The sequence below is a fragment of the Drosophila miranda genome (assembly GCF_003369915.1).
Source record: "Drosophila miranda strain MSH22 chromosome Y unlocalized genomic scaffold, D.miranda_PacBio2.1 Contig_Y1_pilon, whole genome shotgun sequence".
NCBI lineage: Eukaryota > Metazoa > Arthropoda > Insecta > Diptera > Drosophilidae > Drosophila > Drosophila miranda.
The window spans coordinates 23208779-23277896 of record NW_022881603.1 but is presented as its reverse complement, the minus strand read 5'-3'; the positions used below and the strand labels follow the sequence as shown (position 1 = coordinate 23277896).

The following is a 69118-nucleotide window of genomic DNA, read 5'->3' as shown; positions in this document are numbered from 1 at the left end:
CCAACGGCCCTATTGAAGATGCTTGCTTGGGCGCAGCTGGCGGCTACGCTGGGATGATCGTCGAACGCAGCAATCGGCGCTTCTTTACGAAGGCGGCTTGTCGTGATTACGTCTTGATCATCGGGAACCTCTGTAATTGCATAGAATGGCAGGAAATTTGGCAATGTAGAAACTGTTGAAAGTTGAATTTCATTTGGCGTGGATATGTAGGTTTTTAATATATGGAAAAGTTCGCGCTGCAGTTCCTGATTCTCCGATCGCAGTTTTTCCACTTGCACCTGGCACTCGAGCAGCTGCTTCCTGCATTGCTGCTCTAAGTTTTGGTACTCCAGCGTTGTGGGTCGAATATCGTCAATAGAGATGCACGAGGAATTTTCAAAAGCGGCTAAAGCTGCACGCTTATTCCCCGAGCTATCAATGCTTCCTGATACTATCCAACCAAGTTTTGTCTCCTGCAATGTTGGCAATTGGGCTGATAGTCGAATCTGTCCGACGCACATTAAATCGAAGAACAAACCAGAACCTATCAACAGATCGATACGTTGGGGCTTGGAGAAATTAGGATCAGCTAGTTTTAGATTATTCGGCATTGGCCAATCCTTTGCGTCTACGCCGAAGTTAGGCTGCATTTCCGTAATTGAGTTGGTGACAATTGCAGCGAAGGAAGCTCGATAGCTTGCGTCCTGGGATTGTACAACTATATGTACAGACTTGCTCGAAGGTAGAATGGAATCTCCGATTCCAGAGATGTGAACATAAGACGAGCGATGATCCAACTGCAACTGATCAGCAAGTCGAGATGTTACAAAGTTTGCCTGTGATTCAGAATCCAAAATGGCACGACATTGGATAAGTGCTCCATAACGATCTGTTACATGGACGAGGGCAGTAGGTAGCAACACGTTCTGGCTAGGCTGAGATTTCTGGATCGAGGGGGGAGGGCTAAAACACCCGCTTGCTAGAAGCACAGTCGCGGCCTCTTGCTGGATCGATTCCTCGGCCGGTGAAGAGGAAGATGAAGCACCAGTTCCCGATGGAATGTGGAGTAGCGTGTGATGTTTGGCCTGGCAATGCCTGCAAAGTCCTGACCTGCACCTCTGCAATTCATGGCCTTTGTTGAGGCAGCTCAAACACAAGCGGCTCTTCTTTGCTTCTTTGTATCGTTCAAACGCAGAGAGATTCAGGAATGCCTGACATCTAGATATGTAATGCTCGGAGGAATTGCAATGGTTACATATGGGGTTAGGATGGTCGTTACTGGAGGTGATAAGGGTGACAGGTTTGTCTTCTCCCACCTGTTGACTAGGACTTGTTGCCATGGCTGATCCCAAATTCTCCAGCATCCGACATCTCGCTTCCAAAAATGAGGCCATGCTTGACCACCGAGGCAATCCTGACGTCGGCAAGTTCTCTTCCCATTTCTCCTTTGTTTTGTGGTCCAGTTTCGTGCCTATGATGAAGATCAGCAACCCATCGGATATCTCCTGCGGGGTCGCCAAGGTCTGAAGTGCACGCAAGTGCGAATTGATTTTGTCGCTGAGCGCGCGCAAGCCGATAGCCGAGCCCTTCTCCACCCCTTGCAACCCGAAAATAGCCTTGACGTGTGCCTGAAAATGTAACAGTTTATTATCGAATCGCAACATTAGTAAATTCAACGCCTTGTCGTAATTCTCCTCAGAAAGTTCCAAGGAACGAATCGTATCCAGCGCAGCACCATCTAGACATCCACGAAGATATTGGAATTTTTCGATGATTGGTATACGATGGTCTTTGTGCACCATTGTCGAGAACATCGAGTGGAATTCTGGCCAATCCATGTAGTTCCCCCGAATCGCGGAAGCTGCAACTCGGGCATTCGAGAACGGCCTATACTATTATAGGCGAACAAAGACGAATTCCCCCCGAGAGTATGCCGAGCCGTTGAATTGGCAACATTTACCGTGCGAGCAGCCATCAACTCCCGCGACAGCCTGGACCTAACCTTGACATAAACATTCGAAAAGTCCAGCCGGGCATCATGGGCTAACTGCAGGAAATCCAGCCTTTCAAGGCTCGTTTGAGCGGCATCGAAATCCGCATTCATTCGCTCGATTTTCTCTAAGCGAGCTTGAAGTTCTGCCTCATCTAACTCGGCAAGCTCTTCCTTGGTGAGAAAGCGATCCATGGCCTTTAGTTGGCGCGCGATGGACTCGGCCTTGTGCTTGTAGAAATCTACATCACTCGGCATTGCTGCGTTCGCGACATTGGTAGGCTCAGGTGCTGCCATGTTGAGGTTTTAAAAGAGTCACTCAGCACGACCGAAAAAGACACCCTGTATACGTATAAACGTGGGAACAGAAAGCAAAGGGATTACAGCTATTGCCTTTAGCTGTGCGGCTGTGCGAGCTGTCCGATTCCGCTTTGTACTCCGCTTGTGTGTATTAGTGAGTTCGCTGCACTTCCTACCGCACTGCACTGACCGAATTGTCGCGACAGAGAAATTAATAGCCAGCAATGCGTGTATGTAGGTGTATGTAAGTGTGTTTTAGCACCGAATTGTGCTTAACCGCCGAAAATTTGCTGGGGCTAACGAATGTCGATCGCGAATGATTATTAATTGACACTGCAACTCAGAGATCACGTCGGGGTCCAAATTTTATGTGGAGATAATGTTTTTTATCCCCAATCGGCCGACTAATTATTTCGAATTAAATAAAACTCGGCGCAGAAATAAAATTACGATATGTTCTTTAATGCGTGACATCCAAATTGCAAGTGTGGCTTGCCTGCCCTTTGCATTGCCGCTCCGATCAGTAAGCGCAGCTTCGCTCGGCCGACGTCGGTAGGCAGACGCAAAGCGTAGATAGCGAAGAGCGAGCTGGCAGAGAGCGTTTAGCAGGGCAAGCAAGCGCAAAGCTTTAACAAACAAATGAGTGACATAGACATAAGTAACAAACAAAATAAGCGGCTGAGGGCCAACAATTAGGTGCTATTTGGCAAGCAGCTAATCGGCTGGGTCCTGCTCCGAACACTCACTATAAAACGTATATCTCAAAATTTCGCCCCACCCCCTTCCGCCTCCACAAAGGACGAAAATCTGTTTCATCCACAATATTACAGATTCGAGAAAACTAAAAACGCAGAATCATAGATAATGACCATATCTATCAGATTGCTGAATCTGGATCAGATCAGATAATTTTTATAGCCAAAAGGAACAAATCAATTTGCACTGGCTACGCAGCGCCCGACGTCACGCTCAGACTGATTTTCTGTCTCTCTCGCTCAGACTGATTTTCTGTCTCTCTCGCAAGCACTCTTTGTCGTGTCGTTTAATATTAGCGGCGTCTGCCGGAGAGGAGCCATACTGACTTAGTATCGGGTATAACTGTAGAGTTGCGGTGTCCGCAGCAACTCACAACGTTCCCCTCGTTTTTATACCCGATACTCAAAATGAGTATTGGGGTATATTAGATTTGTGGTAAAAGTGGATGTGTGTAACGTCCAGAAGGAATCGTTTCCGACCCCATAAAGTATATATATTCTTGATCAGCATCAATAGCCGAGTCGATTGCGCCCTGTCTGTCTGTCTGTCTGTCTGTCTGTCCGTCTGTCCGTCTGTCCGTCTGTCCGTCCGACCGTCTGTCCGTCCCCTTCAGCGCCTAGTGCTCAAAGACTATAAGAGCTAGAGCAACGATGTTTTGGATCCAGACTTCTGTGTTATGTCACTGCTACAAAAATATTTCAAAACTTCGCCCCGCCCACTTCCGCCCCCACAAAGGACGAAAGTCTGTGGCATCCACAATTTTAAATATATGAGAAAACCAAAACCCTAGAATTGTAGAGAATGACCATATCTTTAAGACTGCGGAATCTGAATTGGATCGTATTATTATTATAGCCAGCATCAAGAAAACAATTTCATTTTTTCTCGCCCTGTCTCTCTCTAACACACACGTAGCATAGCCGGCTTTGCTTAGAGTAAAACATTAGCGCCTAGATCTCAGAGACTATAAAAGCTAGAGCAACCAAATTTGGTATCCACACTCCTAATATATCGGACCGAGACGAGTTTGTTTCAAAATTTCGCCACACCCCCTTCCGCCCCCGCAAAGGATGAAAATCTGGGGATATTCACAAATCTCAGAGACTATTAAGGCTAGAGTAACCAAATTTGGTATCTGCACTCCTGTTAGATCTCACTTTAAAACGTATATCTCAAAATTTCGCCCCACCCCCTTCCGCACCCACAAAGAACGAAAATCTGTTGCATCCACAATATTGAGGATACGAGAAAACTAAAAAAGCAGAATAATAGATAATGATCATATCTATCAGATTGCTGAATCTGGATCAGATCAGATCATTTTTATAGCCAAAAGGAACAAAGCAATTTGCACTGGCTACGCAGCGCCCGACGTCACGCTCAGACTGATTTTCTGTCTCTCTCGCACGCACTCTTTGTCGTGTCGTTCAATATTAGCGGCGTCTGCGGGAGGAGAGCCATACTGACTAAGTATCGGGTATAACTGTAGAGTTGCGGTGTCCGCAGCAACTCACAACGTTCCCCCTCGTTATACCCGATACTCAAAATGAGTATTGGGGGATATTAGATTTGTGGTAAAAGTGGATGTGTGTAACGTCCAGAAGGAATCGTTTCCGACCCCATAAAGTATATATATTCTTGATCAGCATCAATAGCCGAGTCGATTGAGCCCTGTCTGTCTGTCCGTCCGTCCGGCTGTCCGTCTGTCCGTCCCCTTCAGCGCCTAGTGCTAAAAGACTATAAGAGCTAGAGCAACGATGTTTTGGATCCAGACTTCTGTGATATGTCACTGCTACAAAAATATTTCAAACCTTCGCCCCGCCCACTTCTGCCCCCACAAAGGACGAAAATCTGTGGCATCCACAATTTTAAAGATATGAGAAAACCAAAAACATATAACTGTAGAGAATGGCCATATCTTTAAGACTGCGGAATCTGAATTGGATCGTATCATTATTATAGCCAGCATCAAGAAAACAATTTAATTTTGTCTTGCCCTGTCTCTCTCTAACACACACGTAGCATAGGCGGCTTTGCTTAGAGTAAAACATTAGCGCCTAGATCTCAGAGACTACAAAAGCTAGAGCAACCAAATTTGGTATCCACACTCCTAATATATCGGACCGAGACGAGTTTGTTTCAAAATTTCGCCACACCCCCTTCCGCCCCCGCAAAGGACGAAAATCTGGGGATATTCAAAAATCTCAGAGACTATTAAGGCTAGAGATCTAGGACCTTTGGAAGCTTTAAGCTTTAGCGCAGATCAGCGGCAGCAGGTGCTTCACACCTATGCGACTGTGATTAGTTACCCTTACTTTTTGCATTAATACGAAAACAACAAAAATGAAGATCTTACTATAAAACGTGTATCTCAAAATTTCGCCCCACCCCCTTCCGCCCACACAAAGGACGAAAATCTGTTGCATCCACAATATTGCACATTCGAGAAAACTAAAAACGCAGAATCATAGATAATGACCATATCTATCAGATTGCTGAATCTGGATCAGATCAGATCATTTTTATAGCCAATGGGAACAAATCAATTTGCAGTGGCTACGCAGCGCCCGACGTCACGCTCAGACTGATTTTCTGTCTCTCTCGCACGCACTCTTTGTCGTGTCGTTTAATATTAGCGGCGTCTGCCGGAGGAGAGCCATACTGACTTAGTATCGGGTATAACCGTAGAGTTGCGGTGTCCTCAGCAACTCACAACGTTCCCCCTCGTTTTTGTTGTTAAGAGGCCTTAAGCCCACGAAAAGCTCAAGACCTTTGGAAGCTTTAAGCTTTAGCGCAGATCAGCGGCAGCAGGTGCTTCACACCTATGCGACTGTGATTAGTTACCCTTACTTTTTGCATTAATACGAAAACAACATCTGTTTTTCAGATCATACATATTATTCATATTATTTAAAATTATTATTCCTATATTGTTAATTCTCTTATTGTCCTAGCTTATACCAAAGACTATACAATACTGTATACAATATACAATACAATATACAATACTGTATAGTCTTTGGTTATTGCAAAATCATAACTTTTTCTTTATTTGGATTGAGGCAATCTAGAAAATTAAAGACTTTGGGGTTGGCTTGTTATATAAGAAAACTTTTTATGGTTTCGCAAACTTTCACTAGCCCAACAAAACACAAGGAAATCCTCTGTTTATACCCGATACTCAAAATGAGTATTGGGTTATATTAGATTTGTGGTAAAAGTGGATGTGTGTAACGTCCAGAAGGAATCGTTTCCGACCCCATAAAGTATATATATTCTTGATCAGCATCAATAGCCGAGTCGATTGAGCCCTGTCTGTCTGTCCGTCTGTCCGTCCGTCCGTCCGTCCGTCCGTCCGTCCGTCCCCTTCAGCGCCTAGTGCTCAAAGACTATAAGAGCTAGAGCAACGATGTTTTGGATCCAGACATCTGTGAAATGTCACTGCTACAAAAATATTTCAAAACTTTGCCCCGCCCACTTCCGCCCCCACAAAGGACGAAAATCTGTGGCATCCACATTTTTAAAGATACGATAAAACCAAAAATGCAGAATCGTAGAAGATGACTATATGTTCTAGAGTGTAAAATCTCAACCAGATCGTATAATTATTATAGCCAGAATCAAGAAAAGAATTTCATTCTTTCTCGCTCTGTCTCTCTCTAACACACAGGTTTCATGGTCGGCTTTGCCAATTGCAAAATATGAGTTCAAGGATCTCAGAACCTATAAAAACAAGAGCAACCAAATTTGGTATCCACACTCCTGTGATATCGGACCTTGACCGTTTCGTGTCCAAATTTCGCCCCACCCCCTTCCGCCCCCACAAAGGACGAAAATCTGTTGCATCCACAATATTGCACATTCGAGAAAACTAAAAACGCAGAATCATAGATAATGACTATATCTATCAGATTGCTGAATCTGGACCAGATCGGATCATTTTTGTAGCCAAAAGCAAGAAATCAATATGCAGTGGCCACGCAGCGCCCGACGTCACGCTCAGACTGATTTTCTGTCTCTCTCGCACGCACTCTTTGTCGTGGGGGTCAATATTAGCGGCGCCTGCCGCAGGAGAGCCATACTGACTTAGTATCGGGTATAACTGTAGAGTTGCGGTGTACGCAGCAACTCACAACGTTCCCCCTCGTTTATGTTTACAGTCGTGAAGCTTTCGAGAATCTCGATAGAATATACGCTAATAGATTAAAGGTTATTCTTTTGAAGGATTTATGGCTTAACTTTAGTTCAAATCCCAGCAGGATACCGACTTTTTCTTACGGTTATCCGAAAACTCACCCATCTTTAATCTTGTGTTTCTCCTTCTTCAAATCAAACAACTTATCTTTGCTGCAGTTTGCGCTTCCTCTGCCATCCTCAGAAAGTGAAAGTAAATAAGTGAGTGTGTATTTTGGTCGAATGGCCAGTTTGGGAGAGCAGGAGGAGTCGCTGACGGGGCTCCAGGATGGGGGAGATTCGACAGTTGGCTCTGAGCAGCTGCTGCTCACAAGAGCACAAAGGAGCAGGAGCGCGCAACGGGTAGCAGGCGAAGCCAAGGGCGACAACCAATATGACAGATAAGAGAGTCGATTCCAGTACCAGGTCCGCAAAGTATATGAAACGAGGAACCGTCAGCAGTAGCAGTGGCAGTAGTAGAAACAGAAACAGAAGCTGAAACAGAAACATAAACTGTTTCAATGTCATTTCATAAATGGCCCGATAGGAAAAGAAACAGCAATGCCATTGCCAATACCAATACCACCAGCAACGGAAAAACGCAATGAAATAAATACAAATGAAAATGAAAAGCCCTCAAAGCCTTTTCCCTGTGTCTGCCCGCATGGACGCTGTCGACCAAATATTGGCTTGGCTCGACTCTGCCTGTTCTGTGGCTGTTGTTAATGCTTTTGAGGTGTGTTTCCAGTGTTTGGCCAGCAGGAGAGCTGAAAGAGCAAGGCAAACTGAGGTAAGAAAAACCCCAAACTGCCATCATTGTGGTTACATAAAGGTCCATTACTCAAAACGGACAGTTGGTGGCAGACAGGGCGGAGGAACTTTATGGAATTGGCATTGAAAATATGACAAGTCTCGTGCCAATCTAAAATAGTTACAAGTTCTTCAAGTTGTACAGCCTCGACCACCCTGTCATCTAGTCAGGCAGCGCCATTAAACCGATTAACGAACTCTATTTGCCTCGCCATACCTACCGCTCACCCGCAGATGTAAGTACGGGTATGTACATGGATGTTGGCTCAATTGTGCAACCATCCATTGGCGTGATGATGGCCGAGTATTGTAGCGGGTGTGCAATTTGAGAAGGCGGCAAGACACTCAACACGATGATGGCACACAGGGCGGCAGGGCGAAATGGGACAGAGACAAAGAGTGGGACGGGACGGACCTCCAGAACAAACAGCAAAAGTGCGGGGAGCTCTCTCTCTGTGTCTGTCTGTCCGTTGGTTCTCCGGGACATTCCGCTTAGTCAAATTTTTTTTTGCGCCATCGACAGTTGGGAAAAAAACGCGTTCGCAGTCGGCAGCTTAGCTCTCCAGCAAGTAACTCTCCAGCAATACATAAAATACAAGAAAATAGACTGAAACGAGGGGGATCGTTGTGAGTTGCTGCGGACACCGCAACTCTACAGTTATACCCGATACTAAGTCAGTGTGGCTCTCCTCCGGCAGACGCCGCTAATATTAAACGACACGACAAAGAGTGCGTGCGAGAGAGACAGAAAATCAGTCTGAGCGTGACGTCGGGCGCTGCGTAGCCAGTGCAAATTTATTTGTTCCTTTTGGCTATAAAAATTATCTGATCTGGTCCAGATTCAGCAATCTGATAGATATGGTCGTTATCTATGATTCTGCGTTTTTAGTTTTCTCGAATGTGCAATATTGTGGATGCAACAGATTTTCGTCCTTTGTGGGGGCGGAAGGGGGTGGGGCGAAATTCTGAGATATACGTTTTATAGTGAGATCTAACAGAAGTGCGGATACCAAATTTGGTTACTCTAGCCTTAGTAGTCTCTGAGATTTGTGGATGCCCCAGATTTTCGTTCTTTGCGGTGGCGGAAGGGGGTGTGGCGAAATTTGGACACGAAACGGTCAAGGTCCGATATCACAGGAGTGTGGATACCAAATTTGGTTGCTCTGGCTCTTATAGGTTCTGAGATCCTTGAACTCATATTTTGCAATTGGCAAAACCGACCATGAAACCTGTGTGTTAGAGAGAGACAGAGCGAGAAAGAATGAAATTGTTTTCTTGATTCTGGCTATAATAATTATACGATCTGGTTGAGATCTTACATTCTAAAACATATAGTCATCCTCTACGATTCTGCGTTTTTGGTTTAATTGTATCTTTAAAAATGTGGATGCCACAGATTTTCGTTCTTTGTGGGGGCGGAAGTGGGCGAGGCGAAGTTTTGAAATAGTTTTGTAGCAGTGACATATCACAGAAGTCTGGATACAAAACATCGTTGCTCTAGCTCTTATAGTCTTTGAGCACTAGGCGCTGAAGGGGACGGACGGACGGACAGACGGACAGACGGACGGACGGACAGACGGACAGACAGACATGGCTCAATCGACTCGGCTATTGATGCTGATCAAGAATATATATACTTTATGGGGTCGGAAACGATTCCTTCTGGACGTTACACACATCCACTTTTACCACAAATCTAATATACCCCAATACTCATTTTGAGTATCGGGTATAAATATTTGATTAAGAATGGATCTAAGAATAAGGTGAAAATTCCCCTAATCGGTTCCCAAGAGGTTCTAGTATCCTCGATTTAAACAGTGCAATCGGCCTGCATTTAAAGTTCTTTGAAAATATACATATATGTATGTACATACATACATATGTATCATCCTCACCGCAATATGCTGATTATTATTGTATTATTGTTGTGTGCATGTGTGTAACGTGGAATTTCATAAATTTTTGAACACTTCTGGAAATCTGATAGTATATTTTTAAGAAGTAAACACTAAGCGGCTTTTGGACCATAAAAAACAGTTGGAAAATACCAAATCGCATGATTACTGGTATTTGTGGACGTTGTTGGTGGACCTTTTGGTACCTGGACTCTAATTGAGGGAATGAACACTTAAAAAGTTGTAAGCTGACGCCATGAAAACGTTTATCGTTCAAACAGTATTGGTAAGCAGCTATGGCCAGGCAGGGATATCGAGGACTGCTGTTCCATTAAACCAGAAAAAGCCGTTTGGCCACATGGATCCCCTTTCAAATTTTGATTGTTACTTTAGGGGAAAAACATTCTAATGGACGAAGAAAAACTTATAGTATCTTATCACTCGATTGATTCGAAGGTTTACCCTTTCACGTTATCACTTATTGGTTATTGATACTCGCAATGGGCGAAAAACAAACTACTCGGACTGCTCCAATGGTTTGGGTAGTTTGTTATTTATTTGATTGTGATTTGGACGGTAACGTGGGAAATTATGCAAATTGCGGTGCAGATTGAATGGCCATAAACTCTGATGCCTGTCGAGGGTAGGGTGGAGCGAGGAGAGGTTGCGGTTGTCTCCCTCTTCCGCACGAAACTCCTGACTGTACTGATCTGTACTGCTTTGTTCTGCTTTGTACTGCTTTGTTCTGGCTGTGTTTTGTCCGCTCCTTTGTTTTACAGTTGCCCTCCGCTATGGATGAGAGACCCTCATCAATATGGAAATCCACTTGTCGATTGTCGATTGTTTACCGAACGCTTTAGCTGACGTGTTTGATATTTTATAATATTATATTATAAATTATCCTCTCCTCTGAGATTTGTGGATGTCCCAGATTTTCGTCCTTTGCAGGGGCGGAAGGGGGTGTGGCGAAATTTGGACACGAAACGGTCAAGGTCTGATATCACAGGAGTGTGGATACCAAATTTGGTTGCTCTAGCTTTTATAGTCTCTGAGATCTAGGCTACGTGTGTGTTAGAGAGAGACAGGGCGAGAAAAAATGAAATTGTTTTCTTGATGCTGGCTATAATAATAATACGATCCAATTCAGATTCCGCAGTCTAAAAGATATGGTCATTCTCTACGATTCTGCGTTTTTGGTTTTCTCGTATCTTTAAAATTGTGGATGCCACAAATTTTCGCCCTTTGTGGGGGCGGAAGTGGGCGGGGCAAAGTTTTGAAATATTTTTGTAGCAGTGACATATCACAGAAGTCTGGATTCACAACATCGTTGCTCTAGCTCTTATAGTCTTTGAGCATTAGGCGCTGAAGGGGACGGACAGACGAACGGACAGACAGACATGGCTCAATCGACTCGGCTATTGATGCTGATCAAGAATATATGTATATACTTTATGGGGTCGGAAACGATTCCTTCTGGACGTTACACACATCCACTTTTACCACAAATCTAATATACCTCAATACTCATTTTGAGTATCGGGTATAAAAACAGCTTGACGTCGATATGCGCATGCGCGCAGCTTCTGCCCAAAAACTAACGGCTTTAATGGCTGTTTTCACTGTTATCAACGTTGTTTTTGTTGTTGCTTTAGGCTAAATTTGGAGAACAATCAAAGTGGAAGTGCTGAAAGTGGAAGTACTAGAAGGGGAAGTACTAAAAGTGGAAGTGAATTGTGATAAAATACAACGAAGAAGAAAGAGAAGGCGCAGACGAAGACGAAGAAGAGGAGGCTCCCGCTATTTGTATGCGACATTTTAAAGTCAAAGCCATGGTGCAATCATTGTATATAGCAGCCATAACGGGCCAGCAAACAGATGCGGTAAAACAGCATGAAAATACGTGTGTGTGTTTATGTGTATGTAAAGATGATTACACTGAGAGAAAAGAATCAACAGGTGTGCAGAAATCGAAAAAAAAGTATTGGAATCGAATATTCTCAAGAATATTCTCCCAAAGAAATACAGTAAAATATTTCTTAGAGGGCAGTTTCGTTAGGCACTAACATAGTTTACTTTCTTTATCTATTTACGAGACATACAAGTGTACATCCCTTTTTGAGCGATGTACACTCGATGTATTGTCCCAATCTTTGTAATCGTATTACATTCCCTATACACTCTACCTGCTAACTCCATGGCTGTCCGGCTTCTAGACGTTTAAATACTGGAACGTGACAAAAATAAATATAATTAAATATTGTTCAATAAAGACTTTTGTTGCCTTACAACGTGTTCAGGCCAGCCGTAAACAATTTCCGCGCACTGTGCCAACTCCGTGCGCCCCGGTCCCAACTCGCTCTCACGCGCTCGGAGGGGCGCTCGGATCCACTATCCACGATCCACACGGCGCTCACGGCAGAAAAAGCACCATAAGGCATAGAGTTAAGCAGTTACGATTTCACCCCCGCTTCAGACGGCCGATCTACCGCGCGACCATCCAACCAAATACACACACATAATTTTATATATACCACTAAACATAACGGTTTTCATTTCTTATGACGGCTACAGCAATTGCGTTGTGGGAGAGTTGAGCTTCGATCCGCCCCACTACAACCATTGTTCCTTCGAGCCGGATCTTCGCCTTCCCCATAAGGAGAAGCTCACCCCAGCCAGCATCGGCGGATCGCTCCAAGTTCAAGATAAGTACTCTTCGATTGTGCCTAACAACAGTGCAGTGATTTTGTGCGAGTTTTCCATCCCAGTCCGAGTTCCCGTGGCATATGTACATATGTATGTATTTATTTCTCGCTCTAGCTCCAAATTAAACCATACTTCGTTCTGCCAACGGTTGTGGCTTCCTACTTCTCCAAAGGTTTAATTTGATCCGAGCTAACTCCTGCGTTCAGCTTCCCATCCAGTGTAAATAATATTCTTACCTCTCCAGCTACCAGCTGAGCTTTCGTTGCTAACATACATACATACATACATGTATGTACACATCGCAACGCAATCCAAGCGGCTGGCAACAAACATAAAGGCATATTCTTCCAATTATTTTTGTGGTTTATTCCGTGCATGGTCAACGTTCCATAGTTTGTCGGTTTTATAAGGAAATAAAATAACAAATCACTGCGCCTCCTTATTTAACTAATTATACTACCAACAAAATAACGATCCATACATACTGCACATACATATGTATGTATTTATCTTACATATCTATACGTACGCATTTTAAATTAGCATATTCTTGCACATCTATATAATATACATATTGTATATAAAACGGTTATCCACCGTCTTACCCGTTGTTTGACATCTCTTCAACCCAAGCCGCGGTACATAGCACTTACAGCCATACATACACACATACAAGCAGCAGCAGCGGTGCATTCTTTTCGTTTTTTATACCCGATACTCAAAATGAGTATTGGGGTATATTAGATTTGTGGTGAAAATGGATGTGTGTAACGTCAGAAGGAATCGTTTCCGACCCCATAAAGTATATATATTCTTGATCAGCATCAATAGCCGAGTCGATTGAGCCATGTCTGTCTGTCCGTCCGTCCGTCTGTCCGTCTGTCCGTCCCCTTCATCGCCTAGTGCTCAAAGACTATAAGAGCTAGAGCAAAGATGTTTTGGATCCAGACTTCTGTGATATGTCACTGCTACAAAAATATTTCAAAACTTCGCCCCGCCCACTTCCGCCCCCACAAAGGACGATAATCTGTGGCATCCACAATTTTTAAGATATGAGAAAACCAAAAACGCAGAATCGTAGAGAATGACCATACCTTTTAGATTGCAGAATCTGAATTGGATCGTGTTATTATTATAGCCAGCATCAAGAAAACAATTTCATTTTTTCTCGCCCTGTCTCTCTCTAACACACACGTAGCATAGGCGGCTTTGCTTAGAGTAAAACATTAGCGCCTAGATCTCAGAGACTACAAAAGCTAGAGCAACCAAATTTGGTATCCACACTCCTAATATATCGGACCGAGACGAGTTTGTTTCAAAATTTCGCCACACCCCTTCCGCCCCCGAAAAGGACTAAAATCTGGAGATATTCAAAAATCTCAGAGACTATTAAGGCTAGAGTAACAAAATTTGGTATCCGCACTCCTGTTAGATTTTACTATAAAACGTGTATCTCAAAATTTCGCCCCACCCCCTTCCGCACCCACAAAGGACTAAAATCTGTTGCATCCACAATATTGCAGATTCGAGAAAACTAAAAACGCAGAATCATAAATAATGACCATATCTATCAGATTGCTGAATCTGGATCAGATCGGATCATTTTTGTAGCCAAAAGCAAGAAATCATTTTGCAGTGGCCGCGCAGCGCCCGACGTCACGCTCAGACTGATTTTCTGTCTCTCTCGCACGCACTCTTTGTCGTGTCGTTTAATATTAGCGGCGTCTGCCGGAGGGGACCCATACTGACTTAGTATCGGGTATAACTGTAGAGTTGCGGTGTCCGCAGCAACTCACAACGTTCCCCTCGTCGTTTTTCTTTTCGCTTTCGCTTCTCCACCGTTTGCCTGCGTTGTAGTTGTTGGGAGAATATTTTTCGGTGCCGCGCTTGACTGTAACGGAACGCCAAGTGACGCGCTACCCTGCATTTCGAGAGTATATTTTTTTTCAACCGTAGTTTAATCGTAGTATTCATATCTATATATTCCGGCCACGGTGTACTATTTCCATAATTTAAATACTCGCAATAAATTCCACCAAAACCACATCCCACGGTTCGTAGTTCTGAAATTCCACGTCGCCATTTCCGCTCACCTAGGCTGGCGAAAATCCTCTAGCTGAACCCTCCGCGAGGGTGCCGGCTGGGCAATGGACACTGCATTACCCGGGACAAGGGTAATGCACTGTCGCTTGCTCTGTCCGGGGTAATGCAGTGTCTAGCTAAGGCTATGGTCCGGCGTCTTCCCGATTCAAAGTCGGGGAACCGAACCAGGGCCATGGCTAGAGGTGCCTGGCGGTCAGGCCTAAAACGCTAGGGGGTGGTCCCCCCGAAAAATATTAACCAGTATGGACCCTCGGGCCAAATATGGAGGCGAAGAAGGATAAAGCACGGGTTGGGATGTCAACCCAAACGTCGGTGGGAAGCGTGACTGCTACCCCCGGCGGGCCCGGGGAGGAGCAATCCTCTCTGCGTGTCGCCAGCGGTCACACCTCAGACTTGGCGGGAGCAGGCCAAGTCAGTTGTAAAGCTACTGCCACAACAACAACAACAAAAACAACTCACTCCGCAGCCTGCAAGTTGAGCCGCACAGATGCCGTAGTCGACACAGACACGGATCTGGAGAGCGTGCTCTCTATGAACAGGACGGAGGAAGAGAGCCTTCTCCGCTCCCCGGAACCAGGCACCAGCTCCCTGCGTAGGGAAGGGCCGAAGCGTTCCAAGGAGGGGATGAAGGCCAAAGCACAATACAAAGCGGCCCTCAATATCAAAAGCCGGCTGCAAGGTAAAGTAGACATCTGCCAGGAGGAGAAGGTCAAGCTAGCCTGGGCCGAGCAGCGAGTAGAGGAGGGCCGACTACATTACGCCCAGATGCCACAGATGAGGGCGTCGAATGGCGAATATGCCAATAAGGTGGAGGAGATGATGGCCACCAAGAGGCAACGCTCGACTGAGAGTGCCATTAAAGACACTCCGGCGAGCAAGCGGCAACGCGGGCCCAAGAGTGCAGCCCCTCCACCGAAAGTGGCCAAGAAGCCATCGAAATCGAACGCGAAGGTCAGCGATGTGACCAAACGACATTTGATCGTGGCACTCATCGACCGGAGCGAGGAAAACGGCAAGATGTCAGCGGCACAGTGGAAGCTTGTGCACGCGCGTCTCGTCGACGCACTGTTTGCACACATGGAAGAAGACCCCGCGGCCCCTATGCCCACGTTCGATGGTGCTGGGTGGCTAAATGGGGTTAAGATCCTAAAGTGCAACGACGATCCAACCCTAAGGTGGCTGACGCGTACGGTCTGCCAACTGGAGGCGATGTGGGAGGGGGCCAAGCTGGAGGTTGTGGACCGGGAGCTTATCCCGTCCAAGCCTAAGGCGAAGGTACTCTTCCCCATCACAATCCAGGGAGACCGAGCGCTGAAGCTCCTTCAGCGGCAAAACGCGGACGTGCCATCGACCGATTGGAGGATCCTACACATTGGTAGCCCACTACCCAACGAGGGGGGCCAATGTGTGATCCTTCAAATAAACAAGGAGGCAGAGGATCTGCTGTATCCCAAGTTCGGGAAGATGGCGTGGGGCATGGGTAGCGTCTACCTGCGCCTCAAAAAGCGCCACCCTGAGGACAAGGACGCGCATACCCTGCAGGTAGGCGAGGTGGAAAAGGACTTAGGTCTCGAGTCCATCGTGGAGGCCGCCCAGGGTCTTGCGCTTGAGGACGAAGACGAGGAAGACGGTGACCTGACGTTAGTAGTCAACCCGTCGGATGCAAGTGAGCCAGCCACCCATGCTGAGTGTGCTGCAGCTAAACTTGCATAAAAGCAAGGTAGCGTCGGCGGAGCTCCTCATCGCCATGGAGCAAGGGCTCGCCGACATAGCTCTAGTCCAGGAGCCCTGGATTGCTACAGGCAATTCAGTGGCCGGACTAAAGTCCTCAAATCACAACCTGTTCTACGCAACATCGGTAAGCAGGAACAGAACCGTCGTACTCGTACGAAAGGGAATCCATGCTTACCTTATGTCTCATTACAGCACGGATGACCTGACGGTTGTGATGCTGGAAAGCAAGGAAAAGCGCCTTCTGGTGGCTTCCTGCTACATGGCTCACGACAGACCCGCACCACCCGACGAACTCAGGAGCCTGGTGACAGAAGCCGGCACCAAAAACTATCAACTCGTCCCCACAATGTGTGGGGAAGCACCGACATCAATGATAGAGGTGAGTCACTCTTAGACTTTATACTTTATACTAATCTATATATAGCAAACGTCGGGGAGGAGCACACCTTCGTGGGTCCGACTTCATCCAACGTGCTAGACCTAACACTAGCAACGGGAAACAGTACTACGGTATCTAGCTGGAGGGTCCTTGAAAGACCCTCCTTCTCAGATCACAAGTACATTCAGTTTAAGTGCGACTTCAAAAATTCTTCGAAGGTAAAAGTCTATAGAAACCCCCGGAATACAAACTGGGAAAAGTTTAAAAAGACAGTTACTTCGAAGCTCGCGAGTCCGGGCACAGTGAAATCCGCGGAGGACATAGAGAAGTCTGTAGAGACCCTATCCAACGCGTTGCTGGACGCCTACCACACATCGTGCAAACCCTCGAGGACGAAGAAGAGGTCCAAGCCACTCTGGTGGAGCCGGGATCTCTCTCTTCAAAGGGACAACCTCAAGGAATTCTTTAAGATCGCCAAACAAGCGAACGAAGGGAGCGTCTATGAGGAATACAGACTCCTACTCAGGAGCTACAAGAAGGAAATACGTAAAGCACAACGGAACTCGTGGAGGACCTTCTGCTCCAACATCGAGAAAGTACCAGAAACCGCACGGCTACGGAAGCTGCTCTCTAAGCAGCCTACCATACAAAGCCAATTAAAGCTAGATGACGGACAGTGGACAGAGGGCAGTGACGAAGCCCTAACAGCACTAATGGAGGAACCTTTCCCTGGTTGCACCGAGGTCGCTGATGCCAAAGAGCACCAGGACCTAGCAACCGAGGAACAACACCCCACAACAGATTTGTTAACCACCAAGCGAATCCACTGGGCAATAGACTCCTTTGCGGGCACAAAAGCACCAGGACTTGACGGGATATTCCCAGCCATGATGCAGGTGACCAAAGAGGCGATTACCCCATGGCTCTCCGCAATATTCACAGCTTGTATAAGTACTGGCTATATCCCTATCCAATGGAGAACCTCGAGAGTTGTCTTCCTCCCAAAGGCAGGAAAGTGCAGCCATGCGAGTCCCAAGGACTATAGACCGATAAGCCTTACCTCCTTTATATTAAAAACGCTAGAAAAGCTGCTGGGCTTACACATCAGAAATGAGGTAGGGGGACTGATGTCAACCAACCAGCATGCCTATACTAAAGGGAAATCGGTGGAGACCGCACTACATTCGGTAGTAGCTACCATTGAGAAAGCCCTTCACAATAAAAAGTATGCACTGGGAGTATTCGTGGACATCTCCGGAGCATTCAACAACGTGGCTACGGAAGCAATAACAAATTGCCTGGTAGCAACTAATACACACCCAGCAATCAACCTGTGGATAAGGAACCTCCTAGGTTGCAGACGGGTGCAATCAGAGTGGGGCACCGCTTCCATGGTGAAAGAGGCACACAGAGGCACACCCCAGGGTGGAGTCCTGTCGCCCCTCCTGTGGAATCTGGTGGTCGACGACCTCATCAAGAGATACGAAAGGAAGGCCCCAATAATAACAGCTTATGCGGACGACATAAGCATACTTATTACGGGTGTTTGCCCATCGACCCTCAGCTTACTAATGCAACGAACACTCAGGGAGATACGCGAGTGGGCGGAAGAAGTAGGACTCAGTATCAGCGCGGACAAGACGGACCTCATCCTCTTTACCAAGAAGTACAAGGTACCGATATGGACCCCCCCGAAGATCAATCAAACTAGGCTAACCCCAAAAACACAAGTCAAATACCTGGGCACAGTACTGGATAGTAAACTGGCATGGAAACCCAATGTATTGGAAAGGGTGAAGAAGGCCACCATTGCGCTTTATGCATCCAAGAAGATGCTCAGCAGCACATGGGGCCTATCTCCGGCTCTGATGCATTGGATTTACATCTCGGTGGTGCGACCAACTCTGCTGTATGGAGTCTTAGTGTGGTGGCAAGCTACTGGAAATAAAACGTATCATAAGCTTATGGAAAGGACTCAGCGACAGGCTTTGCTCTGTATTACAGGAGCGCTGAGGTCAACCCCAACAAAAGCACTCGAAACCCTACTTGGAATCGAACCCCTAGACATCCACGCCCGTCTGACTGCAGGAAAGGCAGCACAACGCCTCATCGCTTCATGAAATATGTCGCCACAAGAATACGGGCATAGTTCAATTGGAAGGGAAATGAACAGATCAACTGATTACATGACCCCCCAAACATGCCTCGACGTAAAAACAACTGCATCCTTGGGACCTGAAGACTGGAAAATCGGAAGAGACCAAACGGAGCACCTCAATATATATACGGACGGCTCCAAGATGGACGGAGGAGTAGGAGCGGGCCTATACTGTACAGACCCTGAGATAAGGCTGTCATATAAGCTACCGGACCATTGTAGCATATTCCAGGCAGAGGTTTTTGCCATCAGGAAAGCAGCAGAAGTCGCTCTTCTCACTGAAAGAGCACACGATGCGGTCAACCTATTCGTCGACAGCCAAGCGGCGATAAGCTCCATGCAGTCGTCCGCAGTCAGTTCCAGAAATGTCTTGGCGAGCAGGGAGGCACTAGATACCCTAAGCACGACAAAGTCAGTGCGGATCTACTGGATTCCCAGCCACCAGGGCATCGAAGGGAACGAGACGGCGGACGTACTAGCTAAGGAAGGCGTCGGGCTGGCGAATACGCCTGTCTCCCTCAGAACGCTGCAAAGCGATCTAGAAAAGCAGGCCGGATCACAAACCGAATGTAGGTGGAGGAGTACCACCGCCTGCAGAACCTCGAAAATCATGTGCAAGGAACGCAATGACAAACTCAGCCACTACCTGCTGCACCTACCACGGAAGGACTGCAGATTATTAGTGGGAATATTAACGGGACACTGCCTGGCTGCGGCGCATGCGACAAAGCTAGGAATCACAAACAGAGACAGGTGTAGGAAATGTGACGAACCTGGGGCAACCGAAACCCTAGAACATCTCATCTGCAACTGTCCTGCTCTCTTAAGGGCAAGGAGGAGATACCTGGATGCCTCCAAGAGGACGCCACAGCAACTACTGGCCTATGCGAAAAATACCTCGATCCTCGAGGACTTCAAAACCCACTAAACACTGCCGCGACGGTTCATACCCCCCCCCCCCCCCCCCCCCTATCCGGACAACTAAGGGCCATACTGGCCTATGTGGGGCCCCCTCTGAGGCCGTCCGGGTCAACCTAACCTTACCTTCCGCTCACCTACCTTTGCGACTCTACTACGCGTTATCGCAGATCCATCAGCAAAACATGCCCACTGTTGAGAAGAAATCTCGCAAGCAGTTTAAGCGGGTGAGTTCGCTGAGTTTGACCCATCCCCCCAGCTCCAACGGCTCAGCCACTACGCCCACATCTTCCCGTCCGGCCCCAGCTGAGCGAGGTCCGACCACGTCCAGGGCTCACGCACCACATGCCTTCGAGGATTTGTTGCTCCCCTCGGGAGTCCCTCGCACGGCTCCTAGCACTATGGCCGCCAGTTCCGCACAGTCTAAGTTTGCCTTGGCCGCAAGCAGAATGACCCGCTTCGACCAGAAGCTCAGCGCTCCAGATGCTAGCACACCAACCCGCTCGCTCTCCCAAGTCCATCGAGAACAACTCCGAAGCCTGTGGGTAAAGGTGGACGCGGAGTTCGCGGCCTGTTCGGTGACGATGGCGGAAGAGGACCCAGAGGGTGTAGCTTATGTCCAAGAGATGTACGATGACTGCTACGCGGTCTACCCGCAATGCCTGGCCGAACTGAACGATCAGCTCGAGCCCCCGACTGTCCCTCACACGCCGCAACTGGCCGTTCCGTGCCGACTTCCGGCGGTTGCCGCCTCCCTCCATGTGACACTGAAGTTTTCAGTGGGGACTACCAGCAGTGGCCCACGTTCCGAGACCTGTTCACCGCCATCTACATAGAAAACACAAGGTTGGCTCCAGTGGAAAAACTGTTCCACCTCAACAAAAAGACCAGCGGTGAAGCCCACGATATAGTGGCACAGGCTCCACTTACGAACGAGGGTTTCGCGTCCGCATGGAACGCCCTCCGTGAGCGTTTCCAAAACAAGAGGCTGATACTCAAGGCCCAGCTGAAGATCCTTTTCAGTCTGCCCCAAATCCGTACCGAGTCAGCAGCAGCGCTAAAAGAGCTCCAGAGGGCCGTCCACAAGTGCCTCACGACACTCACCCATTCCGAGGTCTCCACAGACAGCGTTTTCGCTGACGGAGTTTTAGTGTAGCTCATTTCCGCTAAGCTGCCAAAGACGACCTTAGAGCTTTGGGAGCAATCCGTGACGCACAAGTCCGAAATTCCCACCTGGCACGCCATGAACAAGTTCCTGGCGGAGCGGTACCTGTCTCTCGAAGTGACCGAGGACGACCATCCAGGCATGGAGACTCAGGCCCACTCCAGGGCGAGCATACGCACTGCAGACAATTCGAGAAGCAATCCGTTTCGGTCTCAAGGAAGTCCTTATCCTAGGAGTGCCCACTCGTTCGAGACCACAGTGAATCAAACGAGGAGCACGTGTGATCTCTGCTCCAAAGAGTATCATCCAATCCGGTTATGCCCTTACTTCCTTCAAATGCCCGCTGGCGCTCGCTCCGACTACATTAAGCAAAAGCAGCTTTGTTTGAACTGCTTTGCAAGGGGCCACCAGACACGAGCATTCCAAAGCGCCCACAATTGCATAATTTGTGGAGACCGGCACCATACGCTTCTGCACCGTAGCAATCCAGCAAACTCCAGCGAGGCGATTTCCACAACGGCACAAAATTCCTCAGCGTGGCCCGAGCTACATCTACGAGTACCAATCGTACAAAATCCAAGTTCGTCCGAAGCCCAGCCAAACGTTCAGTCATATTTCGCCTCCGGCACGAGTGCTGTCCTCCTAGGCACGGCCATCGTTAATATTTGCCACCTGGGAAAAACTTTCCACGCCCGCGCTCTGATCGACTCTGGCTCAGAGGCGACGTTCATTACAGAACGTCTTGTGGACATGATCAAATTGCCATTCCAACGTATCCAGGCACAGGTCTCCGGCCTAAATAATGCCGTATCCGCTCAGTCAAAGAAGCTCTGCAGTTTTTTCATCCGTTCTCCGACTAAGCCGGGCTTACAACTAAATGACACAGCCTACGTTATTCCGGAATTGGCCGCGAATATTCCATCGCATCCGATCTCGCAAGGGTTCTTGAGAGACCTCTCATGGGCGGATCCAACCTTCTATGAGAGTTCACAAATAGATATCCTGATTGGAGCGGATATCCTTCCGTCCATTCAGTTAAGTGGCTCACTGACCAACATCTGTGGCTCTCTCCTCGGGCAGGAGACCATTTTCGGCTGGGTACTCACAGGTCCAGTGCCTCAGGTGATGAATCAAATCTCATCGTTCTCGAGTCAAATTTCCAGACGACCTATCACACTGGTAGAAGACCGGGGTCTTTTTACGACAGCAATTTCCTTCCAGCTCCCTCCGCAGAAGTTCTCGAACGGTCTCCTGACCGACGGAAATATTTCCAAAATATGCACTGTATGAAAGCTCTACGCTCCGGTCCGAATTCAAGCCTGAACTCGAAGGTGAATCCGTCCTTAGATCAACATAGCCTCACCAGACTATGTAACCGGGCGGCAATTTCCAATGTTTAAATGTGCCTCTCACCCGTTCCAAGATCGTTACTAATGTGTCTTCGACGCCTTTATTTCAATTTAGTTCTCCGCACCAGGGAGAACCGACGTGCTCGGGAAATTGGCTCCTACCGTTGCCGAATCTGCCAAGGAGTCCATCCGCTACGGACCTACCACCAATTTCTTCTCCTGAGCCCCGAAGAGAAACTCCGAGCTGTCCTTATCAACCAGTATTGCGGGAACTGCCTGGCTCACCAACACTCCGGCAAAAACAACCACACGCTACTCCACGTACCCACGTCTCGTCGTCCGGCCCGCTCAGCCTCGGGAGCATCGTCGCCATCTAAATCGAACCTTGCAAAACGCCGCCCTCGTCGTCCAGCCCGCTCAGCCGCGACTGTACCGTCGCCATCTACATCGGCTCACGACGAACGACACACTCGTCTCCCCGCGAGCCGCCCCGTCGTAGGAACCACGGTGCCATCCACAGATTCCTCAAGAGCAACCCCCGTTTTGCGCATCCTCACGCCTATCCGACCGTGAAGCGACACTGAGTCGACGTCCTTGTCAAGTCCAGAGCGCCTTTTTTGGGATGAATCGGGTCCGGGGCGTACGCCCAGCCATAGGCCACCCCATTATACTTTGCAATCCTGCAAGAGGGGGGAAGGATGTTCAGGCCAGCCGTAAACAATTTCCGCGCACTGTGCCAACTCCGTGCGCCCCGGTCCCAACTCGCTCTCGCGCGCTCGGAGGGGCGCTCGGATCCACAATCCACGATCCACACGGCGCTCACGGCAGAAAAAGCACCATAAGGCATAGAGTTAAGCAGTTACGATTTCACCCCAGCTTCAGACGGCCGATCTACCGCGCGACCGTCCAACCAAATACACACACATAATTATATATATACCACTAAACATAACGGTTTTCATTTCTTATGACGGCTACAGCAATTGCGTTGTGGGAGAGTTGAGCTTCGATCCGCCCCACTACAAACACAACGGTTTAAGGCATTGAATTTTCAATTTCCTTAATATTCCGACGCTTGTTTACCTCAGTGTATATTAACATGTAATGTCTTTTATTGTGTGTGTGCGACGAGTATGTGACCTTCGGGTTAGAACATAGACACACAGCGGGAGGCGTGGCACTGCATTGTCATTTGCCATTGCTCTGGGCCAACGCGACGAATGAGTCATATTTTTTTGCGCTCCATCCTTTTTACGCGTTGGAAGAGTGAAAGAGATGGTTTAATGGACTAACCGCTTCCAGCGTCTGATAAGCATTTATTAGCCTGTCAATCACATCCCTTTAATGCCCGCAAGCCCAAGAGCTGTGTGTGGGAAGTGGTATAAATTCAGCGATGGGTTTTCCATAGAATATTACCATCATAATCATTTGGCTACTTTTCGACTGCAATCGTAAGCGAAATCTAGTGGCTCCCCTTAAAGACTACACATGAAGATATTTGGTGTTCCGTCTCCTTTGTCTGCGTCACAAATGTTGGCAACAATAACAAAATTTAAGCACAAAACTTGGAAGCTGTCCAACTTTTAATGCGGTTAAAAGAGAGCCACCAAAGCGCTATATACCCAGCACGAAAGCGTTTCAATTTGGCAGCAACCGTATAAACTTTCTTTAACTTTCGTTTTCATTCCTCCCCCGAACAGGAGCCCAGCAAACGGAGCAAACCGTCGGCTTTGAGGCGAACCCTGCAAACGTTGCGGCAACGTCTGACCAAACGGAATCGACCAATGCCGCCCGACTGGTTCCTGGAGAAGTTCTCGAAACGGACAAGATTGGCAAGGGCTGTCCCATGATGGACGATGCGGCCCTCTCCAGTGAAATTCGAGGCAGCAGTGCCCTTTGCAACCGTCTCTCCGTGGACCCCACACTCCAGTCCCATTACAGGGTAAGTAAGCCCAACTGTAACTCAAATACCAACTGAAATTGCATCTGCATCTGCATCTACAGTGGCTGGCTGTGGTCTCGCTGGCCGTGCTCTACAACATCATATTCGTAATGGGTCGTGCCGTCTTCTGGGAGATCAATAAGAGTGCTCCTGCGGTTTGGTACACTCTGGATTATCTCTGCGATTTCATCTATCTGCTGGATACGCTTGTTCACATGCACGAGGGTAAGTTAACTGACATCTCTCCGTGCATTGTACCTGTCGCCGCCATGTGTGTGCCACTGTGCGTGTTTGAGATTTAACTATGCAAATTTTCAGATCTGACAGCGTTAAGAATATTCAAGGGATGAAGCGAAGTTTCTTTGATTGTTACATATGCAAATGGATAACCTTGAAAGTTCTCACACATGGATTGGGGTATCGAAATGCAGACTGGAACTAGAAATACACTCAGAAATATCTGAAAATAGTATCTTGCTAAATCAATTTCAACTCTCCAAATCCGTATTAGTCGTATCTTAAGGACAATGGAAATCTATCAGGCCATCTATCATGCCAGAAGTTCGGGCTTTCGATACATTAATCTCAAATAGCCTTGGCCTTATCCCAGGGTATCCTCACATCGTACAACTAAGGTACAGAAGCATGGCTTATAAGCCCAGAGAACTGTAAAATATGCCACTGCATTAAGCTAGCAAAAGGCACACAACTGAAACAAAAGAGGAACCGCCAGTGGCGCTGGAATGTAGGAGAGGGGCGCATCTGAAAGCCTTAAGCTTAAACTATTGTCTGCTTTGTCTACCGCAGGATTTCTGGACCAGGGTCTGCTCGTACGGGATGCCTTCCGGCTGCGAAGAAACTACTTCCACACGAAAGGCTGGTACCTGGACGTGCTCTCGATGATGCCCACGGATTTGGCGTACATCTGGTGGCCGCCGGAGACTTGCAGCAGCTTGTACCTGCCGTGTCCGGTGATTGTGCGACTGAATCGACTGCTGCGCATCAACCGCCTCTGGGAGTGGTTCGACCGAACGGAGACGGCCACCGGCTATCCGAATGCCTTCCGAATCTGCAAGGTGGTGCTGGCCATCCTGGTGCTGATCCACTGGAACGCCTGCATGTACTTTGCCATCAGCTACGAGATTGGCTTCAGCTCCGACTCGTGGGTCTATAATCTGAATGACACGAGGAACAACACACTGCAGCGGCAGTACATCTACAGCTTCTACTGGTCCACTCTAACGCTGACGACCATCGGAGAGACACCCACTCCCGAGAACGATGTGGAGTATTTGTTTGTGGTGGCGGACTTTCTCGCCGGGGTCCTCATCTTTGCCACCATTGTGGGTGAGTCCGAGTTCGAGGGTAGAGGGTAGAGAGGAAAGAGGGAACCCTTTTAGATGGTTGGGTCCGGTTTATGTTTGCCTTCGGGTGAGGGTTGTTTACGCAAATCTTTCGTCTGATCGTTTAATTGGTTCCAGAGTGACATCTGGGACATCAATGCCCCACTCAACCATCCCACCATCCATCCATCCGTCCCACATTATTCATTACGCTTTCAGTTCTTATTTCCTTTCCTCAGTCCTCTTCAGTTGTGTTCAAGTTTGTTTTGTTTTGTTTGTTGGGTTGATTTGTTGCTGTCGCCTTCCGCCCGCCCTTTCTTTTTAACAAACGTGCCTTTTTATCATTTTTGTCGTTGCCCTTATCGCTGCCATTACCGTCCCGAGATGGGCAGCATTCTGTAGCAGCGGCACCAGCAGCAGCACCAGCAGATGCCAAACTTCTCCTCGACCTCATCCTGACTGTGCAAACAAATTTACTTACAATGATGAATGTCGAGTTCGTTTGGGCAGGACTCACTCTGGCATCTCCTTCACACCACACTTTTCCATCACCACTCCACTCCACTCCATTCAACTCCCACAACAGTCTGTCATGGCCACCGGAAGTGCCGCCATTAGTCGCCATTGTGCCATGTTACCCATGTGCCGGAATGGAGTCCAAAAGTGGCATGGCTGCATGGTATAGGGTATGGGTTATGCCAGCGGGGAAACGCTTGACGAACCAGTTATGAAACTGCCTTCATGAAATGCTTTCAGAAACGAGCTTCTTCCTAGTGATGTCCCGAAAGATGTCATGGTGTTGTGCAAACTTGTTACACCTTAATGCCTCGAAATGCAAAGTTATGACATTTCATCGTTCTAGCCCTTTGTTGGCTTCCTACACCCTATTTGGTGGTTCTCTTGAGAGAATTACCCTGGTGGATGATCTGGGTGTTATGTTAGACGCCAAGTTAAAGTTTTCCGAACACATTTCTGCCATGGTAAATAAGGCCATTGACGTGCTTGGGTTTATAAAGAGGTGGTCAAAGGAATTTGACGACCCCTATATAACAAAGACTCTCTATACCTCGCTTGTTCGTCCGATCTTAGAATACGGCTCCTGTGTATGGTGCCCTCAGTACAAAGTACACCAGGACCGTATAGAATCAGTACAGAAAAACTTTTTACTCTTTGCTCTGCGGGGCCCTAACTGGGATGCGGGTGTAAGACTCCCATCTTACTCTAGTAGACTACTATTAGTAAACCTCCCATCCTTAGTTAACCGTAGAAAAATGCTTGGTGTGATATTTATGCACAACTTGATCAGGGGTGACATAGACAGCCCTGATCTGTTGAGCCGCATAAACTTCACGATTCCTATTAGACTGACTATAAATTTTATACCGTTGTTCCTTCCACTTTTTAGATCGAATTATTCCTTGCACGAACCGTTTAGGGTCTTATGCTCGGATTATAATTCCCTCTACCATATTATATCCAACACTAATTCTCTTCCTCTTATTAAATTATTAATCCTTAGACACCTTTCTATTAATTAGTAACTGTAGTGGTATTTGTATTTTGATTGCATGCTTAGTTTCTTCGTAAGTTTAGTACCAATTTTCCTCGAATGTTAGTCTAATAGCTCTCTTTCTTGCATGTTCGCGTTTGGTTCGGCTACGCACCGCGCGTCATGCGGCAGCGCCCCTCGGTCGGTTGGGCGGGAGGAGGGCTGCGTTTTGCCTGGGATCCGCGCGTAACAGCCTTCTGCTGGTGTCACACGGGCCACTTGACGGTGCAGTAACTGCATCGCCTCTTGAAAGATGCAGTCATTGCATGTCAACGTCCAAAGATAATTTCGGGTTTTATATCGCTATCGGGTTAATCATTGACTGAATAAAACAACACTTTAATGCTCTTCTTTATACCTCTATCAGGTAACATCGGTTCCATGATTTCCAATATGAATGTGGCCCGCGTCGAGTTCCAGACCGCATGGATGGCGTGAAGCAGTACATGGCCTTCCGCCGCGTGGGTCATGAGTTGGAGGCGCGGGTGATCCGCTGGTTTGCGTACACCTGGTCCCAGACTGGCGCCCTGGACGAGGAACGAGTGCTGGCCGCTCTGCCGGACAAGCTGAAGGCGGAGATTGCCATCCAAGTGCACATGAACACGCTGAAACAGGTGCGCATCTTCCACGACACGGAGCCAGGCCTACTGGAGGCCCTCGTGCTCAAGCTCAAGCTGCAGGTCTTCAGCCCCGGCGACTACATCTGTCGAAAGGGAGATGTGGGCAAGGAGATGTACATCGTGAAGCGGGGCAAGCTGTCGGTGGTGGGGACAATGGAATCACAGTGTTGGCCACCCTGGGCGCCGGCTCCGTCTTCGGGGAGGTGTCCGTTCTGGAGATTGCCGGCAATCGGACGGGCGACCGACGTACCGCCAATGTCCACTCCCTGGGCTACTCGGATCTGTTCTGCCTGGCCAAGCGGGATCTGTGGGAGACGCTGGCCGACTATCCCGAGGCCCGGTCCACCCTCACCCAGCGCGGCTGCCAGCTGCTGCGTAAGGATGGACTCTTGGACGAGCAGATATTTTCGGGTGCGTTACGAGCTCTACATAACCATCCTTGTGAATTCTCTAACCCTCAATCTCCAATACAGACTCCCAGCGCGTGCATGACAGCATAGAGGGCGGCATCGAGAAGTTGGAGCTCTCCGTGGAAAACCTCAATATGCGCCTGGCCCGACTGTTGGCCGAGTACACGGCCAGCCAGGCCAAGATCAAGCAGCGACTCGCCAAGCTGGAAATGAAGTGAGTATTCCTCGAATCATGTCCTCGCTAGCTCACCCAACACACTGTGCCCTTCTCTGTGTCCCCTTTTTCAGTGGCGGTGCTGGCACATGGCGCTTGGAAAGCGAGCCCCAAACCCGAGCCCACAGCGGACGTCTCTACTCGCTGCAGCCCAAGCGGCGCCCACGTTCGCGACCCGACGCGACTGCCAGAAGTGGCGAGGCTGCCAAGTAGAACACGCTCTAAGTCCCCTAAAGACCAATCCAAACCAGACCAACCTCCGCCCCAGTGTCCGCCGGAATATAGTGATAAATGCGTTAAAGTTGCAGAAGCGAAGATAGGGACGTTTGGCCAGGGGCCAAAACTGTAGTTGAAGTCAAAGTTAGGGGCCGGTAAATCAATTTTTATACCCGATACTCAAAATGAGTATTGGGGTATATTAGATTTGTGGTAAAAGTGGATGTGTGTAACGTCCAGAAGGAATCGTTTCCGACCCCATAAAGTATATATATTCTTGATCAGCATCAATAGCCGAGTCGATTGAGCCATGTCTGTCTGTCCGTCTGTCCGTCCGTCCGTCTGTCCGTCTGTCCGTCCCCTTCAGCGCCTAGTGCTCAAAGACTATAAGAGCGAGAGCAACGATGTTTTGGATCCCGACTTCTGTGATATGTCACTGCTACAAAAATATTTCAAAACTTCGCCCCGCCCTTTTCCGCCCCCACAAAGGACGAAAATCTGTGGCATCCACAATTTTAAAGATATGAGAAAACCAAAAATGTAGAATTGTAGAGAATGACCATATCTTTAAGACAGCGGAATCTGAATTGGATCGTATTATTATTATAGCCAGCATCAAGAAAACAATTTCATTTTTTCTCGCCCTGTCTCTCTCTAACACACACGTAGCATAGGCGGGTTTGCTTAGAGTAAAACATTAGCGCCTAGATCTCAGAGACTACAAAAGCTAGAGCAACCAAATTTGGTATCCACACTCCTAATATATCGGACCGAGACGAGTTTGTTTCAAAATTTCGCCACACCTCTCTTCCGCCCCCGCAAAGGACGAAAATCTGGGGATATTCAAAAATCTCAGAGACTATTAAGGCTAGAGTAACCGAATTTGGTATCCGCACTCCTGTTAGATCTTACTATAAAACGTGTATCTCGAAATTTCGTCCCATTTGCACATTCGAGAAAACTAAAAACGCAGAATCATAGATAATGACCATATCTATCAGATTGCTGAATCTGGATCAGATCGGATTATTTTTGTAGCCAAAAGCAAGAAATCAATTTTCAGTGGCTACGCAGCGCCCGACGTCACGCTCAGTCTGATTTTCTGTCTCTCTCGCACGCACTCTATGTCGTGTCGTTTAATATTAGCGGCGTCTGCCGGAGGAGAGCCATACTGACTTAGTATCGGGTATAACCGTAGAGTTGCGGAGTACGCAGCAACTCACAACGTTCCCCCTCGTTAATTTTTATACCCGATACTCAAAATCAGTTTTGGGGTATATTAGATTTGTGGTAAAAGTGGATGTGTGTAACGTCCAGAAGGAATCGTTTCCGACCCCATAAAGTATATATATTCTTGATCAGCATCAATAGCCGAGTCGATTGAGCCATGTCTGTCTGTCCGTCTGTCCGTCCGTCCGTCTGTCCGTCTGTCCGTCCCCTTCAGCGCCTAGTGCTCAAAGACTATAAGAGCGAGAGCAACGATGTTTTGCATCCAGACTTCTGTGATATGTCACTGCTACAAGAATATTTCAAAACTTTGCCCCGAACTTAGCACTTCCGCACCCACAAAAGGCGAAAATCTGTGGCATCCACAATTTCGACGATACGAGAAAACTAAAAACGCAGAATCGTAGAAGATGACTATATCTTTTAGAATGCAAAATCTGAACCAGATCGTATAATTATTATAGCCAGAATCAAGAAAACAATTTCATTTTTTCTCGCCGTATCTCTCTCTTTGAAATTTTGAGATACACGTTTTATAGTAAGATCTAACAGGAGTGCGGATACCAAATTTGGTTACTCTAGCCTTAATAGTCTCTGAGATTTTTGAATATCCCCAGATTTTCGTTCTTTGCGGGGGCGGAAGGGGGTTTGGCGAAATTTTGAAACAAACTCGTCTTGGTCCGATATATCAGGAGTGTGGATACCAAATTTGGTTGCTCTAGCTTTTGTAGTCTCTGAGATCTAGGCGCTAATGTTTTACTCTAAGCAAAGCCGCTTATGCTACGTGTGTGTTAGAGAGAGACAGGGCGAGAAAAAATGAAATTGTTTTCTTGATACTGGCTATAATAATAATACGATTCTGCAATTCAGATTCTGCAGTCTCATATCTTTAAAATTGTGGATGCCACAGATTTTCGTCCTTTGTGGGGGCGGAAGTGGGCGGGGCGAAGTTTTGAAATATTTTTGTAGCAGTGACATATCACAGAAGTCTGGATCCAAAACATCGTTGCTCTAGCTCTTATAGTCTTTGAGCACTAGGCGCTAATAGGGACGGACAGACGGACAGACGGACAGACAGACAGGGCTCAATCGACTCGGCTATTGATGCTGATCAAGAATATATTTACTTTATGGGGTCGGAAACGATTCCTTCTGGACGTTACACACATCCATTTTCACCACAAATCTAATATACCCCAATACTCATTTTGAGTATCGGGTATAAAAAGCCCATTCGACTTCAAGTAAAACGTTAACAAAAAAGCTTACAAAGCTACCAAACAAAAACAAGGACAAACCAAACAAAACAAAAATGAAACGAACACACAAAACACAAAAAAGTATAAATGAAAATAAAATGTATTTTTATATTAGTCGTAGACACTGAACGTATGTATGATGTATGTGTATTGTATATTTGTAAGTTCAGATACAGAAGAATAAACGAGAATCGAGTCAAGTTATTCGGAATAAGCGTAAGCGTATCCGGCCTTAGTACGAGTACTCCGTCCCCATGTGCTGAGACGGATAAATGCAAATCACCTCGAGCGTCGAGCCTCCGGTTCCACTCGGATCTTTTGTGCCGGCTCTAATGACATATTCGAGTGCGTAGACAAGCCGGGAAACTGGCGAAGAAAAGGAGGAAAAGAAACAACAAAGTAAATAAATGCAGACGCATTGAGGAAAGTGACAGCGACACGCGTTGGCTTTTTAGGTGCCACATCGACTTTGTGTGCCGCGCACCTCGAGGCGTATGAGCAATGCCACAGCAAAAAAGAGGGGAGAGGAGTTGGGGTACTCAAAAGCCCCAAAAACAGGGGCTGCGGAACGACTCAGAGCCTTCCTTAGCCCCCTTTAAAATCATTCGGGCACGGCATGGGCCACGTGAGTGGAGCTGATTTCATCAACGACGGGCTGCCTGCCGGTAGAAAATGACTGACAATAAAATGTTGACGCAGTCAAAGAGCATTATGAATATACAGGGTGACTCAATGCGATTGGATTAAGTGGATTGGAGTTCGTCAGCGTCTCGTCCACCATTTCAGGACACTGAAATAGCTGCGACACTCCTTCAGTAAGGGAAAGCATTCTCATTCCAAAAAGCCTTGTTTTTAAATTTTTAAACATATAAAACCAATAGAATACTGCTCGTCCCTCATTCTTGATAATGGAAAATCATAAAGAAGTACTTTAGAGTACTTGATTTATGCTAGGGGGATCTCTGTGTATACTCAACAGAATGCCCTGCTTTTCCATTCATTTTATACTATCTAAACATTTTCAAGAGCCTCAGTATCAAAAACGGTAGTAAAATAAAATCATGTCCGCAAAAGAACGACATGACATGCGGACGATGCGGTGCCTGCGGTGCATGCAGGAGGTTCAGTGCTCGCGATATGACACCAACGCCCTGCTAAGTCACATCCAGGAGAAGCACCCCGAGATCTTCGAGCGCGACGACGACAAGATTAAGAACCTGTACAAGCTGGCCGCCGAGCATGGGGTGAGTGAGGAGCGAGTGTCCCAGATCGGCAAGATGACGGGCCTGACCGAGGCGCAGATGGCCGATGAGGCGGAACGTTGTAAGTGAAGGGAGTGGGCTAAATAGAGAGTCACCTCTGACTGGGTTCATTGCAGACATTGCGAAGCATCCGAGCAGTGGACGTAGCGGAGTATCCGGGAAGGAAGCGGAAGGATCTGAGAAACAGTCAGGCTCCACCAAGCAGCGCGGCAGCCCGGCGACCAATGACAAGACCATGAAGAACCGACAACAGTGCTATCGGGCCTCAATCGAGCACTGGTCACCCCTGGACGGAGTCATCTACTGCCCCAGCTGCAGCTGCAATCGCCGGCCGTTGATTAAGTCCAGGACGGAGGTCATTACTAACCATGGCTGTGCCGCCTCGTGCGTGATCAGCTGCTGGCCGCTCTGCTTCCTGCCCTGCCTCTTGCCGCCCGAGAATCGCGAGTACCTTTACTGCTCCAACTGCAAGACCTTCCTGGGCATCTACGACCGGGAGAAGAACTGCGTCAAGCCGAGCAGGGAGTTTGTGCCCAGCGCCCGTGATTGCGCAAAGACGTCGTAAAGACTATCAGCATATGGGGGTGTTTTATATATGTTTCAAATTGTTCGTACTATTATATATTTGGCGAGCTTTCTTGTAAGCTTTTACAGCTTTAACCTAGTCGATTCAGAAACCATTTGACCTTATTAGCCCGCTGGAACGGTGACCGCAACGGTTTGTGTTTGGATTTGAGTTGGTCCGCGGCTTTGTAGTCGGGCATGTGTTTCATCGGCATCTTTTTCGGCCTGTTTCTTTACTCGATCGGCCATGACCCTTTCCCGCGAATTCTCAGCCCGCTTGGCCAGGACCTTCTCACGGGACTTCTGGCCCGTTCGGCACAGTCCTTGGGGCGGGTCTTCAGCGTCATGTCGTCCAAGGCCGCCTTGCGTTTAGCCGACTTGGAGATGCAGCGCTCCACGCAGCTGATGGCGACAAACCGTCCGATGAAGCAGCCACACTGGGAGCAGTAGTGATTGATGTCCGTTCGGCCAGGCCACTTCTTGCTGAAGGAAGAGATAATTTATTGGATAGATTCCAAGGGAATACGTAAGGCCCACACCCACAAGAGGTTGGCGAAGCCGAGGAAGCGCTGAAAACAGGTGACGGGCTCCAGCTGGACGACACTACACTCGGACCGCTCGCAGGCGGGACAGTGGACCCATGTGGACTCGGGTTTCAGGTGGCCCACTTGCTGCTTGGGCGCTATGCTGATGGCTATGATCCGCTGCTCGTCCATGCCCATGTTGTGCTGTCTACTGCTGCCCGCTGACTGACAACATGGGCAGAGAATGTGAATCGAACGGAAAAGAGAACCAGAGAGCGAGAGATTGTGCCTCTCTCGTGTGGTGAGGCGTTGGTCTGGTAATTAATTAGGCGCGTGGAACACATTGAATAGATCTCTTTATTGTTTGCTAAATATGAATGATCTCCCTATAGCTGGGGCCTGCGGCACACGCCCAAGTAATCACCACAGGCGCCGCAATGATGCCTCTTCGTGCAGAAGCGCAGCCAGGAGCGGACCACCCGCGTCTTGGCCTTGGTGCTGCAGTGGGGGCAGGTGATCTCGTTGGGACCAGGCCCGACGGCAAAGTATACGGGCAAAAGATCCTGGGCCATGGCGAATTGAATCAAATGATCGGAAGGTGTTGATCTGAACTTGTCCGAAAGCAAACGAAGACTGAACCGAACGAAGAGAAGTGATCGCACAATCAGAGGAGAGAGACCCAAAGAGAGTGCGAGCGATCGTATTTTCTTGTTAATTATATTTCTGTTTTCATGGTGGGGAGTGGGCTGTTTTTGGTTGTTAGGAGAAACGTGAAATAGCTGAAATATTTTTGGGCTATTTGGTTGCTTTCAGCTTGAGTGGCGCCCACCGCTTCATACTACGCCCAAAGTAGCAGCCACAGTTGCCGCAGTAGTGACTCCGATCCGTCTGCTTGCAGGGCACATAGTAGTTGAAGCAGCAGCAACAGCAGCAGGTCCTGCAACAAGGATTTTAGGGATGGCAAGTAAAATGACTACAAGGACTCGCTGCGAGCCTTTTCAACCTACACGAAGAGACAGCCGAATATGCGATTGAGCTCACTGGCCCACCACTTAAGATCGTTCTGCACCACACTCTGATCCTGGACTCCGCAGGCGGGACACTTTATGACCACCGATTCGTGGGGCAGATTCAGAAAGGTACCCGCCAGGGGCGTGGCAAAGTTATCATAGATCTTGCGCTCCTTCCGATCTTCCAGTGTCTTAGCGGTTGCCGCCTTGGCCATCTGCTCCGTTTCCGTCAGTGGCGCTGACATCGTCGGTACTCGCGGTCGCAGTCGAAACTGAAACCGATCCCCCACGATCGGACAACCTGTTCGGTTTCTCCAAAAAAGAGTCATCTCTTTGGGGGAGCACAAAGAGAGCCAATGATTGGGAGAACAGTGAATGGGAACGAGAGCCCCTAGATGATTTATTTGATTTTTATTTAATTGAGTTAGATGCGTAATAGAATTAGAACTGAAAATGTTTCGCATTAATTCCATTTTAATTGGTCCACCGACTACTTGGCCTTGCGCTGGATGCCCACCTTGCCACCGCACTGGCTGCAATAGACGCCTTTGGTGGTCCACTCTCGGTTGCAGCCACACCAGGTGCACACGCAGCAGATCCAGAATAGCGGGAAGATGCTGCAACACGGATAGAAAGTGGGAAATGTATCTATTGTTCTATGTGGCCGTTTGATGAGCATCCTCACCAGGAGAGCAGGCTGAGGCAGAAACTGGCCGCCCGCATTACGGCCGCCTCGCTCCTCTCGCGGCACAGGGGGCACAGAAGTTTGTAGGTGGAGGGGCCGACGGCATAGTACCGCAAGCGAGGCTGCTGGACGGCTGGTGAAGCAGCTGCCTCCAACTGGGAGCGCAGAGTGACCTTCTCGCAGCTCTGCTCATCGATGTAGGGCACCAGGGAGGCCTGATGACCCTCCACTACCACATGAGCTATGATGTTACCGGCCCGCTCCTCAGCCGTCTGGGCGGGCAGCAGCCTGACCTGTAATCTCTCCACTGGCTGGTGCTGTTCCATTGTAACTGTTTGGACCAGAGACCGATCATCGATTGCTGACCTCCGCCAGAGCAGAACCACAACCGAGCAGCCACATGTGGTTAAGAGAGCTGCTGTGAGAGACGCCAAGAGCATAAGAGCGGCGGGTGAACAATGGAATCCCAAAGAGCTCGCATACGTTGATATGTGTGCTGCATAGAGCTATGATGTCATCGGCAGTCAGGCAGAACCAGATCAAAATAGCGCATTCTTTGTTTATCCAATAAATGGAGCAATTTGTCGGAGAAACAAATTCCATATTAAAGAAATAGATTTCACATTTCATCATCGTCATCTTTCTAAGCACTGGAAAAAGGGCATTGTAAAATAATTTATTGGATCACTTCGAGTGGGGGCAGACTTTTCCGTGCCAGTGTATTGCTTTCAAAGGTTATTCTTGAGAGGAAAAAATCAGCTGTACTCTGTTTTTAATTTGCAAAGCTAAGCCAAATAAACGGAGAGAGAGGAGAGGGAGCTTAAAGCTCAAGCTTCCGTTTGTTGACCGGTAAATATTCCCTTTGTTTATTGAGAGAGATATGAAATCCAAAGCAAGTATTTTTTGCAGATAACAACTATTATCGTCAATATATATATCCATTTACTTAGAGCTCGATTTCCTACTTTCGTTTGTTCAAACGTAAGTTCAGACCCTCTTTGGGCACCATGACGGGAGCAGCATCGAAACGGAACTCCACCTCCTTGTGCGGGGCCTGAACCAGATCAAAATTGGCCAGAATTTTCGCCACTGCCACCTTGGTGTTGACCTCTCCCATGCGGAGAGCTGTGAGAAGTGCATAGAACCAGATATAACCACATCAAACAAGGTCAATCTATAGTGAATCCTCACCTATGCAGTGCATGCGACCCTCGCCAAAGGGCATGTAGGCCGCCTGGTCATAGTTCATCTTATCCGCATCGAAACGGTGCGGATCGTAACCCTCGGGGTTGGGAAAATAGACAGGGTCCCGATGAATGGCAAATAGGGAGATCAGTATGGGCGTGCCCTTGGTGATGGTATGCCTGGTGCCCGGCACGAGATAGTCCTCGGTGCACTCACGATTGAGGAAGGGCACACCAGGATACTTGCGAAGGGTTTCTGCCATGGAAATCCAAAAGAATTCGATCGAATTCGATTAGTGATAGGCGAAGCACTCACCCTTTACGCAGAGATCCAAGAACTTAAGATCCTGCACTGCCTCGTAGGTTAGTTTTTCCGTTCCCTCGAGATTGTGCCTCTGAAGAACTGTGTCCACCTCGTCGCGTGCCTCCTTCAGCAGCTCCGGGTACATGGGCAGCTCGTAGAGAGTGAAAGCAGCCGCGGCCGCCGTCGATTCCGACCCAGCGACGTAGAAGAGGAAGGCCTGTGCAGCGATCTTCTCAATGGACATGGCCTTAGGCTCCTCCTGGACCGTTTCCATGTCCCACACCTCATCGTCATCCTCGCCGATCCTGCCCGTGTTGCGCAGGCGGATGAGCAGCTGCAGCAGATCCTTACGCACCACATTGTTGCTTCCCGGAACTCCATCGTGCGCTTAATCATGTCCCGGAGAGCTGTGAGAATGGCGCTCTCAAAGCCCAGTCGATTCATCAGCTTGGCAATGCTGTGGAAATATCAAGAATTAGATATGGGTCCAGAATTGGGGATTAAAGATCGGATGGCACTCACGGTGGACAAATGAATATGGCGATGTTATGGATCTTTAGCAGCAGAGACTTTCTCCGAGCTTCTTCGTTGCTGATGGCCCGAAACTCGTTGTTGGGATTAGCAAAGCTATCGATCTCTAGGCCAAAGATCACCGACCCAATAATGTCCACCGCATAGGTGGTCATCATTTCCTTAATCTCGATCTCATTGTCCGCCCCCGCCCTCTCCAGCACGCCCTTCAAGTGCTGCACCATCTTGTCCCCCACATCGTCGATCGTACCAAACATGCCCTTGATCTTTCCCGACGCGAACGATGGCTTCATTTTTTTGCGCAAGTTGCGCCACGAGGCTCCCCTCAGATTGAAGAGGTTCGCGGATAGCGGATCGTTCTTCTCGTCCACATAGACTCCGCGATCATGGAAGCTGGCAAAGTCGCTGGTCATGATCTGGCGCGCCAGCTGGGCATCTCTCACCAGAATGCTCCGTTTGTTCATCATATAAATGCCAACGATCTTGCCCTTGTGGCGTTTGTATATGTCGCTCAGAACCATGCAGGCCCAGTGCCAGGGTGCAGGGTTAGAATAGCCCACATCCTATGGTCTTCTAGTAGTTGAAATTCGTTGTGAAATCTATCCGTACTATGCGACGAGGACACCTCTCAACAATACACTGTATTTTCTATTGCAGGGGCTCCTGCGCTTATATGAGGGTCGCGCCTCGATAAGCTTGTAACGAACCTAAACGGTTTCGATACAATCCGTCCCCCGACCTATAATGAGCGCATCGCACCGCAGCCCACAACCAACGCCCCCTCCGCAAGCAACCACCGATCAACACGCGCCAACTCCACAACGATGACCAGGGTTGATGACCGGGTTCATCGACGGAGGAAAGTCGACGCCGTGAAAATCTGCGGCGATCACCAAGAACGGCAAAGTGCACCCCGACGCGGAAGTGCATTTGTCAAACCCGCCGACCCAGCAATACGGGCCTATAAAAAGACGGCGACGAGAACCAAAGAGCGACTTACGTAGAGATCCGGCTCACAGTACGGTCGTGGTACCAGGACTTACGCAGAGATCCGGCTCACAGTACGGTCGTGGTACCAAAACTTACGCAGAGACTCGACCCGGAGTACAGACGCGGTACCCGGAACTCACAAGAAGACATTGGCGACCAATTAAAATAAGTTCATTTAAACCGCTAAGAATTACAATAAAGTGTCGAATTATCAAAGAAAACGAGGGGGAACGTTGTGAGTTGCTGTGGACACCGCAACTCTACAGTTATACCCGATACTAAGTCAGTATGGCTCTCCTCCGGCAGACGCCGCTAATATTAAACGACACGACAAAGAGTGCGTGCGAGAGAGACAGAAAATCAGTCTAAGCGTGACGTCGGGCGCTGCGTAGCCAGTGCAAATTGATTTGTTCCTTTTGGCTATAAAAATGATTTGATCTGATCCAGATTCAGCAATCTGATAGATATGGTCATTATCTATGATTCTGCGTTTTTAGTTTTCTCGAATCTGCAATATTGTGGATGCAACAGATTTTCGTCTTTTGTGGGGGCGGAAGGGGGTGGGGCGAAATTTGGACACGAAACGGTCAAGGTCCGATATCACAGGAGTGTGGATACCAAATTTGGTTGCTCTTGTTCCTATAGGTTCTGAGATCCTTGAACTCATATTTTGCAATTGGCAAAACCGACCATGAAACCTGTGTGTTAGAGAGAGACAGAGCGAGAAAGAATGAAATTGTTTTCTGGATTCTGGCTATAATCATTATACGATCTGGTTGAGATCTTACACTCTAGAACATATAGTCATCCTCTACGATTCTGCGTTTTTGGTTTTATCGTATCTTTAAAAATGTGGATGCCACAGATTTTCGTCCTTTGTGGGGGCGGAAGTGGGCGGGGCGAAGTTTTGAAATATTTTTGTAGCAGTGACATATCACAGAAGTCTGTATCCAAAACATCGTTGCTCTAGCTCTTATAGTCTTTGAGCACTAGGCGCTGAAGGAGACGGACAGACGGACGGACGGACAGACGGACAGACAGACATGGCTCAATCGACTCGGCTATTGATGCTGATCAAGAATATATATACTTTTGGGGTCGGAAACGATTCCTTCTGGACGTTACACACATCCACTTTTACCACAAATCTAATATACCCCAATACTCATTTTGAGTATCGGGTATAAAAACCCCCGATTGCGTAAGTTCACCCCAATTAGTCGAGCCACCGACGCCACCCCACCCCGAGTCTACGCAGCCGTTTCGTATACACGACGAGCGACGCCCGTCCTAGCCCCGATCCACCTCTCTACGACAGGCCGCCCCCTGACGCCGCCCTTAATTTCTACAAATTTCTTGTGGATTGACCCCTGGACGGGACTGAGTTTACCTCAGCCTGAAATAGGTCCATCACAAGCTTTGCGAATGAGCGATAAAAGTCCAAAGATGGGAGAGCTGGAGCTCGTTGGGACTCTTATTTTGGCTTCGGTTTAAGAGAATCGATACAGTACAGGTAGCCCTCTGGAGTATCGACACCTGTTGAACCCGCGAATAGGAGTGACCTTAATCAAATAAATTAAATTATTTTTTTTTTATATTTGTTCTCATTTGTTTGCTTGACGATCCAGGTCCTGACGCTGCTTCCCCAGTTTCTTTTCGTCCAATTGCTCCTTCTCCACCTTACGGAAGCGCTGCCAGCGTCCATTGTCCTCCACTTCGCCCCTCTGGAGGAATAGGGTGCGCTTGTACCAGCTCAAAGAGATGTGGCGCCCAATGAAGCAACCGCAGGCGCCGCAATAGTGATTGACATGGTGACGTCCCTCCCAGCGAATGGGATTACTAAACGGAGAATCGATAGACATGAGAGAGAGCACGTTGTATGGGGCCGGATCTTATTGGGCCTACCAGCAGAGAAGAACGTTCAGGGTGCAGGCGATTTTCTGTAGACAGGCGACGGCCTCGCGTTCCAGGCGCGTCGTCTGCCACTGTCGGCAGGCTGGGCACTGCAGTTCCTGCGGCGCTGTGGTCAGGTGACCCACCTGTGGCACGGCCGAGACGCCGCCCCCATTCTCGTAGTCGCAGGCACTGCCATCCAGGCTCTCGGTGCTGGCCATTTCACAGCGACGACGCACAGACCTATACTGAGACCAGAGGCAGATGTGTATCTGTATCTAAATCTGGGTGGGCACTGTGAGACGGAGAGCGAGAGATGTTTTTTTTGGAAGAAGAGCCAGCTAAGTGATGGCCGAAAAATAACGCGTTACTTAATAAAAAATTGGACAGCAGCTGGCCGATGGCATTTATTTATAGATCACTTGGCTAATTCTTGAGAACCGGCACTTCGAACGTCGGTCGGCTAAGTGGGACGCCAGTGGAAGCCCAGATGTCCCCCACATCTGCTGCAGAAGACCCGTTTGGTCTTAGGGCGACTCTGCAGGCACGAGTACACAAAGGTCAGGGCAAAGATCGAGAAGCAGCTGTAAGGGGGTTGGGAGTTAAAAGAGAACTGCGAGAGAGTAGATATAGAAAAGTCTGCCATTTACCAGGATAGGGCGGATAGCAAACAGCTGAGCTGGCCCAGGGCCCCGGTCATCTCCACCGTCTCCGTTTTGGAGTCCTGTTGGCAGAGCGGACAGCGCACTCGGTAGCTGCTGGGACCGATGCTAAAAAACCTCACCTGGGGCTTGCCGTCTTGATGTCCCTCCAGCGTGGCCGTGGTGGCCCCCGAATTGTTGTCCACCTCCAGGTCCACATCCACCTGTTCCAATTCCCTACTCGGCTCGCTCGGCATTGCGACTGCCCAAGACAGCGCGCCAAGCAATTTGGCCACCGATTGAGCAAGCGATGAGTCACTAAAGAGATGACAGAAGAGCGAGGCTCGAGCCAAAGAGACACCAGAAGAGCGGCAGATGAAACAAAGAGATTCAGCGAAACGAAACAATGTTTTTATACCCGATACTCAAAATGAGTATTGGGGTATATTAGATTTGTGGTAAAAGCGGATGTGTGTAACGTCCAGAAGGAATCGTTTCCGACCCCATAAAGTATATATATTCTTGATCAGCATCAATAGCCGAGTCGATTGAGCCCTGTCTGTCTGTCCGTCTGTCCGTCCGTCCGTCCGTCCGTCCGTCCGTCCGTCCGTCCGTCCGTCCGTCCGTCTGTCCGTCTGTCCGTCCGTCCGTCCGTCTGTCCGTCCCCTTCAGCGCCTAGTGCTCAAAGACTATAAGAGCTAGAGCAACGATGTTTTGGACCCAGACTTCTGTGATATGTCACTGCTACAAAAATATTTCAAAACTTCGTCCCGCCCACTTCCGCCCCCACACAGGACGAAAATCTGTGGCATCCACATTTTTAAAGATACGATAAAACCAAAAACGCAGAATCGTAGAAGATGACTATATATTCTAGAGTGTAAAATCTCAACCAGATCGTATAATTATTATAGCCAGAATCAAGAAAACAATTTCATTCTTTCTCGCTCTGTCTCTCTCTAACACACAGGTTTCATGGTCGGCTTTGCCAATTGCAAAATATGAGTTCAAGGATCTCAGAACCTATATGAGCCAGAGCAACCAAATTTGGTATCCACACTCCTGTGATATCGGACCTTGACCGTTTCGTGTCCAAATTTCGCCACACCCCCTTCCGCCCACGCAAAGGACGAAAATTTGGGGCATCCACAAATCTCAGAGACTATTAAGGCTAGAGTAACCAAATTTGGTATCCGCACTTCTGTTAGATCTCACTATAAAACGTATATCTCGGAATTTCGCCCCACCCCCTTCCGCCCCCACAAAGGACGAAAATCTGTTGCATCCACAATATTGCAGATTCGAGAAAACTAAAAACGCAGAATCATAGATAATGACCATATCTATCAGACTGCTGAATCTGGATCAGATCGGATCATTTTTATACCCAAAGGGAACAAATCAATTTGCACTGGCTACGCAGCGCCCGACGTCACGCTCAGACTGATTTTCTGTCTCTCTCGCACGCACTCTTTGTCGTGTCGTTTAATATTAGCGGCGTCTGCCGGAGGAGAGCCATACTGACTAAGTATCGGGTATAACTGTAGAGTTGCGGTGTCCGCAGCAACTCACAACGTTCCCCCTCGTTTTTTTTTTTTTCATGTGGAAAATTTGTATTTTGTTGTAAACAAGTTTACTGCTACCTTTCGTGGCAGCTTAATCTAGTTTTACATTTAAGGGGAAAAACAATTGATCACAGGAGATACATACATAAACTTAATGTTACATATATGGAGTAGGTACATACATTATTTACAATATTTACAAAAAGTAAATGAGATGTTATAGGAGGGATCTAGTAGGGAGATCCAGTGGATGACACCTTTTGAGTCTTCTTTTCCTTGGCGGGTTAATTAGACGTCTGGCTAGCGCATTAGGGTGACCACCAAGTCGTTGCAAGTACCTTGCTGCATGTAATTGTATAACATCGCCCACTTTGGGAACCTTTAGGTCCCTCTCGATGTCGCTGTTTCGTATGTACCATGGAGCATTGCATATTCGTCGTAGAATTCTTGACTGAGCAACTCTAATTTTATTTAAGTTGGATTTTGCCGCGATGCCGTAAACTTGAAGTGCGTATTTCCATATGGGGCTGAGGATGGACTTGTATATCGTGACTTTGCTGTACATCGACAGCTTATTTCTTGGTGCAAGTAGCCACGCCATCTTTCCCGCTTTCGCCATCTCCGACTGTCGAACCATGGTAGTATGGGTTTTGAAATTTAGTGACCTGTCGAGTACAACACCCAGGTATTTGTACGAGCTCTTGTGCGTAAGTGTGGAGCCCAGCATATTAATGCCTCCGCAAGAAAGTGTTCTCGTAGCAAAAGTAACATTAGCACATTTGCTGCTGTTGATGCCTATGTTTCATTTCTGAGCCCAGACCTCAAAGCTGCTCACATATTGTTGCAGAGCTTCCGTAGCTAGATTTATGCTTGGACTTCTGGTCAGCACTGCAGTGTCATCCGCGTAGGTTGCTATCAACACATCGTCCTCGTCCAACCCAGTTATTACCCTTGACGAAGGCATATCGGCTGTATATAGGGTATATAACGTTGGTCCAAGAACGCTGCCTTGTGGGACGCCTGCAAAGATTGGGCGCTTCGATGATTTTGCTCCATTTACAACAACTCTAAAACTTCTGTCCATTAGAAAGCTACTCACCAGCTGGAATAGCTGCGGCGGCAATATGTTTCTCAGCTTAAAGAGGAGGCCATCATGCCACACCCTGTCAAACGCTTGTTGAATGTCCATAAACACAGCTACCGAATACATTTTTTGCTCCATTGCATCAAGCGCGAAGTTGACCACTCGATGAAGTTGTTCTGGCGTGCCGTGACCTTGTCTAAATCCAAACTGCCACTTTGGAATTCTTTGCTTTACAGGTTCAAGCTGCATGATGCGGTTTAGTATCATTCTTTCCGCCATCTTTCCTAGCGCTGAGAGCAGGCTAATTGGTCTGTAGCCAGCGACTTCTGTGTGTTGTTTTTCTGGCTTAGGTACCATGGAGATTAGCGCCATCTTCCAGCAGGTAGGAAAGTGTCCTATCCTAAGAATGCTGTTGAGGAGCAGTACTATAAGTAGCAGGGCTTTTTTAGGCAGAAGTTTTAAAGTCCTGTTGTCCAGCAGGTCCTCACCAGGGGATTTTTTGGCCTTCAGCTTCTTAATTTGCTGCACCACCTCTTGAAATGTGACTGGGCTTGCTGGCAAGGACATTTGAAATGGCATTTCCAATTGTAGCTCGACGGCCCTTCGTGTAACAGCAGACGTAAGATTAAATGGCTTAAATCTTTGCTCTAAACTGTCTGCGAAGATATCAGCCTTTTGCTGACTGGAGTAGCACCAACCGCCTGCTGGATTTTTAATTGGCGATTTAGGCATGACTACTCTTTTAAATCGGCTTGTAAGCTTCCAGAGAGTATAGTTGAAAGATGCATCGGGGCCAGCTTTTTCTAAAATGTTATCAATGCTCGTCTGCTTGACTTTTGCAAGAACCTTTTGCAAACGGTTTGATAGTCTCAAGTAGATTTGATGAACTCGAGTATCACCCGTTCTCGCATACTCTCTTCTTACTCTTCTTTTCAGGCGCAGGAGTGCTACGGCACTTCGGAGAAGAGTATCTTGTCGTCGTTGGCTTGGTGAACATTGGTTTACAGGCGCAGCAGAAGATGCAGCCAATATTACGTTTCTCATAAATATCGAGATTGCATCTTCAATATCATCGGGACTTTTTATTTCCGTGTTGAGGTTGATTCTACTATCTAGTTCGGCTTGAAATACTTCAACGCAAGAGCCTCGAGGGAGAATTTGTTGCTTCATAGTTTTGATTTGAGGAGAATGATGCACTGATGCTACAATTGGCGGGTGATCCGAGGAGAGTTCATATTTAATTTCGACTGACAGCTTGTTTTGCGCAATCCCGTTGACAATGAAAAAGTCGAGAGCAGAAGGTGTAAGGCGAGTGTAGTATGAGAAGAAAGTTGCCTCGCCAGTGGCAAGGATTTCGCATGTGCTACTGACGATGGCCTCTTGCAATCGCTTTCCTCGACAGCATGATCTGACGTTACCCCACCATTGGTGCTTTGCGTTAAAGTCACCGCCTGCGATGAATCTGTTCCCCAGGCTAAGAAAAAGTTGCTCAAAATCAGTTGTACTCCAAGGTTGGTTGGGTGGCAGGTATATTGAGGAGATCTTGATGCATCCAACATTAGTCGGCACACTCACGCTGGCAACTTGTATGTTTATCCTGGACGTAGGTTCGTTCTGGGTATGGGCAATGGACGTTCGTATGAACAGAGCAGAGCCACTTTTCGATGTTCCACTGGGATGATCAGCGTAATATTTGTCGTATCCTGGTACGAATGCTCTCAGACCAGGGCGCATATGTGTCTCTGTTATCAACATTACATCGATTTTATTAGCATTAAGGAAAAGTCTAAGTTCTTCAATGTTCTTGACTAGCCCTCGTGCATTCCATAATCCGATTTTTAATTGAAGCTTGTTCATTTTGAAATAAGCTTCTGTACCAGGTCGCGGAAGGCTTTCTTTTCCTCCATCGTATCCTGTATTAGTTTGAACATTTGATCCATTCTACTATTAAGGTCTATAGCTTTTTTTACTAATATTTTGAATTTGCTACTAAAATGTTGATCTTCAGCACCATTAAACAACCGGGAGCTGTCATGTAATGTGTTCACGTTAATATTTTTCTCTGCACGCGGTCTTGTTATGTCTGCATAGGAGAACCCACTCCTAAAATTGGCATTTGAGATGACTTGCGATCTGACTGGGTGATTTTTATACCCGATACTCAAAATGAGTATTGCGGTATATTAGATTTGTGGTAAAAGTGGATGTGTGTAACGTCCAGAAGGAATCGTTTCCGACCCCATAAAGTATATATATTCTTGATCAGCATCAATAGCCGAGTCGATTGAGCCCTGTCTGTCTGTCTGTCTGTCCGTCTGTCCGTCTGTCCGTCCGTCCGTCTGTCCGTCCCCTTCAGCGCCTAGTGCTCAAAGACTATAAGAGCTAGAGCAACGATGTTTTGGATCCAGACTTCTGTGATATGTCACTGCTACAAAAATATTTCAAAACTTCGCCCCGCCCACTTCCGCCCCCACAAAGGACGAAAATCTGTGGCATCCACATTTTTAAAGATACGATAAAATCAAAAATCAAACGCAGAATCGTAGAGAACAACCATATCTTTTAGACTGCGGAAGCTGAATTGGATCGTATTATTATTATAGCCAGCATCAAGAACACAATTTCATTTTTTCTCGCCCTGTCTCTCTCTAACACACACGTAGCATAGCCGGCTTTGCTTAGAGTAAAACATTAGCGCCTAGATCTCAGAGACTATAAAAGCTAGAGCAACCAAATTTGGTATCCACACTCCTAATATATCGGACCGAGACGAGTTTGTTTCAAAATTTCGCCACACCCCCTTCCGCCCCCGCAAAGGATGCAAATCTGGGGATATTCACAAATCTCAGAGACTATTAAGGCTATAGTAACCAAATTTAGTATCCGCACTCCTGTCAGATCTCACTATAAAACGTATATCTCAAAATTTCGCCCCACCCCCTTCCGCCCACACAAAGAACGAAAATTTGTGGCATCCACAATTTTGAAGATACGAGAAAACTAAACGCAGAATCATAGATAATGACCATATCTATCAGATCGTTGAATCTGGATCAGATCAGATCATTTTTATAGCCAAAAGGAACAAATCAATTTGCAGTGGCTACGCAGCGCCCGACGTCACGCTCAGACTGATTTTCTGTCTCTCTCGCACGCACTCTTTGTCGTGTCGTTCAATGTTAGCGGCGTCTGCCGGAGCAGAGCCATACTGACTTAGTATCGGGTATAAATGTAGAGTTGCGATGTCCGCAGCAACTCACAACGTTCCCCCTCGTTTTTTTTTTTGGAATGTATCATCTCTCGTTCCAAGGTCAACAAAATTACTTAAAAACTAAATAAAACAAACGAAAAACATGGAGTGCTTCCCCATCTTCACTTCCCATCGACCAGCCATCATCATTGCCGCTTCCAGGCACCCAAGAGATAGCCGCACTTGCCACAGATGACCTTGCAGTCGTTGTTGGAGCGTCGCATGCAACAGGGATAGATGGGCAGCAGGGCAAAGCAGCTGCAAAAATCGGAGACCAGCATTAAAGGAGGATCAGTGGATGGCTATACCTATACCCCATCCTGGCCACTCACCACATGGTCAGCAGTCGCTCCAGACGCACCCCCTGCTCGTGCAACCGCTCGTGGCACTCCGGACAGTAGATCTGCCGCAGGCAACTGATGTTGGTGGCGGCGGGCGCCGGTGGTGAGACCTTCCCGGCCAGCTGACCGAAGTAGGAAACCGTTTCGGGATCAATGTCCGCATAACCATAGGGATAGCCGCGATGTGGGGGCGTGGTGGCCGCCAGGAGCAGTTTGTCCAGGGCTTGGGCCGACTGCTGCTTGGCCTGGCCGCAGCTGGGATTAAGGTTGATCTCGACCAGTTCTGAGTGGAACTCCTCCTCCCACTGCGACGGGGTCAACGACGACGGATCCTCGACTTGCACATTAAACTTTAGTTGCCGGCTCATGTTGAACTGACGACACAATATTTTCTATTTGTCTATAAATTGGGTTATTTCCTTACAATTGAAACATTCAAGACATAAAAAGCATTGGATCAATGTTTGCTGAGCTGAGCAGGGGAGGAGGGGTGATGTTTTAGCCAAAACCAGTTGTTCGTCTGTTTTGTCAAGCCCCCGCCGGCTCTAGACTTTGTTTGTCTAACACTATTTTCATGGCTGCGAGATGCTAGAGTAATGATCTTTCGATGCAAAACCTGTAGAGAAGTATTTCCTAAAAGGGCCCCGACTCGCAATCATTTTTATAACTGGTATTTCATAGAAAGACTCTCATGATTTGCTCTATCATCTCCGATTCACCTCATCTCACTGTACTCATTCTAACGAGATTATACGTTGCACTACCCTTACCCGCACCGCACCCATTTTTATTTTAGATGAAACTATTTATTGCGAGACAAGCAGCCATTCCCCGCCAATCTTTCAGTACTTCAACGCTTATTCATCAGCGGCATATTAGGGCAGTGCTACGAGGTAAATCATCATCTTCCCCGCCTCACAATCTCACTTGTTCTCTCTAAATCAACTGCACAATAAAAAACAATACAGATACAATAGATACCTTTTATGAATGTGTCTGAAAATCCCCTAGTGCTTGGAGCTGCGATAAGATTATGACAGTGGCTCTCAGGGGAAGGTTTTGTAGGCCTCCACTCTCAGACGGCTCCTCAGTGCAACGCCAACCAGCAAGCCGGACGGTACTCCAGTTTTTAGAACAAAACCACAGCACAATCGAACACACAGAAATGGACAGCAAGCAGCCTCCACCATACAGCGAGCAGAGCGGATTCACCCCGGCACAGACATATCAACCAGGTGGTCCCACACAGCCGCCATTGTACCCACCCATGCCACAGCCGCCCCAGCAATCCACGGTGATCATTCAGACGACGACGACGACCTCCAATCTGGTGCCGATCGGCAGCGGCCCCACCCGCATTCGCTGCCCCTCCTGCCACGCCGAGGTGCTGACCACCGTGAAGAGCACCCCCTCGGGACGAACCCACTGCTGGGCGATGATCCTGTGCCTGTTCATGTAAGTAATGGCCCTGAAATTGGTCTTCCTCACTGGAACAGATTACACATATCGTATACATATGTATATGCTGTTCTCGAACAGCAGGTAAATAGTATTGTATATAGCAAACTCTTATCGCCACTTGCGAGTGGCAGTGAATGTGTGTGTACGAAAGAGAGTCAACTGTTATGAGTGTACCAACACTCGAAAGGGTTGTTATCGCCAGTGGAAATGGAGTTGAGTCAGATAACAAATTGACGAACAGCAGTAGAAATAGCCAGACACGTTTGTTCCATCGATTGTCTGGACGACTGAGCCAAATTAGGGGCTCAAAATACACCGACATATGTACTTCAATCGTACTAACTAGAAGATATACCATTATTATGAAACACTCTGCCCAAAACTCTACCCTTTCAGCTGTTTACTTTACTCACTCTCTGTGTATCTCTTTCTACCCATAGCTGCTGGCCCTGCGTGTGCCTGCCCTACTGCATGGATTCCTGTCAGAACGCCAACCATTACTGCCCCAACTGCAGCGCATACATCGGCACCTTCGAGAACTAATGTTCATTTCTATGTACGTGCCATATCCATTAGCGTCATACTATGTACTATAATCAACTGTAAATATATTTGTATTAGCATAACAAGAAGACAAATTAAACACAAGATTCCAACAGGAAAAGGAAATGCGATAAACTCAAGGATTTGCTTACTTAGTCTAAAGCTTCTTGCATAAGTTTTTATACGTATGATGTGTCTCACTTGCTTATAATCTTTGTTGACCATTACTTTATATCCAAAAGCATTTTCTGGATTAATTTTTTGTACATACATACATATGTATGCCGCTCGATTAACCCAATCGATATGGCTCGTTTACTTTTACCCACACCAATACTAGCAACCATTTTAACCGTCATTTCCGATTTCTCAACTGAAGTTCTATCGCCGGTTAGTCAGAAGAGATAACAAAGTTTTGATAGTACACCCACCCTAAATGGGTTCCCGGAACGGCTTCAGTGCATGTCATACCATGAACATGAATACCCCGCAGGTGGTAATAACCGCCGAATCCTTTGAGCCGGTCAGCCAACCAATCACCCTCACACCCGGCACCGTGGTCGCGAGCCAGCAACCTATTCATAATCTCAATCAGATTGGGACAGGAGATAGCTCGCTGAAAGTTGGCTGGCAGCCGATGCAAGTTCGATGTCCCTCCTGGCAAGGTGAGGTGCAGACCAGCCTGATTACCTCCTCCACAAAGACCACCCATCTATGCGCCTTGATCCTGTACATTTGCTGGTGAGTGGATTGGAATGTACGGACATTGTAGTGTCGGATTAACAGATAAACTTGATTCTAGCCTCTGGCCTTGCGTCTTCTTGCCCTACTGCTTCAACTACTGCAAGAACGTCCGGCATTTCTGCCCAAACTGTGGATACCACATAGGAACCTATTCGATATAATGACGAGTATTTTTAATGTATCATTACCAGAAACCGATAATATATGTGGACCATACTTTCAAACCAAATACTCGTTTGAAATTTTCTAAAAGCACCACCGACAATGCAAGACGATCATATATTAGACCTTTTCTTCAGGTGGATATAAACATATGTTGCATGCGAAGATATCGATAGGTGATATCCCATAGAAGCGGTGAGGAGGAAAGAAGTTCGAACATAGTGGCAAGGCCAAAATTTAAGGGGAAAAGGTTAGCAAGAGTGGCGCCACCTGGTCCTGGAGAGTGAGAGTTCCGCGCGCTCTCCGGAGCCGTTATGAGAGAAGATTTCCGGTCTCATCCCATAACGGAGACCCGAAGCCAACTCACCCACACCCCAAAGAAAGAGAGCCGCCAGCAGCCCGAATCAGGCCATGCCCTTGAATCTAGTTCAAGGGCGATAGAAGAGAGAGCGATGGGGATCAGCGGCCCGGGAGCATTAAACAGAGCAGCTAAGCCAAGAGGGGGTCAGAGTAAAAGTTACGGAGAAAGTGACGTGATTTTTTAGTTTTGAAAGAAAAAGTGAGTGGGACGAGGATGGAGTAGTGGCCATCACCCGATAAAAGATAAATAAATCTGTGATTCCAGGGGATCAAGATCAGTGAAACACCAGGAACTTTAGAGCTGACCAGCGGGACGGAAAGTAGACCCAAAAAGCACAAGAGTGAGTCCGCTCCAAAGGGGGAGTAAAGAAACCCCAAATTTATTCTTTTTGTTGGCAAATCCATAGGGAATAGGTCACAGCTCCGCCATCCTGGCTTGGTTTTGCTGGTCTCGAAGAAACTATCCTGGCCACGTAGTGCGGGTCCCTCGCCCATTTAGGGAGAGAAAAAAATCATCAATCAACATATTTACTCCCATTATTTATTTTTGTTAGACGTCTCCATTTATATGTATATGTTAATCCCCTAATTTAAGTCCGTCCATATCTATTTATATATGTAACTTATTTATATTTATTATATTAATTATTCCTATTTATCTATTTATTTATTAACCGCCCGTAATGATAAGATGAAGGGGGAATGAACAGGCAGGCTTAGTGTAGCGATGATACCTTGTAAAAGTAGGAAATTGAAGTGAAATCTATAACGAAGAAAATGAATTGCTAAGCGTTTCATATGGGGGGAAGAGGAGCCACAGCAACAAGAGGGTAAGGCTGCTGCACATGGCAGGGAGATCCAAAACTTTGTTATTCAGATCTCAGGTAGGGAGGGTACGTCAGGGGTAAAAACATCGACACCTCGACCTGGTCCACGTCTGTGTTGAAGGAACTTACTGTAATGTTGTTTGTCGAGTAGTGTCCGTTTGCAGTTTTTTTTTTGTCGGTTACTTTTGTTGTTTCAATTTGTTCGAGATGTCCAATTATATTGATGTATATCAATGTATTGATGTATATTGTGCGACCTGAGGGCTTGGGAAGTACCCAGCCCTGGGATGACTGGCTAGCCGGCCTTGACCCGAAGAAAACAAAGGTTCATAACAATAATGGCGCCCAATCTGAGACAGGGAAGTGGACTCGCAGTCCTGGCTCTACCATCAAAGAGGGAGAGTACGGATGCGAATCACACAGACGTCGAAGAAAGTATAAATATCGAGCAGAGAAGATAGATCTCGAGTGGTATTTTGCAATCTGGGGTCCATCGGTGTTCCGGTGGCCTGTGAGGGACTCGACGAGTTGGCTCACAGAAGTACGGCGCTGAGGGATCTGAGGATGCAAAGAAAATCCACAAAGTAAAATGTTTCTTTTTTGTGTTTGATGATTCGGCACTGTAACGAGTAACGAAGAGAATCTTCGCACGATGAAGCTGGTGGTCGGCTAACTGAGAAGGAGTACGCGCTCGCTTCCACGACTGGTCTCTGGTCGGAAATGGGGATGGGTTCTTTGGGGTAACCCTCCAGTTAGGTTGCTTCGCTCCTGCTGGCATTATTTTATTAAAATTCGCGTACTCTTTTTGGGAATGGGAGGGGGACAGACAAGGAAAGGATCGTTAGGAGTACGGAAAGTATAGTGGGGCAAAGATAGTGCAGAGAAGGAGTAGGGATCTACCACCGCGGCGGACATCTCTGTTTTGCTGGCACGGAGTCGTGCCACGTCCACCCTACCATGATCCTGAAAGAGCCAATAATAATATCAGGTTCCCTGGAGTGTCCGGTATTGGTCATCCTATTTCGCTCACGAGCGGCATGGTTCCCCCCAAATACGGTAACGTCTAGCACATATTCATCTTAACAATCATTTTATTAGAAACTATATTCAGATACCCTCATGTTACAAGAAAAAAGAAACACTAACCGAGAACTCCAAGACAAGGCTAAATGGACAAAAGGAGGAACAAAAAGCGTCACAAGAGATATAGCTATTATTACTAGGGAATATTTAGATAAATAAATACGATAAGTGTAAATAGTTATAAGTGCATATACGATATTTTATAGTGCGATATAAACTAATGATTTTTCCTTAAATAGAAAGATAATACTATAGCGCAATATAGGTACACATGTCCCAGCACATCGGCTTCAGGGAGTAGTTGGACATACTATTCGTTTTACCAAGCGTACTGTAAAGGCAGAAGGCCAATCAGCTGTGACTACTTTAAAAGTGTGAGGTCAACGACCGACAAACAGCTCTAGCAAAAAATAACGAAGCTTTTGCCACGCTCGCGGAATTTTGGGAGGCAAAGAAATGTAGTGTTGTTGGTATATTATAAAGCTCACTCAGTTTTTGTTTGTGTTCCCGCGGCGAAAGATCTTTCGTAGCTGGCCGTGTGGCTGTGTGTGGGTGCATTAAACTTTTACCTGCAAACCAAAAACAAAATCGTACAGCGCGTGCTGCATGGCATAAGCTCGCGGAAGGGACCCGGCCGAGCGGACGCTTTTAAGCTCAAACTTTTAAACTTTTATCAAATGCATTTTCAAACTTTCCATGTGTTGTTGGGTTTTTTTTCTGTTTTTTTTTTCTGTCTACAATTATCACTAAGTATATCCAACTACACAAAAACAGACATATCAACGGACTGCGAGGTTCAAGGGAATGCGAGTCACGGTGGGATCTTACTGGCCTCAGTGGCTTTCAGTGGGCTGTGTATACATACATATGTATGTGAGCACATCTCTTACAGTTTTTTCGGGTACATTCAGCCTACATAATGACACTAACGTGCACATAAGACAAACACTGGCCTAAACTGCACTTTAAATAAACGTTTGAACAGCTAGGCCGAATCACGAGAAGAACAGGAGAGGCGATACCACTAGGGGTCGCCGGGAGGTTATGTACACACGTGGTGCACTATTTTTTTCCGCCCGGTAGGAACATTTAAGCGGCTTCGGTCCTACGCTGACTGCAAGCACCGGTTTCCGTTTCTTGGCCCGGTTTTGAACGCGAAACGGTTACGCCAATTCGCCGCACTAAGCCCGTTCAGACGGCTGTCCTCGTCTCGCGCAGCCAAAGTTCACTGCCCGCGACTTGGTGGATCAGCTGCAGCTTTTGGATACTTCCCAAACTAAGTGCCGATTCTAATGTGGATTTTGAAAATACTGATCAGGCTACTTTTTCTAACAGTTACTCCATACACATATTTACCCGGTTGGAACTGGCACTGCGAAAATAGGGGGATGGGGTGCTAATTCCTTCTTTCTCCAGGTTTTTTTTTTTTTTTTTTTTTGTTGGGGCTGCTCACCTCTAAGCGGAAACTACAAAAAAAGTCGGAAAATCTAACTTCGAGGCTCCTAGCACTGTCGAAGGCCGGTACTCACGTTTTCGATTAGAGCCCAATCTTCTTTCTTGGGTTCTTTTTTTCCGATCGAGTGCACTTTGGTTTCACACCACGGTTATTTACGGCGGTTTAAATTTATTTTTATTATTTTTTTTTCTCACCGCGCAACTGAATGCTTGTACGGCCACGAGGAGAAAGAAAGATTTGGGCGGATCTACTGACCAACAAAAATTTTTTTCTCCGGATCTGCCTTTGCACGATCCTTCGCCATTCACCTTGAATGGTTATGGACATGGTGGGGAGATTTTTGTTCGTTTTTAAGCATATTCTTAATGTCAACCCTAGGTGGCGCTAGCCCCCACACGACCAGGAACATTTAACATGTAACACCACAACAAGAAATTAAGCCAACCTAACTATACACTAACTATGGGGACTAAACTTAATAATTAATAAGTATCTCGGTGAGGTGTGATATATACTGTAACGAACCCAAAAGGTTTCGATACAATCCGTCCACCGACCTATAATGGGCGCATCGTACCGCACCCCACAGCCAGCGCCCCCTCCGCAAGCAACCAACGATCAACACGCGCCAACTCTAGAACGATGACCAAAGACATCAGGTCACACGAGCTTTCCCGCCACTCCAGGCCAAGCCATCGACTGCGGAAAGATGACACCGCGAAAGTCTGCGACGGTCACCAAAAACGGCGAAGTGCACCCCGACGCGGAAGTGCACTTTCGAACCCGCGGAGTCAGCAATACGGGCCTATAAAAAGACGGCGACGAGAACCAAAGAACAACTTACGCAGAGATCCGGCTCACAGTACGGTCGTGGTACCAAGACTTACGCAGAGATCCGGCTTACAGTACGGTCGTGGTACCAAAACTTACGCAGAGACTCGACCCGGAGTACAGACGCGGTACCCGGAACTCACCAGAAGACATCGGCGCACAATTTAAAATAAGTTCATTTAAACCGCTAAGAAATACAATAAAGTGTCACCCCAATTAGCCGAGGTACCGACGCCGCCCCGCCCCGAGTCCATACAGTCGTTTCGCACACACGACGAGCGACGCCCATTCTAGCCCTGATCCACCTCTCTACGACAGGCCGCCCCCCTGACGACGCCTTTAAGGTTCCATCACATTTCTACAAATTTCTTGTGGATTGACCCCTGGACGGGACTGAGCTTACCTCAGCCTGAAATAGGTCCATCACAAGTGGCGCCCGAGCAGGGACCCAAGGGAACGTCAGCGAGGGTTCGTGGAATAAAACCCCACGGCCACTAGAGAAGAACAAAAGAAAACGACTCAAAGAAAACCCCGACCTCGCACAATACCAACGGCAAGAGTTGCGCAACGAGCAGACGAAAGCGTGACACAGCGACAGAGAAACGCGAACAGTGCCGTCACCCCGAGAAGAAATTCGAAGCGTCGGCCGCGAAGCTCGACACAGTGCCCTAGTGAAGGAAAAGCGCAAGCCCAGCGAAACAGCCAACTCGGGTAACAATCGAAGCGATGGAATCCCATACAGAGGAACAGCCCAGTGGGTATAACCCTGGAGAATTCGTCGCCAACCCAGGGGTGAGTACCGGCTGGATACACAAACGCCGCCGAGAGTAGCTGGAGTCCTTCGCGGAGGAATTCGGATTCAGCCGCGAAGGTAACGTGGAAGATTTGCGGAGAAATTTCGCCGAACTAGTCGCCGGGCCCTCGAACACGATGCCTGGGTCAGGTTGGCAGAGCTCGAGCGGCAGTACGCCAGATCGCCCCAGCCCGACATCTCCGCACTAACAGAGAAGCGAAAGACGGACCCCATACTCAGCATACAAGTTCCAGGAGTCATGGAGGGCAAAGCCAGCACCTCACCGACATCGATAACCGTCGAAGATCTACCGAAGCCCTCGCCCCCGGAGCCAAGTCCTTCGCCCATGAGAAGAATCTTGCCAACAGCAGGAGGAAATGGCCCCACAGACGGTCATTACTACAGTCACGCCGCACAGATGGCGGAACGGATCCGAAAGTGGGGAATCCAATTCGACGGGCAGGACGACCCACTGTCGTTCGTCGAACTACTGGAAGAGCGGGCCCTCTCAAACGGGGTAGACATGAACTACGTGCCGCGAGCCATGGCAGAGCTCCTCACCGACCGAGCCAACCGTTGGTTCCGCACCAGCCGACTCCAGAGCGCCTCTTGGGCCGATTTCCGCCAGGAATTCCTAGCGTTTTTCCTGCCTCCCCGGTACTTCGAGCAATTGGAAGACCAGATCAGGGACCGCAAACAAGCGGTGGGCGAACCGTTCAAGGACTTCGTCATCGAGCTCCGGTTGCTAATGCACCACGCCGGGTACGACGAAGCCAAGGAACTTAGCCGGATCTATGACAACACCCTCCCGGCGTACCAGCTGTGCGTGCGAAGGCACGAACTGAGAAGTCTGACGCAGTTAACAATGTTGGCCACAGCGTTCGAGAGTATCCAGGAACGAAACGTTCCAGCGACCCTCATCCCCCCTCGACAACCTCCCAGGTACACGCGGCCAACGGCACAACAAAACGAAAGCGGGACGAATCGGGCCCAATTCCGAAAGCCTCACTGGAACAGCTCGGAACCCGCAAGGAAGCCGCACCAGGCCGGCGCTCCAGCACAGGAAGCGGCACATAGAATGATCACCACCCCCATCGCCAACCCACACGCAGCCTGTCGACGCTGCGGAGAAGCTGGACATGTTTCTCGCGACTGCACCAACCCATCGATCCTCTTCTGTTGGGAATGCGGCAGGCGCGGAACGCACACCGTGGGCTGTTGCCGCCGGGACCCGTCGGGAAACGACTCGCGTCCCCAGCTGACACGGGAACAGCCGGGCACGACGCTTTCTCAGACAACCAACTAAGAAACCCGCTACAAGTACACGACGGCCGGATAATGGCGAGAGTGACCATCGGAGGACGGCGACACCGGGGCGTCCCGAAGCTTCATCAACGCCGACCTCGCCCGCAAACTCGGCCGGGACAACGACCTGCGAGCCGCATGCGTCCCGATACGCCTAGCAGACGGCTCGGCCCGCGAGATAACTCAGATCTTGCTAGCGCGCGTCAAACTAGACGAACAAGAGATACAGATGCCACTCTTGGTACTACCCGATATGGTAGAGCAAGCTGATGGATTTCCTGTGCGCCATTGAAACCACAATACAATGTGGCGCCACACGTCTCCATCTCAAAGGTTCCCAACGCCCCATCCCAAACACGCCGATTATCACCGCCAGCCAAGTACACGCCCCCGGACCCACGAACACGAAGCACACTAGCCCAGGCCCACTACGAGAAAACCCAAACTAAGCAAAGCCACGAAGAAAGCGAGCCGGTCTCCCGAGGGCACCGACGCGGTTCCACCAGCGAAGGGAAAAGAACCCAGGACGCCCCTCCAGAAGACACCCGGCCCAGCAACGGCAGCCGCCACGCAGCAGCCAGGCGCTCGAGGTACCACCTCCGACCGCCACCCCGGCCCACGAACGCGTCGACACCGCCCTCGACGCGAAAACGACCCCTACGACACCGACCGACCCGCTACTCCCGCGTCCTCTCAGGCAGGAACCAGGAAAGGCGATCGCTGCCACACGAAGCACCCATCGGAACCCCGACGCACCTGGAGCCGACGCACCATCGATCGTCCCCGACATCATGGAACGCCTCCCGGGCAACACCTCGTACGGCGCCGGCATGCGGCCCAGCACCACGCCTGGAGCCATGTCGGTGAACCTCACCGCCCAAACTAGCCGTCGGTCAAACGCTACGACCGCCATCGGGACCCGCACGTTCGTACGTCACGCAGCGTACAACGTGGCGCAAGCACCCCCCAGGACACACACGAGCCCCCTACTCACGATCGAGGCACCCGCCATCGTCGCCAGCATAAGCGAATACACTCGCGAAGTCGAACCACCAAGCGCATTCGACACAACAATCCTCCCCGAGAACCCCGACCACTCTTGCGACCCAGGAATCGACGACCCACCCGAGGACGATTCGGAACGAATCTCCGACCCATGGCCTCCCGACATCGCGCCGAAAATACGGAAATTCCTAGACGAGGAACTGCCAACACTCGCGGGCCTCCGAGGGACGACGGATCTGACGGACACCATCGTCATGAGGGACAACCGACCCATAAAACAACGGTACTACCCGAAAAATCCAGCCATGCGGCGGATCATCGATGAACAGGTCGACCAACTGATAGCCGAGGACCTAATCGAACCATCCCGGAGCACCCACAGCGCGCCAATCGTCCTGGTCCGCAAAAAGGACGGGAGATGGCGCATGTGTGTAGATTGTCGGCAGCTAAGCGAGCGTTCCATCCCGGACGCGTACCCGCTACCCAGGATCAACTACATACTAGAGCGACTCCGAAATGCCCACTTCATCACGACCCTCGACCTGAAAAACGGATATTGGCAGATAGCAATGGCCCGCGACAGCCGGGAAGCCACGGCATTCAGGATACCCGGCCGAGGATTATACCAATGGAAAGTAATGCCTTTCGGCATTACTCCGCGGGAGCCACATTTCAACGGACCCTCTACGCCGTTATCGGCGAAGACATGGAACCATTCGCGTTCGCATATCTCGACGACATCATCATCGTCGGGAAAAGCTTCCAGGAACACCTGAACAACGTGAAAGAAGTTTTCGCACGACTGCGAAAGGCGAACCTACCTACAACACGGACAAGTGTGCCTTCTTCCAGCGCCGGATAAAATACCTGGGCCACGTGATCAGCGAAGAAGGTATCCACACGGACCCCGACAAAATCGCAGCCGTAAAGGATCTGAGGCCGCCGACCAACCTGAAGGAGCTACGACAATGCGTAGGCATGGCCGGGTGGTACAGCAGGTTCGTCCCAAACTTTGCCACCGTAGTCCAACCAATGTCACTGCTGCTGAAGAAAGGGAAAGCATGGACATGGGGTCAAGAACAACAAGACGCCTTCGACGAGCTGAAAACACTGCTCACCACCGCACCGGTACTCGCCTGCCCAGACTTTAACGTCAAATTTTCCCTGCAGACGGACGCAAGCAACCTTGGAGTAGGCGCGGTCCTCACCCAATAGATCGAAGGGAAAGAGCGGGTCATCGCATACGTCAGTCGACGCCTCACCAAGGCAGAAGAAAACTACTCGGCCACCGACAAGGAATGCCTCGCCGTCATCTGGGCGATCCGAAAACTGCGATGCTATCTCGAAGGCTACCGATTCGACGTCATCACCGATCTCTCGCACTAAAGTGGCTGAATACCCTCGAGAGCCCTTACAGGAGAGTAGCAAGATGGGCGCTCGAACTACAGCAATACCAATACGACGTGCACTATCGGGCCGGCAACCAGAACGTAGTCGCAGACGCACTGTCAAGACAACCACTGGAGACCCTCTCCCGCATTGAGGAAGACGACACACCATGCACCTGGCTTAAACAAAGGATCCAACAAGTCCAAGACGAACCCCAGAAGTACCCAGACTACACGTGCAAAAATTGGCAGCTATACCGCTACCTAGGACACGGAGCCGACGACGACGACCACATACCGTGGAAACTATGCGTGCCCAAAAACGGCCGGACAAGAGTACTCCGCGAATGCCATAACGAACCAACGGCAGGGCACCTTGGCGTCCGAAAAACAATCCTGAGGACAACACAACGATACTACTGGCCAGGACTACAGAGAGACGTGCGACGGTACGTGCAGGGCTGCGTAAGCTGTCAGAAGTTCAAAGCCACGCAGCGCAAGGCCGTGGGCAGGATGCTCACACGTAAAGCCGAAGAACCCTTCGCCACCCTGTGTGCCGACTTCGTCGGACCATTACCACGGTCCAAGCACGGGAACACCATCTTACTGGTATTCTTCGACACTTTCTCCAAGTGGGTCGAACTGGTACCCCTCAAGAAAGCGACAACGGCGAACCTCGAACGAGCCTTCAGAGAACGAATACTGAGCAGCTTCGGCGTGCCGAAACTATTCGTCTGCGACAACGGAACGCAGGCGTGGAGCTGCAACACACAGCCCCGTATTGCCCCCAAGAAAACCCGACGGAGAGAGCCAATCGGACTGTGAAAACGATGATCGCCCAGTTCGTCGACGACCACCAGAATACATGGGACGAGCTCCTACCCGAGATGTCATTGGCGATCAACTCCAGCGTCTCCGAGACGACCGGATTCAGCCCCGCCTTCCTCCTGCAACGAAGAGAGCGCCGACTCCCCGGCGCCCTCTACGACGAAGTCACGCCCGGGACAGGGAGTACGCCAGAGGCGGCCACCAGCAAAGCGACGAGGCTGAAAGAAGTATTCGCCATCGTCCGGAACAACATCCAGAGAGCCAGTCAAGAACAAGGGAGACATTACAACCTCCGCCGGCGACTATGGCGCCCCGCCGTCGGATCACTGGTACTACTACGCCAACACCACCTCTCAAACGCCGCCGAGGGCTTTGCGGCAAAGCTAGCCCCGAAGTTCGACGGCCCCTACCGGGTCAAGAGTTTTCCATCACCAAACATTGCCAAATTACAACACTGCAAGACCGCAAATATCAACGACCTGAGAGAGTTCCACGATCACGAGTCCGAAGAACCCACTGACCTACTCGAGAACGCTGACATCCACGAAGAAAGCAACGAGACCTCAACCCGGCGCCCCAACCACGACGCCACTGAGTCAGCGAAACCCGGGGCACCCGGCCAAAAGGCAGCATCGGCATAAAACGAGGCCGACGGCATAATACCGCCGAGAATGCAAGCGCAGCGAACCGCGCGACCACCAATTAATCGAACAGCGCTGACGCCAGCGAGAGAAGTAACGCTCACGACCGCGCGCCCCACAAATCCGCTGACGAAGCGAAGAGAACGAGGAAACCCCAACGCAGACCACAGAAGAAACCACAAGAGCCCGACCCGCGAGTCTTCGTAACTCTCGTCGGGGAAGAAAGGGGAGGGTGTAACGAACCCAAAAGGTTTCGATACAATCCGTCCACCGACCTATAATGGGCGCATCGCACCGCACCCCACAACCAGCGCCCCCTCCGCAAGCAACCAACGATTAACACGCGCCAACTCTAGAACGATGACCAAAGACATCAGGTCACACGAGCTTTCCCCCACTCCAGGCCAAGCCATCGGCCAAGTGCAGTCTTCCGGGTTCATCGACTGCGGAAAGATGACACCGCGAAAGTCTGCGACGGTCACCAAAAACGGCAAAGTGCACCCCGACGCGGAAGTGCACTTTCGAACCCGCGGAGTCAGCAATACGGGCCTATAAAAAGACGGCGACGAGAACCAAAGAACAACTTACGCAGAGATCCGGCTCACAGTACGGTCGTGGTACCAAGACTTACGCAGAGATCCGGCTCACAGTACGGTCGTGGTACCAAAACTTACGCAGAGACTCGACCCGGAGTACAGACGCGGTACCCGGAACTCACCAGAAGACATCGGCGCACAATTTAAAATAAGTTCATTTAAACCGCTAAGAAATACAATAAAGTGTCAAATTATTAAGGTAAGTTCACCCCAATTAGCCGAGGTACCGACGCCGCCCCGCCCCGAGTCCATACAGTCGTTTCGTACACACGACGAGCGACGCCCATTCTAGCCCTGATCCACCTCTCTACGACAGGCCGCCCCCCTGACGACGCCTTTAAGGTTCCATCACATTTCTACAAATTTCTTGTGGATTGACCCCTGGACGGGACTGAGCTTACCTCAGCCTGAAATAGGTCCATCCCAATACTTGTATAAATAATATAATATATATAAATATATTTATATATATAATATACATAAACATATAAATTGTACAAATACCATCGGGCATACTTTCAGGCGAAGAACACAAATATCCTTTCCTATCCGCCCGACAAGCGACCACTACAAATCCCCCCGGCCAAGATCACACTTTGGTGTTAATCACATCAAAGGGTGATAGACGCTTGGAGGAAAACCGTTAACCTGTATTAGGATGGTCACTGCTTTATGTCTTTAGCGTGGTATTTTCCGATAAGTCTACCTTGGGGATCTTCCAACTCGTAATAACTGTGAACAAGCCTACGTTTTATTCTAGCTTTTACAAAATTAGGAGCTAGTTTTGCGCTGAAACCTTTAACGAAATTTCTCTGCTGAAAGTTGCGTCTGTAGACCTCCTGGCCAATTTTGAACGCCACTTCACGACTTCGAAGGTTGTACTGCTGTTCGTTTCGTTGGTGTTGTTTTTGTATTGTTCGTTGGGCTGTTTTTCGAATCACATCAAACGAATCTTCCCGACCAAAACTCACTGTACGATCTTCTAAAACCTGCAAATTTCGTAAGAGCTGATAGGTGTCTCCATTGGTGATCATGTGCTGTCCAAATGCAACCCGATAGGGGCTGTCGTTTAGGGCTGAATGCAGACTAGATCGTAAGGCACAACTAATAGAACTAAGCTGCTCATCCCAATTAGTTTGATCTGGCTTGATGTAAGCTTTAATGGCGGCAATAACGGATCTGTTAACGCGTTCCGATGCGTTGGCTTGATGCGTACACAGCCGTATAAAAATGCTGCACATTGTACTATTTCAACAGCGAATTAAAGTGATGGGACTTAAATTGTACTCCATTGTCGGACACAACCACTTCGGGTACCCCGAAGCAATGGAATAGGTCCTCTTCCATGAATCGAGTTATCGCCTCCGCTGTAAATTTCTTTACGGGTTTTAAAAACGGATATTTTGAAAGATGGTCCAAAACAACGAAGATACCGATATTTCCGGATTTGCTTCGTGGATACGGACCCAGGAAATCCACAAACAACTTCTGAAACACTCGTTGAGTTTCCTTCACTGGATCTAATGGGGATCGTAACGAACGATTCGGGTACTTGGTGCACTTGCAGACCGAACAGCTGTTTATGAACGCTCTCACATCGGTTACTAAACTTGGCCAATAATAATAACGTCGAACTCTCTCCAACGTCTTATTAATGCCGCTATGAGCTGCTAGCGACTGTTCGTGACTCTGTTTTAGTACATCGGACACCAGCTCCGTTGGAACCCACAGCTTCCAACACAGGTCGTCAGCGATCTGATCAGCAGCCGCGTGTTCTGCTCGCCGATATATGAGATTATCGATCACCTTAATGTCTGGCATCTGTGTCTGGTTTCCTTTAATTTTTCGAATCAGTTCCAAATATTCTGCCGACTTGAAGCAATCAGACTGCAGGTCTACCAATCCATCGCAGCTGAATGCCGATAGATCTTCGGTGTGCACCCGCGACAGAGCATCTGGGACAACATTTTGGCTACCTTTGCGGTGGAAAATTTTGAAGTTGAACCCCTGCAATTTGAGAGCCCATCTTGCCAACCTAGAACTTAGGTCCGATTGTGACATTAGCCACTTCAATGATGCATGGTCGGTATGGATGGAGAACTCGTGTCCTTCCACATAAGCTCGAAACTTCTTCACACACATTATGGCTGCCAAACACTCTTTCTCCGTGACTGAATAGTTTCGCTGACACTGATTCAGCTTGCGAGACATGAATGCGATTGGGATGTCATTACCATCGCTATCCGTTTGCATTAACACGCCGCCAACTCCGGTGTGGCTGGCATCGCAATGAATGGCAAATGGAATAGTAAAGTATAGCCCCCTATGTAGGACTGGTGCCTCGCACATTTGGTCTTTTAAACTTTCAAACGCCGTTTGCGCTTCGTTGGTCCATACAAACGATCGACGTTGCTTTAGTGTATCTGATATTGGGGCAGCAGTTCCGGCATAGTTTTTAATAAATTTATGGTACCATCCAGTGGTTCCCAAAAATCGACGCACTTGCTTCACCGATCGAGGCACTGGAAACTCCCGAATAGCAGCAACTTTTTCGGGATCCGTTTGTATCATCCCATACCCTATCACGTGGCCCAGGTATTTCACTTCCTTCAGGCAAAATTTGCTCTTCTCTACGTTTATCGTCAGTCCAGCTTGAGACAGTCGGTCGTCCAGCGCTTTCAACACGGACATGTGCTTCTCGAAGGACTCCGAAATCACCAATAAGTCGTCGAGATATTAATGAAAATCTCATTTCGCAAAGATGGTGGGATAACTTTATCCATCAGTTTGGACATGGTCTGTGGGGCATTGCATAAACCAAACGGCATCACCGTGAATTGATATAGCGGCCTCCTAGGCACAGCAAAAGCCGTCTTCTCCCGTGCCCTTGGGGAAGCGGAATCTGCCAGTAAGCATCTTTAAGATCGATGCTTGAAATGAACTGCGCTTTTGGAAGTCTACTTAAAATGCCATCAATGAGGGGCATAGGGTAAGCATTTTTGACTGTTACTCCGTTAACTTTCCAGCTATCAAGGCAAAGGCGAACCTTACCTGGCTAACGCACAGGTTTCTTCAATCACACCAAGGCCTAACATTCGGTCCAACTCTTCGTATATACATTTTTCGACTGCAGGCGACACTGCGTAGTGACGTTGTTTTATGGGCCGCGTCTCTGAAATTTCTATGTCATGTGTAAGCCAGTTTGTCTTTCCTAATCCTTTTTCGGCAAACGAAGGGAACATCTGTACTATCGCTATAATTCCTTCTTCTAATTAATTCTTCCTTCTGCTGTAATTCCGACAAAGGTATTTGCATCGGGTTGCCAAAGTTTATAGCCGCCAAACTGTTATTATTCGCTTTGCTCATTAAGAAGAACGGCAGTAGATTAAAGCTTCTCCAAAAGTCTATTCCTAGATATAACTCCTGCGATAACGATGGTACAAGATAAAGGCATATTCGTTTGGAATTTCCACGAAAGCAAATGAGTGTGGAGATCCTACCTAGAATAACTTGCTTTTTCCCATCTGCGGTTCGCACGGCTGACTTCATCGGCTTGACCTCAGGATTTGTTCGAGCTTACTCTCCTGCAAATTTACCCCCAAGGCAGCTGATTGAGGCGCCTGTGTCCATTAATCCACTTATCGTCTTGCCAAACAGAGTGACATTAGCGTAGGGTCGTAGATCAGTTATATTACTAATAACAGAGGCTAATAATGCTCTGCGCGCATTTTTACTCTGCGTGCGGAACAGCTTCCTACGCTTACGGTCTCGAGTTTTGCTAGGCGCAGGGGTCGTTTCCTGATCGTCGTCCTGTACTGGTATCATAGTGGTCGTTATCATGTCAGGAGGTAGGGGGAGTGAGCTTGACGTAGCCCCGGTTACTCCGTATTCGTCGCCTTCGACCCTAATTTGCGTGCATTCGATATCGGTGCACGAGCCAACTCGTTTTTTGACGAGCTACATTTTCGGCACGATGGCATAACAGAATACTTTACACTCTGCTTCGCACTCTGGATATCGGTGGCCTTGTTTATTGCAATTCCAGCAAGAAAGCGTCATCGCGTCGATATCAAAAGCGTCAGCTTCTTCCGAATCTGCTTCTGCCAGACCTTCTGTCTGGATGGACATTTCGTTCACCTGATTGCGAGGAACAAATCGTCGAGTAGCCGGGATTGGCTTAGCAGTGTTTTCGATGAACCTTTCACGCTTGCGGACCACTTGTCGCAACTGCACAATGTTCGATATGGGCACATATAAAATCTCATGTTGTATCTCATTGAGCAGATTTGCTCGCAACACCTCTAACAAGGACTGCTCGGTCATCGGCTGCACGAGCTTGTCTGCAAGCGCCACTATGGCCTCATAAAAACTGTCAAACGGTTCGTTGACTTTCTGCTTCCTCTGGGTGATCGCGGTTCTGATTTCTAAATCTGTTCTGCCGTCCGAAAACTGCGATCTCAGAGCAATACAGAGATCAATCCAGCGCACTCTTGGTACGCTTTTATGATACCTCCAGTACCATTCACCCGCGCTTCCTTCGAACAGGTTGCTCGCGTAGCGAGATAACAATTCAAAATTGCTATCTAATGTCTGGCTAGTCAGAGCTTCGACGCGATACAAAAAATAATCTATTGACATAGAGGAGCGCCCTGAGAATCTCAACTTCCAGTTCGCGATTATCTGGCTAATCCGATCCGCGCGCAACTGATGTGATTGCTGCGACTCGAGTGGGGCTGACAAGTTAGTCGGTCGCTCGGACGCTGAGTTTGGTAATGCTGCGTTTTCCCTGGCGGATAACCTAAAGAGTTGCTCAAAGGATTGATTTGACCTAACGGGAGAGGACTGCCTATGGGCTGGGTGTACCCTTTCCGTTGAAACTGGAGCTGTATTCTGGAGCGACAATCTTTGAAACCCCGCTTCAATCGCGTTAGCTAGCATTTGAGTGTGCTGTGCTAGTGCGGCTGTCACTGCGTCCGCAATGGTCTGTTGCAAGCTACCATCCGTGGCTGGCAGACCCGTTCAAACTGCTGAAGCTGTCACCACTGCTGCCGCAGAATTTGGCGGTTGGCCTCTAGGACGATCTGGAGCGGCCATTGGACCGGAAACACTAGGCCCTTCGGGTTGGCTAACACTTCGGACCCCACTCTGCATATTGGCAGCGGATAATTGGTTTTGCTGTGATTTAAGTGTTTTCGAACGGAATCTGGTCACTGAAACTGCCCCTGGTTGGTTGCCTGAGGCTTGAGCTGCTTCTAGTTCTTCTGCCAAATTAAGGGTCGATTTGCTCAGCGCAGTTCTGCACACTGGACAGACTTTCTTATTTCCTGAACGTGCACTAAAGCAGGTGTGATGGAAATAGTGGTTACAGCTGGGAGCTAATAGCTGGCCTGGGTATTCGACTTCTTGCGTGCATACACAGCAAACGCTTTCGCTCTCTTTTGGCTGAATCCTATAATCCGGGCTTCGGTCTACCGGCATCGTAAAGTTATACTATATATTAACTAGCTTTAAGCACGTCCCTATAAATCTAGTTCAGACAAATATTAACAAAAAAACAATAATAACGGGGAAAGCAAAAAAAACGATCTTTGATAGAGAGATTTTGGGGAAACCATGCAACCCTTTCCCTCCTAAAAGGTTGCCAATAACTATGCGTGGTAGAGCGAAAAAGGGGGAAATAAAGAGAAGGTATCTTCGGCAATCGTGACCCAAATAGTAGCTCTAGGCCACTTCCTCTCTGCGGCGAACGCCTAAACATAGGGACGGACGACGTTCTTGCACGCGTGCCCATACCAGGATCACGACGGTGCTCGTCAGCCGCCCATCGAGGAAACATTACCGAAGCGGTTACGGGGAGTTTGTAATAGTTTCTGCGTGCTACGACCCATACCTTTTCCGCAGCCATTATCGGTCCGGGCCGGAAGCGTAGCACGAAGAAACGCACCAGCACCAGGGGTACCACGTTCGGCCGGCGATAACCTGCTGTATAAATCGGCGCACGAATAGACCAATCACTAGAAAGTAGATAGAGAAACAAAAGACGGAGGCACCCTAATAACCCCGATTCGAGTTGAGCGGCAACAAAAAAAAATGTTAATTCTTCTAGCTGACTCCGGCGACAACTGAACCAAAGCTACCCAAGGTACCTGTCAATTTCCAAGGGATTCGGGCAAATGTATTCACTAATACGCTTTTGTGTAGCGGCAGGTCGTAGATTTACTCCACTAATAACCCTGGGTCCAGCCAACTTCCACATACCAGTGAATCCATCTAGATTTTACTGCTATGGCATATACTGCTCGGCAATAAAGCTATGTTGAAGCTATTATCGATTCCAGAGCAGCTTACCATCGAACAGGGGTTATGGATCCTACTCCGATGCGGGCTAAACGTTATCGGAAACTAATAAGCATCCACCATCACAGGATCCAATTCCAGGACAAAAGGATAGGGCTTTAAAGAAGGGGGGTGGGAAACAGGGAACAAAAGTCTTAAGCCAGTGCATGACTATGCACTGCTCGCAGGTGTTATGGACTTTCTCAACAATTTTTCTGCTTCGGGGTCAAGTTTGGCTGGGGTCACACACAACCATATAGGTTAATGTAACTCCGCTTTGTAAGGTTTACAATTACGTCAACCCTAACCTTCAGGCCTTTCGGCCCCACGTTGGGCGCCAAATAAAATAATTATTACTGTAACGAGTAACGAAGAGAATCTTCGCACGATGAAGCTGGTGGTCGGCTAACTGAGAAGGAGTACACGCTCGCTTCCACGGCTGGTCTCTGGTCGGAAATGGGGATGGGTTCTTTGGGGTAACCCTCCAGTTAGGTTGCTTCGCTCCTGCTGGTATTATTTTATTAAAATTCGCGTACTCTTTTTGGGAATGGGAGGGGTCAGACAAGGAAAGGATCGTTAGGGGTACGGAAAGTATAGTGGGGCAAAGATAGTGCAGAGAAGGAGTAGGGATCTACCACCGCGGCGGACATCTCTGTTTTGCTGGCACGGAGTCGTGCCACGCCCACCCTACCATGATCCTGAAAGATCCAATAATAATATTATGATCCCTGGAGTGTCCGGTATTGGTCATCCTATTTAGCTCACGAGCGGCATGGTTCCCCCCAAATACGGTAACGTCTAGCACATATTCATCTTAACAATCATTTTATTAGAAACTATATTCAGATACCCTCATGTTACAAGAAAAAAGAAACACTAACCGAGAACTCCAAGACAAGGCTAAATGGACAAAAGGAGGAACGAAAAGCGTCACAAGAGATATAGCTATTATTACTAGGGAATATTTAGATAAATAAATACGATAAGTGTAAATAGTTATAAGTGCATATACGATATTTTATAGTGCGATATAAACTAATGATTTTTCCTTAAATAGAAAGATAATACTATAGCGCAATATAGGTACACATGTCCCAGCACATCGGCTTCAGGGAGTAGTTGGACATACTATTCGTTTTACCAAGCGTACTGTAAAGGCAGAAGGCCAATCAGCTGTGACTACTTTAAAAGTGTGAGTTCAACGACCGACAAACAGCTCTAGCAAAAAATAACGAAGCTTTTGCCACGCTCGCGGAATTTTGGGAGGCAAAGAAATGTAGTGTTGTTGGTATATTATAAAGCTCACTCAGTTTTTGTTTGTGTTCCCGCGGCGAAAGATCTTTCGTAGCTGGCTGTGTGGCTGTGTGTGGGTGCATTAAACTTTTACCTGCAAACCAAAAACAAAATCGTACAGCGCGTGCTGCATGGCATAAGCTCGCGGATGGGACCCGGCCGAGCGGACGCTTTTAAGCTCAAACTTTTAAACTTTTATCAAATGCATTTTCAAACTTTCCATGGGTTGCTGGATTTTATCCTGTTTTTTTTTTTCTGTCTACAATTATCACTAAGTATATCCAACTACACAAAAACAGACATATCAACGGACTGCGAGGTTCAAGGGAATGCGAGTCATGGTGGGATCTTACTGGCCTCAGTGGCTTTCAGTGGGCTGTGTATACATATGTATGTGAGCACATCTCTTACAGTTTTTTCGGGTACATTCAGCCTACATAATT

At 48.3% G+C, this 69118-nt stretch overlaps 10 protein-coding genes and 2 pseudogenes across 11 annotated transcripts; 4 read left to right on the top strand and 8 right to left on the bottom strand.

Moving 5' to 3' along the window:
- Positions 1-11711: 11711 nt before the first annotated feature.
- On the top strand, positions 11712-28718 carry LOC117191007 (annotated as a pseudogene).
- Positions 28719-32192: 3474 nt separating this feature from the next.
- On the top strand, positions 32193-33112 carry LOC117191242. Its single transcript, XM_033396159.1, has 2 exons — positions 32193-32518; positions 32574-33112. Exons 1-2 carry the CDS (start codon positions 32257-32259, stop codon positions 33020-33022), a joined length of 711 nt encoding a protein of 236 aa, XP_033252050.1. The 5' UTR covers positions 32193-32256; the 3' UTR covers positions 33023-33112.
- A 6-nt stretch (positions 33113-33118) lies between these two features.
- LOC117191244 lies at positions 33119-33760 on the bottom strand. The gene is made up of 2 exons (XM_033396162.1): positions 33565-33760; positions 33119-33504 (listed from the first exon to the last, which is right to left on the bottom strand). Exons 1-2 carry the CDS (start codon positions 33741-33743, stop codon positions 33255-33257), a joined length of 429 nt encoding a protein of 142 aa, XP_033252053.1. The 5' UTR covers positions 33744-33760; the 3' UTR covers positions 33119-33254.
- Positions 33761-33893: 133 nt separating this feature from the next.
- On the bottom strand, positions 33894-34189 carry LOC117191246. Its single transcript, XM_033396164.1, has one exon. The coding sequence runs from the start codon at positions 34115-34117 to the stop codon at positions 33932-33934; it is 186 nt and encodes a 61-aa protein (XP_033252055.1). The 5' UTR covers positions 34118-34189; the 3' UTR covers positions 33894-33931.
- Positions 34190-34316: 127 nt separating this feature from the next.
- LOC117191245 lies at positions 34317-34817 on the bottom strand. Its single transcript, XM_033396163.1, has 2 exons — positions 34553-34817; positions 34317-34482 (listed from the first exon to the last, which is right to left on the bottom strand). The coding sequence occupies exons 1-2, from the start codon at positions 34798-34800 to the stop codon at positions 34341-34343; spliced, it is 390 nt and encodes a 129-aa protein (XP_033252054.1). The 5' UTR covers positions 34801-34817; the 3' UTR covers positions 34317-34340.
- Positions 34818-34957: 140 nt separating this feature from the next.
- On the bottom strand, positions 34958-35845 carry LOC117191243. 2 transcript variants are annotated; one of them, XM_033396161.1, is made up of 3 exons: positions 35724-35845; positions 35241-35655; positions 34958-35172 (listed from the first exon to the last, which is right to left on the bottom strand). In XM_033396161.1, the coding sequence occupies exons 1-3, from the start codon at positions 35740-35742 to the stop codon at positions 35046-35048; spliced, it is 561 nt and encodes a 186-aa protein (XP_033252052.1). In that variant the 5' UTR covers positions 35743-35845; the 3' UTR covers positions 34958-35045. The 2 variants fall into 2 exon arrangements, with proteins under 2 accessions (XP_033252052.1, XP_033252051.1); XM_033396160.1 differs by having other exon boundaries at positions 35241-35845.
- A 164-nt stretch (positions 35846-36009) lies between these two features.
- Positions 36010-37780, bottom strand: LOC117191241 (annotated as a pseudogene).
- Positions 37781-39832: 2052 nt separating this feature from the next.
- Positions 39833-40440, bottom strand: LOC117191992. Its single transcript, XM_033396715.1, has 2 exons — positions 40155-40440; positions 39833-40088 (listed from the first exon to the last, which is right to left on the bottom strand). Exons 1-2 carry the CDS (start codon positions 40361-40363, stop codon positions 39854-39856), a joined length of 444 nt encoding a protein of 147 aa, XP_033252606.1. The 5' UTR covers positions 40364-40440; the 3' UTR covers positions 39833-39853.
- A 90-nt stretch (positions 40441-40530) lies between these two features.
- On the bottom strand, positions 40531-41067 carry LOC117192108. Its single transcript, XM_033396806.1, has 2 exons — positions 40793-41067; positions 40531-40726 (listed from the first exon to the last, which is right to left on the bottom strand). Exons 1-2 carry the CDS (start codon positions 41038-41040, stop codon positions 40606-40608), a joined length of 369 nt encoding a protein of 122 aa, XP_033252697.1. The 5' UTR covers positions 41041-41067; the 3' UTR covers positions 40531-40605.
- A 5657-nt stretch (positions 41068-46724) lies between these two features.
- Positions 46725-47542, bottom strand: LOC117191271. The gene is made up of 2 exons (XM_033396182.1): positions 47015-47542; positions 46725-46940 (listed from the first exon to the last, which is right to left on the bottom strand). Exons 1-2 carry the CDS (start codon positions 47389-47391, stop codon positions 46829-46831), a joined length of 489 nt encoding a protein of 162 aa, XP_033252073.1. The 5' UTR covers positions 47392-47542; the 3' UTR covers positions 46725-46828.
- Positions 47543-48131: 589 nt separating this feature from the next.
- Positions 48132-49162, top strand: LOC108160181 (lipopolysaccharide-induced tumor necrosis factor-alpha factor homolog). The gene is made up of 2 exons (XM_017294007.2): positions 48132-48478; positions 48925-49162. The coding sequence occupies exons 1-2, from the start codon at positions 48189-48191 to the stop codon at positions 49025-49027; spliced, it is 393 nt and encodes a 130-aa protein (XP_017149496.2). The 5' UTR covers positions 48132-48188; the 3' UTR covers positions 49028-49162.
- A 110-nt stretch (positions 49163-49272) lies between these two features.
- On the top strand, positions 49273-50017 carry LOC117191882 (lipopolysaccharide-induced tumor necrosis factor-alpha factor homolog). Its single transcript, XM_033396645.1, has 2 exons — positions 49273-49768; positions 49830-50017. The coding sequence occupies exons 1-2, from the start codon at positions 49464-49466 to the stop codon at positions 49930-49932; spliced, it is 408 nt and encodes a 135-aa protein (XP_033252536.1). The 5' UTR covers positions 49273-49463; the 3' UTR covers positions 49933-50017.
- The last annotated feature ends 19101 nt before the right edge of the window (positions 50018-69118 follow it).

Coding starts and splice junctions, on each gene's coding strand:
- LOC117192108 (XM_033396806.1), bottom strand. CDS start 41,040: ATGCCGAGCGAGCCGAGTAGGGAATTGGAACAGGTGGATGTGGACCTG. Junction 40,727..40,792: donor TTGCTATCCGCCCTATCCTG/GTAAATGGCAGA, acceptor ACCCCCTTACAG/CTGCTTCTCGATCTTTGCCC.
- LOC117191246 (XM_033396164.1), bottom strand. CDS start 34,117: ATGGCCCAGGATCTTTTGCCCGTATACTTTGCCGTCGGGCCTGGTCCC.
- LOC117191271 (XM_033396182.1), bottom strand. CDS start 47,391: ATGAGCCGGCAACTAAAGTTTAATGTGCAAGTCGAGGATCCGTCGTCG. Junction 46,941..47,014: donor GAGCGACTGCTGACCATGTG/GTGAGTGGCCAG, acceptor CGATTTTTGCAG/CTGCTTTGCCCTGCTGCCCA.
- LOC117191992 (XM_033396715.1), bottom strand. CDS start 40,363: ATGGCCAGCACCGAGAGCCTGGATGGCAGTGCCTGCGACTACGAGAAT. Junction 40,089..40,154: donor CTGAACGTTCTTCTCTGCTG/GTAGGCCCAATA, acceptor TTCTCCGTTTAG/TAATCCCATTCGCTGGGAGG.
- LOC117191882 (XM_033396645.1), top strand. CDS start 49,464: ATGGGTTCCCGGAACGGCTTCAGTGCATGTCATACCATGAACATGAAT. Junction 49,769..49,829: donor TTGATCCTGTACATTTGCTG/GTGAGTGGATTG, acceptor ACTTGATTCTAG/CCTCTGGCCTTGCGTCTTCT.
- LOC117191242 (XM_033396159.1), top strand. CDS start 32,257: ATGTCCGCAAAAGAACGACATGACATGCGGACGATGCGGTGCCTGCGG. Junction 32,519..32,573: donor GGCCGATGAGGCGGAACGTT/GTAAGTGAAGGG, acceptor GGTTCATTGCAG/ACATTGCGAAGCATCCGAGC.
- LOC117191244 (XM_033396162.1), bottom strand. CDS start 33,743: ATGGGCATGGACGAGCAGCGGATCATAGCCATCAGCATAGCGCCCAAG. Junction 33,505..33,564: donor CTCGGCTTCGCCAACCTCTT/GTGGGTGTGGGC, acceptor CTCTTCCTTCAG/CAAGAAGTGGCCTGGCCGAA.
- LOC117191245 (XM_033396163.1), bottom strand. CDS start 34,800: ATGTCAGCGCCACTGACGGAAACGGAGCAGATGGCCAAGGCGGCAACC. Junction 34,483..34,552: donor ATATTCGGCTGTCTCTTCGT/GTAGGTTGAAAA, acceptor TCCTTGTTGCAG/GACCTGCTGCTGTTGCTGCT.
- LOC117191243 (XM_033396160.1), bottom strand. CDS start 35,680: ATGCTCTTGGCGTCTCTCACAGCAGCTCTCTTAACCACATGTGGCTGC. Junction 35,173..35,240: donor TGCCTCAGCCTGCTCTCCTG/GTGAGGATGCTC, acceptor TCCGTGTTGCAG/CATCTTCCCGCTATTCTGGA.
- LOC108160181 (XM_017294007.2), top strand. CDS start 48,189: ATGGACAGCAAGCAGCCTCCACCATACAGCGAGCAGAGCGGATTCACC. Junction 48,479..48,924: donor ATGATCCTGTGCCTGTTCAT/GTAAGTAATGGC, acceptor TTCTACCCATAG/CTGCTGGCCCTGCGTGTGCC.